Below are 60,274 nucleotides of genomic sequence, written 5' to 3' on the forward strand. Positions count from 1 at the left end.
AGAAGGCAAGCGGATGAGGGAAAGGCAAAGGTTAGGTGAGCAGATGAGACCAGAAAGTTTTCGGGTATTAAGTGGGAGCACCAAGCACAGGACAGAGTTGCCTGGCAGAACATGGGAGAGGTCTTTGTCCTGTAGTGGGCGTATAGCCAGGCTGATGATGATGATGAATAGGGGAAAATCGTTTTGTCCTTTAGCGTCTACCAACCTGATCCGGGAAGCCAAGGACGACGGTCAGACGAAGTACATGGCCGTCTGCAAATTGTCGAGCACCTTGACGGCCTGCACATACTGGCTGGTGGTGATTAAGTCGGCCGAGCCGCCGGACGAGTCACTGCTTGAACTCGAGACGTCAACCTTGCTGATCACGTGGCTCTTGGCGCGGTACGCGGCCAGGTGGGCGTAGTACACCGGAGCCGGGATGCTGACACTGCGCGCACATTGGGCGTACGTGTAGCAGAGGTAGAAGCTGAGCTTCTGCAGGTCGTCCGCCGAGAAGTTGGAGTCGTCCCACACAATGTAGTAGTGGGAAGGCTTGCTCGTGCCCTGCGCCAGTACGTAACAAAAAAAAAGGAAATGACAAGATTGCAAAAAGACTTACTTTGTGAAAAGACCACAGTCTTCTGTTTGGAGAGATTGCACGTACGAGATATGGATTCCACCTGGCAGTAACGTCAAGAAACGGAAGTTTCTGTAGAGTGGCAAAGCACTGGCAGCACCGTGTTGATTTTTCTAGCGAAGCGTGGGAAACACCTGTTTTAGTTTGTTCATTATGTCGCACTGTCAGTGCTGTGTAATGAATAACTGAAATAAACAAACTGCTCCATAGGTACGTATTGATGTTGTGCCTCAATCATGTTGAGCCTCACCCAGACTAAGATGGCCGGGCGTTCAGCAAGTGCTTAAAACTTCGGTGATTGGATGAATTATTTGACAGACAAACAGGCAGGCAGACAAAAATTTGTGAGTGGAAGTATCACAAGAAAAACTATTAAAATAGTGGTAATTAGGGAAGTTTTATCGCACGAGGTACGTTGTAGGGCGTAAGCCTGGGGTTCTTTGAAAAGTAAGCTAAACTGCGTGACCTTGGCCGGGAATTATTTTGCCCAATAATGGATGGGTAACAGATCGAAGTCATTCCGAGTACACTGCTTTGGAGCCTTGGAGTATGCAGCGCGACACTCTGGTGACAGCTAAGCTATGACGGAGGACCTAACCATGACTGTAGCTATCAACGTATACGGTATATCATTTTTAATGGGTGGGAACACGCGCACTGATAATCGCGCTCGTATACCTGTATGCCGAAGTGGCTGCACAAGATGAAATTGAAATTCAGCGGGTGAGTCACAACGGAGTCGACGGTGGTGCCGGGTGGGACGTTTCGGCACTTGCAGACACCGTCGCGGTCGCTGGCCGGCATAAACCGGGTGTGGTGTCGCTTCTGAACGACGGTGAAAGTGAGGGCCGGCTCGTACGTCTCGTTGGGAGACATCTCCTGGCAGGCAAGCCGGATGGCGCTCACCTGGGGTTACACACAGAAAGAGACGACAAACAGGGCTGTTATTAGTCGGCAGATAGATGGAGAAATGAGGGTTTCTTTCCCGGGCTAGATGGGTAAAAGAACGAAGTCATTCCGATTATACTGGAGAGCGAGAAACAGCGTAATTAACAGCCATATCGATTACAAATATTAGGCCCTGGCATCATGCCAATGACTGCCGTATCGATTACGACACGAGGGTATTAGGCCGAACAGGCGTGCACGAAAGCAAATGGAAGCGCGAGCACCGGTATAAGTATCATGAGCCGGCAGCCATATTACGAGTTAGAAAGTAAATTATACAATGGGCCAGCTGCAGCCATTTCAATTACAATATAAGAACTACCAACGAGCATCGTTTCAGGCAGCCACAACCGCGCGCGCTCACCTCGTGGTTGCGGACTTCCATGAACTGCCCCTCACTCACTCCGTCCCGGTAGAAGATGATGCGCTCAGGTTTGTGCTTGGTGGCCCGGTAGAAGGCCTTGAGCAGGTCCTTCATGAAGTCCTTCAGGTCCCTGATGATCTCCACGCGAGATGTGGCCGTCAAGTCCTCCATCTGGACCCGAACAGAAGTGTGGAAGCTGGAAGGAATCGGGTCCAGGCTGCCGACGCAGGCGGCGATGGAGGGACGGTGCTTGTCCCCGGGCGCCGGGTGAGGGACGTCCGCACCGATAATGATGACGGGCTTCAGGAAGATAGCCGGCTTCTCCTGGGACAGGAGCCTGTTGTTGGTGCCGCACAGCTTGGTGTTCATCTTCTGGCACAGGTTGGTGACTAGCGCCGGGTTGCACTTCTTGACGACGTTGTTGTCCATGACACACTGGGAGGCCGATCTCTGTCTCGGCCACCTGCTTGATATCGGCGTAGTTCGTGCTCTAGGCCAGGACGATGATGACCATCTGGATGTTGGGGACCTTGCACTGCTCCTCAAGCAGCATGGTGCGGATCGGCTTGCGGTTCGTGTCGGCCGAGCTGATGTCCACCGGCTGCTCAATACGCATGCCGAGCTCGTTGCCCGTACGCACCAGCAACTTGACAAAGTTGTCCAGACTGCACAAATAGATCGGGATGTATCCCACGATTGGACGGTGGCTCATGCTCCCCTAGCTCGAGTGCAATTACTTGCCATGATTCTGGCTTCCAGAACAGTGAAAAAGTTAGCCAGACTGCACGGATAGATGGAGGATGTATCCCGGGATTGGGCGGAGGCTCACTCCCTCTAGCTAGCGGAAGTTTCCTGCCATTATTTAGACTACTAGAACAATTAGCGAATTACCCGAAGATGCCATCTTTGCTTGATTCCTCTCAATATGCTTTTCAGACCGTAGTGGTTTATCTCAACACACGATTCACGAAAGAATATGTCACATGTCAGAGAGGAGCAATACCATCTGTATAAACAGAGTATTGCAACACCTCTCCCGGATCAACTGGGTACCGAAAATTTGAGGGCTGCACCGGCTATGAGTGGCAACGAGATATCGGCAGAAGCCAACAACATCGTATCTGGCACTTCTGCCTTCAGCAGCGCCGAAGACTTTTACCACATATGCAATGTATGTGCCATTAGCCACTATTGCAGAGTTGCGGACCAGCGGGACTTCAACATGCTATTTTCTACCAAACTTGTATTGCGGTACTGCCCAGCTATGACCTGCTACGTAGATCGTTCCATTTAACATGACCTAACTTTTCATGCAGACGTCTGAAAGTTTCTGTCCTCGCCTGGACTTCTAGATGTGTGTGAGAATTCGCTTTTTGAAAAAAAATGACCCGAATCTGCTTGTTACCCTACAAACGTCGTCGAAAGACAATACTATTGCGTCTGGAGAGAGTGAACGAAATGCTTACTTGATGTTTTGCGCAAGAGAATCGGTGAATGGTATTCTGGAGGCGCTACGTTAGAGTGCCTCGAGCGTGTAGCGAAGGCGAACGAGCACATTGCGACACGTTAGACACGAGCGCCATCTGACAGTTATCTAAGAAAACGAGGGCGTGCGCGCCCGCAAAGAAAGATGCGCGCCAGTCTCGGAGGTGATAAGGTGTAGAACGCAAAGCGACGGGCAGGTGCCATTACCGTGTCGTCGTAGCAAAGCGTTGGAAACACTCACCTTTAGAGCATCGCGTTGCACTGTCAGCGCAGCGCAATAAACGCTACAGTCTTTAGAGTTACTTGCGTGTGCCTCTTCTAGCATAAAGGCAGACATACAAAACATCGACATGTGGTTATGGTGCCTCAGGTATGTGCAATAATTGCTTTTTATATGACAATCGCACAACTATGAACGCTAAAGTTTGAGCAATATTGGTGGGCGCTGCGGAAGGTGTTGGCAGTTTGAAGTATCGTTACAGGCGGACAAACAGAGAAATGTACAGACAGACGGACAGAACAAAAGTTTCCCGTCGAAGGTCCCCAGAGACTATCGTCTTTAAAAAAAATGGAACCTTTGATGAGCCAATGTCGTCATGACGGGGCAGGCTGAGTGAAGTATGGGGCAGATTTTGAACCACCTCTGTATGCTCGGATTTACCTGTGAGCTCCTAAGACAAAAGAAAACAACAAAGAAACCTACCCGTCTCTCTGAGCGAAGCGGATCAAGTTCAGCAGCGTCTTGCGCGTCAGTGAGGCTGCCTTGTAGAAGTGTTTGCCGTGCAGCTCCCAGGTGCCCTCGCGAGGCTTGGTCACCACGTTGTTCTCGAACACCAGGGATGGCGGCTCGAGCACTCGCCCTTTCAGCTGAGTCGGCTCAAGGCTGATCTTAATGTTGAACTCACGCAGGTACTGGTCGTTACTGCTGACCAGGTCTCAGACGGACTGGCGAATCTCGTTGAAGTGCTTGGCTGGAGGCTGAGCGGTTCGCTTGATCATCTCCGAGGTATGGTTCTCGTCCAGCTTTTTCCGGCAGTGCTGGCCTTCGACAATTTCGCAGACCTCGAGGGGCAGGTAGACGGGGTGCGCGAGGTTTCCGACCTGAATGCAGGGCAGGTTCGGGTAAACTAGGCGACCGTAGCGGTTCTGGAAGTAGTCTGCCACCGAGCAACGGGAGCCGTCCTGCATGTCGAAGAACAGCTTCTTGGCGGGCTCCTTGGTGACCCGGACGACCTTGTACTTCTGAGGGTACGGCAGGTGGGTCACCTAATGAGTAGTAATTGAGTACGAGAAACGCAGAAGGGAACCACAAGATGTCGCCATGCGGGTCATTTTTGTTTATGGGTTTGAAAACAATTATGCCAAAATCACGCTTTCAAAGAATTGAAGCAGAGTCTCTGAAGACATCACGAATGCTGGTCAAAAAGCTGAAACATAGTGGCGCCACCATGTCATTACATAGCTAGACTTTGCTTTACAGCAGTTTCACCATCTGCCTACAACGAAATCTTAAGTATTTTTCTTTTCAAAATCCCAAACAATAGTAGATTCTTCATACTGCAACTGGAGGACGCACAGCTCGTATATAGGTATCGTTTCTACATATTGTGAAATCATATTCGTGGGATATCCTAGTTTCCCCGAGGCTTTGGATATCCATCTATACCAATTCATCGATATCTATTCATCATTATACTTATGTTATTTACATATCTACTCGATATCTACCTCAAAAGGGCGAGAAAACAGGAGGAGAGTGGGGTCAAAACCTCCTTGACCACCCACCAGCCCCATTAATACAGCGGTATACTCGCCTTGATACGCAGACCCTTGAGTTCCTTGTTGAGCGGAACATTCTGAAAGTCCCGGAGGTCGCGGAAGTCGGCCGCGGTCATCTCGCGGCGTCTGTCGCTCAAGATCTTGCACATGAACGATATGACCGGCTGCGGCTCGTAGAACGCGGTGGCCGACATGTCCACGTTCAGCATGGGCTTCCACTGAGCCGGTCGCACGCTGGTGTAGTAGCCAAACCACACTTCGCGACCGCCCCCCAGAGGGCGCGCCTGGTTCGGAAGTGGCGGCTTGAAGAAGGACTGGCCAACGGGAGTTAACTTGATGGAAGGGCCGTGACGCAGGACAATGTCGATGGCTTGCAGGACCTCCTGCGGGACTGTGTTGACTCGGTTCTCGAAGACTGTGTGCAGGGCGTCCAGGTTCACGGTGGCCGCGTACTGGATCTTGACGGCGAACTTCTGCACCCTCTGGTCTTCCTCGAGGTCTACCGCGAAGGTCCGCTCGCGGAACTTGAGCTCCCGACGCGTGTACAGGTTTTTTCGGCCGTCGATTGCCGGTATGCAGTGGCTCAAGTCTAGGCGGTACTTCTTGACTAGGAGTTCGATGACAAGTCTGTTGATCTTTGTGCTTATGCAGCGGTACTTGCGCTTCTCAGGTATCTTCGCCTCTTTGTTGTTCTCGTAGAAGATCTCCACGTCATATTGGTACACGTTGCCCGCCGGGATCTCGGCGGAAAAGTGGTTGGCCATGAGCTGGATGGGGCGGCCGAGCTTTCCCTGAGTGGGTCGATGCGGGAAGTGGGATGGTAGTGTCTTCTGGATCTCCTGCGGGACCATCAGACAACGGGAGCTACGGCAGTTTGTAGTGACCGCCACGCATACGATTACTTTGCAAATAAGCGTGCAGTACACATGGTCGTCGGCAGGAATTTCTCGTGAGGAGGGGGGTGCAAACCAGTTAGCATATCGGAATGCTGAAAGGGAGCTTGCGTGAGGGCAAGTGCTGGGTGAGGCTTGAGGGGGGACAGGTTTCTCTTCTTCAACCCTCCTGCCATGCCAACGCGCATGACACTTCATCATAAACAGGGCGTGGGCGTAACATAACTTACTTGCCCCGCGCTATCCCTTCGTGCTTAGCTTCCTACCGGCAACATTTTGCTTCCGGAACAATAATCGTGACTACTCTGCCATTGGTCGCGCAGCCGGTGTGTGCCGCTATTTTCTTCATAACTTGAAGTATTTGCACTGTATGTCCAAGTACATTCGGAATCCCCGTAGTTATTGAGCGGGGCATTCCTAAACCATGTGCTACCAAAGCGTTAGGACGAACATGGCTGCCGAAAACGAGCGTTAGCCAACGACGTTCGTCGATGGCTCTTCAACGGTTTTCCGTACTTATATTCGAAGAGAGAAAAATCTAGGGACCTTAGTCGGTATGGGCGTAGAGAAAGCAATTGCAGCACACAACGAATATCGGTAACGCACTTAACAGACTAAAAGTTTTTGTAGCGATCAATTCGCCAGGCAGTGAACTCCTTTAAAGGGGTCCCGCAAAACGTTTTTAGAAGCCATTAAAATGAACTCTGTAAAGATCTTATTGCCTCATGAATTCGCCGCCGCACAAATTTTCAGAATTTTTTTAGTACGAGTGGACATTTGTGGCACGCTGCGATCGGATTTTCTTATCTCTCGTCCCGATGAAAGCGCTCACGAGTTCCGTGCAGCAGGTCAACGTTATATGCGATTGTCGAGCGCAGATTCTTGCGAAACGAATAGCAGTGCCCACGTTCTCAACTCGTTGTGTGTCCTTATGAGCTTTAGAAGTTGCCTTGTCGGAAGAATATTACGTTTAAGCCTTTCTTGCGTTTTGGAACTGCGATCTGCCTAGTGATTTTGGCTTATCTTTTGTGGCTCAACAATACCAGAAAAAGAGTTCTCCATTCTTCATGTGGTAAGGTGCAAATGGCGGAAGAAATATTGCAATTGTGCCTAAAATGAATAAAGTTTTCATCTCTACTTTCCAAAGGCTCCACGGCACCACGGAATAATGATTATTTAGTGCGAAAAACATGGCTGTACTGCCGCAAGTTGTCGCCCACATCGAATTTATCAAGCAGCTGCCGTGCACTCTGTAACTTCTAAGCTCCGAAGTAAACTTCTATTTGCTTTATATTCACGTCCTTAAGTTTCAACACGCGCAGAGTGCGTGTCAATTCGGCACACTCTTTGAGAGCCACACTCAACCAATTTTGTAGGCTTAGCTTGTGGCGATGGGTGCTCACAATAAATCTCGGGGCAAATACATTACGCATTTGCTAGCTTTTTCTAATCCTCCATAGTCAGCACTACCTTAAAGACGCCCTATTGAGGACACGTTATTTGGTTAGACGTTACGAGAAGAAAAAGTTTTTGGTTAGTTTCAATACTTAGGCATTAGGGCGATTCGCACTTTTTTTCCCATCCCATTAAATTGTGGCGCACCGCATAAGATTGCAGGGGATAGCTTTACAACACCGTACGCAAAGCTTGCGGGCGTATAGTGTTAGCGTTTGTCACTGAACGCGAAACTACACGAGGTGATCATGTAGGACGCAACACAAGCGCAAGGTTTCGCGTGGTTCTTAATACTATCTAATAAGATTACAATTCCTTTACTACCGTAATATTACGAAACTATGCTCACCTGTAGACACAGCTCGTATTATTAATCGATTCTCATCTGTACCTTGCTCACCTGTAGATGGAGATCGTATTATTAATCTATGCTCATCTGAAGCTTGCGACGCGAACGCAAAGCTTTGCGTTGCGCTGTTTTAAAACTCTCGAATGTAATTGAAATTTCACAAGCGGCAGACTTCTCTCTGGGCGTAACTATTACGAAACTATGCTCACCTGCAGGTGGAGCTCATCGCTGGACCTCTGCCTGGATTCGCATATGCAGTTTGGGTGCACGTCACCGGGAACCTGGGGCAGTGGCGAGGAGTCATGTATCGACCCCTCCTCAGTGGGAGCCACGCAGCGGGGCCCGTTGGCTGTGGCGCCTACGACGACGCCGTGGCTCACGCCATTCATGGTCAGTGTAGGTGGCACAATAGCAGCAGCCGTGGCGTTAGGCCGGAGCTGCGCTGAGAACGGCGGCACCGCCGCCGCGACGCCGACTTTCTTTGAGTGGGCTTGTGCGAACGATGCCTGAACGGGGGCGCTGTTGGCATGGGGGACCTGTTCGTTGGCATGGGGGACCTGTTCGTTGGCATGGGGGACCTGGCCGTTGGTGGCTCCTTCCACCGAGACGACCACCTGTTGCCCTTCGGTGCGAAACTCGGAGGCGGTGCAACCCGCAGTCCCGACAGGAAAGACATCCCAATTTTTTTTTGCCTAATAAGTAATCACACCTAAAAAGCCACAAGGGCATTGGACACTGAAATCTTATAAGACTACGTACACACTTTCACAAGCGTGGCTGTGAATTGCGAGTTGTGTTTCTTAGCCTTAATCTATGTCATAACGATTGCGCGTGGCGTGTGAGTGGCCAAATTTTGTAAATGAAGTTGGCACCTACGTCCACTGCAGCACTACGATCTGTCCTCCAGCCATAGGCGGAGAGTACAGATTGGGGGCTTGGGGGTCAGGAACCTACCGGGCTGCATCATAAAAAATAGAGCCCCCTTCACCCCCTGGCGTGCTGCTGCGGTATATTTTTAGACTTTGGCTTAGGATCTTATCCTACGAAAACGAACTGTTGGCCACCCTGTCCTGAAGCTGTTCCAGTGGGGACTCTTTATGCCCGTTTCTTTATATTTCATGATATTAAAATTGGGATTACCAAGTAGTGATAAAAAGGCAGCCTGCTGCCGTGGTCGCATCGAGCACGAAGTCGCAGAAAGACGAAATTTGGGTCATTTGATCGGCTGTTGTGCAAAATAAGTATGGGATTTACGCGTAGGCACCAAGAAAATGATTTTATTTGATGGATATTTATGATCGGTTTAATACATTGAATAAGTATTTCTCCTTCTCGCGCTGGATCTATCTATCTATCTATCTATCTATCTATCTATCTATCTATCTATCTATCTATCTATCTATCTATCTATCTATCTATCTATCTATCTATCTATCTATCTATCTATCTATCTATCTATCTATCTATCTATCTATCTATCTATCTATCTATCTATCTATCTATCTATCTATCTATCTATCTATCTATCTATCTATCTATCTATCTATCTATCTATCTATCTATCTGTCTGTCTGTCTGTCTGTCTGTCTGTCTGTCTGTCTGTCTGTCTGTCTGTCTGTCTGTCTGTGTGCCTGTCTGTCTGTCTGTCTAAAGAAAGCTTGATCAATGTACTAAAGAAAGCTTGATCAATGTACTAAAGCCAACGGGAAAACATTTCGAAGGAAGATGTATAGGTCGTGTTGAATATTGCCGTAAAATCCAAAATATTTATTTGACCAAAAACACGGCGGCACGATATTACCACTTTCCCAAGATGCAGGACACACACGCACACACACACCACACACACACACACACACACACACACACACACACACACACACACACACACACACACACACACACACGCACACGCACGCACACGCACACGCACACACGCGCGCGCGCGCGCGCGCGGTAACATGTTAATGCATTTGTAGAGCGCAGGGTAGCAGGCGCGTCATACCAACGTTCCTTAACAGTACTAGCGGCACACATACACACAAACACCGCGACGCAATATGGCTTCGCGCATATCAAGACAAATTCACTCCGACGTTCTTGCTGCCAAATATTCCTGATAAGGAAGTGAATTGCTTAGCTGAAAATTTCCTGGCTCCCTCGTACGTTAATTTACATTTAAGCTTGACCATTACACCAGGATAGTAGATTAATTAGATGTTCTAGCCACAATCTTACGCATGTTTACAGGACACAATCGAGCAAACTACACATCACATTGTGCACGTACTCGTCCATATGCAAACGCCATTGCTTGCTGTGAATGGGCGAGATTAGTTTTGATAATTGCTTCGCGTATGAGGCCGCGGTATGACCACGGCACAACAGACCGGTGCGCATCTCGCGGCACGCTACGTGGCGCCATCTCTTGAAAAAAGCGAGAAGTCGCGCCTGAGATCAAGAAGCGTTTGCGTTCAGACGAGGAAAAATATGATGCAATATCAGCCTAAGTAACGGTAATATTATTTATCTTCGTTAAAAGTTCATTGTCTAGAAAGAAAACAATCATGATATAAATGTGAACAAGAACATGAAAAATTTTAGAAGCAAAACAGTTGTTTGTTTTTAGCGTACCTAGACTATGTTTTGCGGTTCTGTACGAAAAGGCTTGAAACACAAGCCGTGATTCATTGTACTTGCAAGACCTGTACTGTTGATGTTGTCGCTTTACTGTGCCCTGCAGTGCTGCCAGGGACGGCTTTCAGCTCTCCCATAGTTGAGTACCGAGTACTCAAATTGTTAACCTCTTCTTCTAAACACGGTTTCCTGCTGTAAACCACAGGACGGCACAAGGCTCTTCCATGATAGAGTACCCCGTACTGTGAAGCGTCGGACATTTGTTATCAACAGCTAAGCCATAGAGCAACATAGTAAACGTGAAGAGCAGATACTCCGTGAGACCACAGAACACCTACCAGTTTAGAGAACGGAAACAGTATCTTTGGGCTGTTGTATCAAAATAACATGCAAATACGTAGCAGCGGCGTACTGAATTGCAATACTGCGAGGCGAGATGGCGCTGGTACTACTATCATCATCAATAAACAGACGCACTTTTTTGCTGCAGGGGGGGGGGGGGGGGTCCGCGGCTGGTTCGCGCTGCTCGCTACCTCTGTTTTTTTATCTCCTGAAAGCTAACAAGCATATGCATGTAACTGAACATCGAGATCGCTGAATGAACGTCGCTCTCATTGTGTTGTGGTGCTCGAGTTAATATTAGCGTGGCCTTAGGACAAGGGTCCGATTCTGCCGTCAGATGTGGCGCTTGCCCTGTAGTGTTAATTTTGAAGTGAAGTGAATGCATGATGTGGAATCGGGAAGGAAACTTGAACGTTGCCGATAGATAGCTCGTGCAGTGAGAGCAATGTAATTTTGATAAATTTGTTGAATAAGCAATTGCGGATGCGTGCACTTCTGAAATTTTTTAGCTCTGCAATGCTACATTGAGTACTTCACAATTGTGCAATGTCGCGTCGTGTCTACAGGGTAGGCACTAGTTTTAATTTTCAGCTGTGAGCCCATATCAAAGGAAATATGTATTTAGGTGATGGGCCTAAAAATATTTCAGGCTTGCTACGTTTATTGTTGGAGTTATGTTACACAGTTACTACACCTGGATTTCTCGTCGCATGTAATGACCGGTCTGCTGCGTATGCAGCGAACATGCAGGCTAAAGGAACAGAGTTATGAGGTGTGTGCTTACAGATCGAAAATGCCCAATTCTAAGAAAATAAGCTTTAGGCATGCATTGTACATTCTTGTTGTTTGTACATCATTGTTGGTGCTCTTAAAGTACACTAACTGCTCAGCTCTGAGCACAAACTCTTTTTTTTTTTTGCACAGACACATCGATAGAACTTGAGCACTTTCTAGCAGTCACTTCTGAAATCAAATGGTGGTACATCATGTCAATCTGTCCGAATACTGGATCAATAAAGGTCACATTTATTACACACTTGTTATTGTGTTTTTTTTTCTGTATACTTTTGCTTGAAAGCTGAAGTTGTTGTTTCCCTGCAACTTTTAGAGGTTAGGACTTCAAATACGTACTATCTTGCAGTGTGGCTGTGAATAAGTCAAGATCATTTATGTTTCAACTACCTGTGCAATATCCTAGATTTTTTTCATGACCTACACTATAGACACTATAGTTATGACAACTTAATTTAAACAAAAGCAGACGTACTAAAAAATCTGGGACGTTTCTCTGCTATATGAAAAAAAAACAGTATCACATGCAATGAACACAATCTTGCTCTTCACGACAGCATTCACGTTTTTGAGGAAGCTGTGCGGCAAGTGCTCATCACCTTTACGATTTATTGTTTTAGGAGCCCATTGATTGATTGATATGTGGGGTTTAACGTCCCAAAACCACAATATGATTATGAGAGACGCCGTAGTGGAGGGCTCCGGAAATTTAGACCACCTGGGGTTCTTTAACGTGCACCCAAATCTGAGCACACGGGCCTACAACATAGGAGCCCATTGAACATATGTGCAAAGCTAAAGCAATTGAGTGCAGCCTTATGAGTTTTGGTGCCTCTTTTTGTAAACTTGTATGAGCTAAACACAGTTAATTAGGACAAAACAGTTCTGAGTGTTGTTCGTAAACTGTCACAAGGCACAAATAAATGTCGGAAAGCCTATTAATACCCCTCACTGTGGGGGTGTTCATTTTGCAATTAATAATTTCTGACGATTCACATGCCCACTATGAAGTGATCGTGAGTCGTACAATAGTGGCAAATTTAGATAATATATCGGCTAGCTACGAAGACACATGCGAGGCGACAGTGATTTATTTATTTGCCGTCTTTCATCGCAATGGCCTAGTTGGTGTTACCTGGTGATAGAATTTGAGAAATAACTATTGAGTCAGTGACTCGTTCCCACGTGAAGCGACGCTGCAAGTAACGCACGTTTTTCAGGTAACGGATTAAGACGTTAAACAGTTTTAAAATTTAATGTTGCAATGCGCTGCCACCGTGTGACGCCTACGCAGTCATTGGCAAAAAAACTACACATGTTGAAATGAACCAACTAGCCCTGCAAGCAACCGTCCTTAAAAAAAACTGAAGTGGTTTCTACTCACCAGCCCGGGCTTGCAACGGGTGTTCATTCGATGAAAGCTTGCACGGTCACTTCGTTCCCCAGAAGGCACTTGAATTCCCTTCGCGAAAGCATTTGAAGGAGTCAAAATAAACAGAACGACAAAGAGTGTGTCGGTCGAAAGAGACTCGAAATATTTACAGCGAAACAAAACAGTCCGTGACACATCCGAACGTACCGCGAGCCGTTACCCGCCGTCGACACCATTGGCCGCCGCAAACTTTGAAATGAGGATATTGATGTCAACAGGTTGCTTCTGACCTCGAATCAAGTGGAGCAAAAACTAATGCAAAAATTGATGACGCAGTACTTGTTTAACAAAAACCTTTGCTAGAATAACAAGTTGTTTTTTATGTGTAGCGGTACGCAAAGATGTAGTATTTGTTCATTTTAAAATTATAACTTGGCCCCGACGAGGGTGCCTCTACAAGAAAGTGCAATAGCGCGAGTGGCGAGATAGGTTAGTAAATCCACTCCAGGTGTTTGAAGCAGAAACGTGCCGGGGTTGATTTTTTCGCCCCCTACAGGTGAGCACTTGAACTTGAAAGTTTCCGGGGCCTGGTGAGACACTCTCATTGAACCATGTGGCCCACATGACTGCTAGCACCCCTAGAGGCCGGAATTAAACTATCATAAGGTTTCTTTTCCGGCCTTGCCATCGCGACACTGTGGTTTCAGTTGGAGCATTCTTGTGCGAAAGTCGGGTGTTTCTTCAACTGTTATTCGGGAGTGCTTTCATCAGCTGTTTTTTGGGGCCAAACAGGCTGCGGTCACGGGTATTGCATATACGTTGATCTGTTGGCAGTTCTTGCTGGTAAAAAAAATGCACACCCATTTTACAAATGAATCGTGTTTATTCAGACAGCACTACTTAACAACCATTACACATCCGAGACATTACAAATAAATACGAGACATTAGAAAAAATCTTTGGACAAGTGCCAAAGCAAACCGAGATAATAACGAAAAAGTAAACTTGGCCTTTGACAAGCTGTACATAGATAACCGAGCATACGTCTGGGACTGTGAAAATGGAGAAAGAGTACCACTCGAAAAAAAAAAAAAAACGACGGAAGCAGCAATCGTCCGATAACCAGACGATATGCCCAGTCACTTATCAAGACCTAAGAGGACATTCTACAGTTTCTTCGCGGGTTTGGTCAACAAAAAGTAAACGTTCCAATATTTGCGTGAAGCGCTCAGAACAAACTTGTCTCTGATTGGTTAATGTGAATGCTCGAAGCGTAAGCAATAAAACTGAACTCACGGAAATTGGCTTACTTGAATACGACCCTCATGTAGCGATTGTGTCTGAGACATGGTTGCGCCCTGAAATAGCTGACGATGACGTATTTCCACCATCGTATAAAGTGTTTAGGAAAGACAGAGCTACAAGGGGTGGTGGAATAGCCGTCCTTGTGAAAAACACAATACAGGCTACAATTATCGCGAGTGTCGATGAACTAGAGTGTGCATGCATCAGACTGTCTTGTTGGAGCCATAGCTTCATTTTATATGCCGTATACAAACCCCCTGAGGCTACGTTTGAATGCACGGCAAAATTACGTGAACATATGTCCCAGTTTCGCAACTAGAAAATTTTGTTAGCTGGTGATTTTAACTTACCTTCTGTTGACTGGGAACGCTTTACGACGGGGCCCTTGAACAAAAAAGAGACGGAGGCTTTGTTCGACGTCATGCTTGCTCATAACCTGATGCAAGTTGTGAAAGAGCCAACCCGTGTGCATGGGTCCTGTAGTTCCATTCTAGATTTGGTATTTATAAGCCATGAACTAGAGCAGCACACTGTTTCTGTGGAACAGGGCCTGTCCGATCACAACTTGGTTGGTGTATCCGTTCCCCTTACCAGATGCCCGAGTGATAAAAAATCATTGGTTCGTTGTTTCAAAAATTAATCACGAGCAGATGACGTATCTGAGATAGACTACATGGAATCGTGTTTTGCTATATTTGATGCTGAAGATGTTGGAACATGTGGAACCGATTTAAAGAAATGTGCCACAGTTGCATAGACAACTTTATTCCGAATAAACGTAAGAAGGTTCACAAACAAACTCCTTGGATTACGCGCGATATTATTCATTTAAAGCGATAAATAAAGCGTTTACGGAAAAATCAAGCACAGACTAGTGCTCTTTCAACCCTCAAGGTCAGCCTTGCACGGGCCGTACGCTCCTCCAAGATCGCTACGTTATGACACTGCTGCCCATTTTCCCAAAAAAAAATGACCCAAGTAAATTCTGGAATTATATCGCCGACAAAAAGAAACCCGTGACCGAAATAGCAATTGAGGGGGTGATTGCTACTGACCAGAGAGCGGTGGCTACGATACGTATTTTCAAAGTGTGTTTTCTGGTTCTAGTACATACGTACAAAGCGGTAAAGTGTTCGATCCATCTGAAGCATCTTTTGTGTCTTACTCTGACGTATTCGCGATGCTTTTAAACCTCAAGTCCAAAACAACGTGTGGACCGGATTATCTGCCAAATATGTTCCTAAAAAGGTATGCTGAGCATGTCGTAAAATTACTGTATAATTTTTTTGTGTTTCATTGTTGTCATCAAAGCTACCAGGTGACTAGGAGGCCGCTCGCATTAGTCCTGTATTCAAAAAAGGGGACCGTCTTTCTGCTCAAAATTATCGTCCTATATTTTAACGTCGGCCTGCTGTAAATTAATTGAACATATATTGGCCACCCAATTTTTTTGACCAACATTCTATTTTGACACAACTTCAACACGGGTTTAGAAAGGGATATTCAACAGTAACGCAATTGGTTACAGTAATCCACTCATTTGCACAAAATCTTGATATTAATAAGCAAACTGACATAATTTTATTAGATTTCAGTAAAGAGTTTGAGAGAGTACCTCACGATAAACTGATTAAAAAACTAAGCGGATTGGCCATCCACACAATCTCGTAAACTGTATTGCCGAATATCTTACCAACCGGTCACAGTTTGTTGCCATTAATGACCACCGTTCACCATCTCTTCATGTCTCATCAGGTGTGCCCCAGGGAAGTGTACTCGGGCCATTGCTTTTTCTGATTTATATCAACGATATTGTCAATGTCATAACAACTACAGTACAAATTAGATTATTTGCCAATGATTGTGTTTTGTTTCGTGATATTTACTCTGTTCATGATAAAAATGAACTTAACACAAATCTTTTCAATATAGATCAGTGGTGTCATAAATGGGGAATGACCCTCGACGTAGACAAAGGTGTATGTATGCGTCTGACATGTGAAAAAAAAATCCGCTAGACTATATTTACCAACTAGGGCCGTCAACCCCGAGAGAGGTCACTAGCTATAAATATTTGGGCTTCACCATAACTAACAATTTATCTTGGAATGTCCACATAGACAACGTATGTTCAGCTGCCCCCCGAAAACTCAGCTTTTTAAGACATAAACTGCATAACTGCCCTCCAAATGTAAAGCTTCTTAGTTATTTTTATTTTGTAAGGCTTGAATTAGAATACGCCAGCACAGTATGGGATCCTTACACCAAGTTTATTATTGATCAAATTGAACGGGTTCAAAGAAAAGCAGTTCGTTTTATATACAACAAATACCATCTGATTCACCCTCTGCACTACTGACTGCAAATGGCATTCAGCCACTTGCTTCGCGCACACTCAAACAGCGGCTTGATTTTGTTTTCTTGCTACTGAACAATAAGCTCGCCATTGATCCATCACCGTATCTATTTTTCCTATCAACTAGGCAGACCCGAAATCGCCATCCCTATTTGCTTACCCCATATTTCGCGAGAACTGATGTCTTTATGTATTCTTTCTTTCCATGGGCAGTGTCTGATTGGAACAAATTATGTGATCCCCATTCATTGTGAATTAAGTAGAGAGAATCGCATTATGTATGGTGCATGTTATTCCTGTTTTTATGTGATGTGCCATTCCTGCTTGGACCATTTCTGGTTCGCACTATGTACTAAATAAAATAAAATAAAATAAAATAAAATGAAATAAAATCAGCTAAAGAGGAGTTTTTATGTAATCCATTATCTCCCTAATGGAAGTTTGAGAAATCAATGCATAACAATTAATATTTATACAAACTGCAGTCTATTGTGCTTTTTCGGAAATAACATTGCTATGTAGAAAAAGCACTATCGCATCGAACAAGCCTTAAAAAAGGTACACAATTTTCGCAAGCGTATTCATTGTCAACACGAACAATTAAACACATCAGTAAAAAGTTAAAATGTAAAAAAATATTATTTATTTATTTATTTATTTATTTATTTATTTATTTATTTATTTATTTATTTATTTACAGGTGCTGTTGGTCGATTCAGCCGTTACAGGGGTGGAGCATAACTTTAATCATCGTTTACATGAAATAGCAAGGAACATCTTATACAAAAAATCTAAAAACCCCAATGTGTAATTACATATAGACAGTGAACAAATTCTGACATGATAACTATCACGTTAAGCATAAGGAAGCAATGCATAGGCGAAAAAAATACAAATACTTCCCATCACATTATTTTGCTCCACCACCTGCATTATCCATACATCATTCACTACACAACATTAACCATCAATATACATCTCACACAAAATTTGTGTGATTCTGTACATTCAAGGAAATTAAAAAAAAACTAGCATTCACAAATATTTACTTGAAAATTTTTTATAGCTTTGAATTTGAATTTTTTTAACGTTTCACAATTCCATACAGTCTTTTATGGTTCTAGGAAAATAAGAGTATGCGTATGTGTTCATACGAAATTTGGGGATTTGAAAGTTGCTGTGGTAGTCACTTCGTAAGTTCTGGACAGGAACGAGGTGCTGCGCTACATGAAACTTAAATGTATTTTGAGAAAGCAAGACAAGAATTTTATTCTGGCTTAACGACGGTGTTGCAAAAGGGTGGGTAAGTTTAGTTGTTGCAGCATCTCTGTCAAAGAATTAGTTCGAGAGTATCTTAAAAGAATAAATCTAGCCACTCTTCTTTGTACTCGATCAACTTGATTGATTGATATGTAGGGTTTAACGTCCCCAAAACCACCATATGATTGTGAGAGACGCCGTAGTAGAGGGCTCCGGAAATTTTGACCACCTGGGGTTCTTTACCGGGCACCCAAAGCTGAGCACATGGTCCTACAAAATTTTCGCCTCCATCGAAAATGCAGCCATCACAGCCGGGATTCGATCCCGCCACCTGCCGATCAGCAACTCGCTCAACTTGATTGATTAGTCCTTTTTCATAAGGGTCCCATATGATACTTGCATATTCTAATGTAGGTCTTACTATAGCTAAATAGGCTGTTTACTTTACCGGGCCTTCGTACAAGAATCAACGTGAATAGTCAGACAAGCTGTAAAGAAAGCAACATGAAAACCAAAACTGCATGAGTATTGCTCTTAAAACAATCTAGCTCTCACTGCCCATGACAGCAAGGTTATAGCAATGTTTGACGGTGTAGGCGTCGTCGTCCACACAATGAACTCCTACTTCTTGGCCATAGGTGTGCTGTAGCTCCTTGGCTGCTTGTTTCCGGTGGTTGAGGTGAAATTCAGGGTGGGTGTTTCTCGGTAGATCTTACATGCATCTTCAGAGGAAGTTGATGTCATTTCTTCTCATTACGGTTAAGCGTAGTGGAGTTGTCTCCTGATGTCACGGCCATTTTCTGCGGCGATGATCCTGCGGTTTTGTGATGATAAATGTGCCACAGTTAATTTATATGTGTATGCTTCATTCATTAGGCTTGAACACAGAACCATAATGCTTAGGAAGATTACCTTCAGTATTCTAGGTGTTCATATCACCATTTTTGAAAATGTTCTACAACACTAGGGTGCATGGCTGACCCGAGATAGCTAAACAATTAACACGCTAGCACGGAAAGCTATCGCCCATCAGCGGAAGCAAAAGAGAAAGTGCCTTTGGTGCGCCCAGCCGATGCAGAAGGAAAATAGAGTGAAGGGGGCATTATATACACTCACTCACGACACGTTTGGTTAGTATTCCATAGGATGAGAAGAGGAGAGGAGAGTATCTACCCATGACTTCTACCCTTCTCCTCCGCTCCCTCTTGACTTGCACGCAGAAGGGGAAATAATAGGAAGAGGAGGTCAACACTCCACTCTATTGGTTATTACGAATCACGCCACGAAATCGCACGCACCCGTGGCCAATGACAACATAAGCCGTGACCGTTGGGAGCTAGTTGGGAACTCGTCTGAGCTGGCGAACCCGGCTTCAGGCGTGAGAAGTTTTTTTTTTTTTTTTTGTCTCCAGTGGTCGCAAGCGACGAAATTAAGCGGCTATGGTGGCTACTTCAAGCCGTGTGTCGCCAACTTCACTATGGTGCTCCTGCGAGAGATTCGTGTAGCATGCATTGTTGCGCTGCTGCCCCCTTCCGTTTATAGTGTGTGCGTGGTGTATTTGCAACTGCATTCGCGCTATCGTACATCTGCAGCAGCATCGTTCTTGTTGAATGTTCCGTGCCCGCCTTCGGGCGTTTGTTTTGGCCGCTGATGGAGTGGTGATGCCGCCTGCAGTGATTATTGCGGGCCTACTTGGAATTTATATCCGCTCTATGAATCAAGGAAGAGGGGCGCCGTACTCGGGATATTAGGTGCCTTGGGTGATATGGATGTGTGTGCTGTGCCGTTGATTATTCAAGCGTGGAGGCCAATTTGTGAGTATTCCAACTTGATCGCTCCCACAGGGACTGATTCAGGTAGGGGGTTTGGGGCAAACATTTAATTTTGCGAAATTATACCGACTTTTTGACCACGGTGCATGTTTTCTTTTTTTTTTTTACTCGCACTTTCGCGGGTGTTATGGCGAAAAATATTCCGGGCAGATCGTATTTCACGGCGCCCGTGCTACAAGCGCATTTTTACCATTCTTAAGGAAGGGGTTGGGTTGTGGAGTTCTTGCGTAAAGTGTCCTTTGCTTTGAAAGAGAGACGAAGAAAAAGTCCGATTATTTTAGCTATCAAAGTTTTCTATGTTTAATATGTCCCGTTCTCCCAGCAGTATGTAATGCATGTCTTCGGCAAATTTGACTTGGCGCTGCAGCGTTCTAATACCAGCTGACCTTGTGGGGGGTGGGGTCACCGTGGTGTAAAGAATAACTCGTGCCTCGCTCGCCATCGTTACGTGCGCCTATGCAAGATTGATATAATGTGAAGGGTGTCTTTCAGCTTTTTTGTTTACGTTGGAAAAAACAGAGGTCATAGCGGTGTACCATGGCATGTTAGCTCTACACTTCTTAGTACAATATCTTGAAAGTGTTCGTTGATTCTGTTCTCGACTTTACCAGTCTTGCAATGAATCAGCTCAAACTGCACTTATATTGTGAAATATTAATTTTTAATGAGTTCCAGTTCCGAATGCGGGATACATGTTAAGAATAAATGAAAGTACACTTTACTAACTTCTCTAACAATTACGTTACAATTTGGAAATTGAAAGTTATTTAGATTCCCGGTAGATTACACAATCCATAAAGAAGCATGCTAGCCAAGGGCGACTGAGTTAGCTGTAAGTGGAATGCGGATCATGCTTTCACTTCACACGCACGCCTGCGTAAATATGAATTGCAAGTGAGCGCCAAATGCTCATGAAAGAAGGTAAGGAGACGTTGATGAATGGAAGGGGAGCTTTTCTCCTGCATGAAAAAAGCGCTGGCTTATTTACGATATCGTGTTAGGGCTAGTCACGGGAAATGCGTTTTAGTTGTTGTAGCTTGATTGTTTCTCGTTAGTATATAAGTGGTGGTTTCGACTAGTTTTTATCCGAAACAGTAGTTTTCGGTATGCTTTATGTGTTATTGCACAATAAAACCTGATTCCTTGGTTTAAAAGGTGTAGATTTTTCGGATTGCTCGACGTGTAGCAGCAACGCTGTCATACGCGCTGGAACGCTTACTCGAGGATACAGCAGAGCGCTTGAAAAAACGCTTTTCAGCATGTCATTGTGGCCTTCGAACAAACTATAGTAGATTACCAGAATGTAAATTATTTGGATTTGCTTACCTTTGCTTGTTGAATGCGTAAAACATGTGTACCCGGTATAATTTTTGAAATACCTACCCCTACATTTTCATTGTTTTTTGTTATTGTCAACATTTTGTTAAGGTTGGAAAACGAGCTCTTAGAATTCCCTATTTTATCGATCATTTTATACTACGAAGGGATTTAGTGATGATGAGCACTTTGCATGAAACAAAGGTCTAGCATGAATCTTCTAACAGGCACTCAGGTTTCACCTCCCGAATTAAGGCATAAATAGGGGTTGAGGAAACAGTGAGTTCATTCACCTCTGTCTACCCCATTTTCAAATTCTGCGACGTTATGGTAAGGCAATACTTCCAGCTTTCTTGTTGTGCGCTATGGCGACAAGCTTCAATTTTTTTCTACAAACTTGTTTTTGTTTTCGAAACTAGCCTTTTACTTTACCTTACATCACCACAGTCATTTGAATTAGCGCCCATAGTCAGTAATGAACCAATTTAAAAAAATTCTTTCTGTACAATCCCCTTTTCGAGTGCCGGTTCTTTTAAAACTCTGCTGTGCCCTATCCTATGCCATTTCGGCTCACCAAGCACTTGACATGTTCTTCATGCAAAACAGATATAATTGTCCGTGATACCACCAAAATAAGACATTGTTTTGAAACATGCCTTGTTAACTTCAGTTGGACAGATCATGCGTGGTTAAGGAACATTTTTCTATTGGTTCAACAGCATCTACACTGAATGTTACAATTTTGCTCAGTTTTGTGTAGTGTTGCAATAGTGTTGCGCTTGTGCTAGTCTGTTCCTATCTGATATTAGTCCTGTCTCGTTGCGCTACTCGCAATGGCTTTTATGTCCAAATACGGAGTAGCTCAATCATCAACTCTTTTTTAAAGTGTTGCTTTCTTATATCGCTGGAACGAGCGCAGTTTCGGCCTTACCTGGTGCAGAAAAACATATTGTCCCTGCGCTTCACTATGATAGACAGCTTGTTTTTCAAGCGAATAATCGCCATTTTCTGGAATAGCCTACCTTTTTGTGCCTCATGTGGAATACACTTGAAAAAGTACACAGAGAATTGTTCACAGAGCATGCAATATTCGACGTTTGTAGAAACAGCTGTATTTTGAAGCCTTCACATGAATTAAAAAAATTGTGGTAACCATTTTGCCATGCTGCTGTTTTTTTTTCACAAAAGTGCTTCTCTCCTGGTACTATCTTGATAAGTTTGATTGCATCTAATGATTACATTTTCATTGACATTACCTTTGCCTTAAAAGTGGTGGCTGGGTATTTAAACCAACACATATGTGTTGTATGAATGCTAAATCAATACGTTTTTTTTTATCGAGTCATGGTTCCTGAATATTCTACTGGTTTTGCGACTGGGCGCAGATAGGTCATTGACCCGTGCATACATGTTTAATATGTTGTGCCTCGCAAACCAGAGCAAGAAAACTCAATGCGAAATTTTGGTAAATGTAACAGGTTGGTCGGTGTTACATTCAGTGCAGCATTGATTTTTCACCCGCTATGATCTCTGTAATTGACACAATAATTAATACACTATAGTATATAGTTATTGTTCACGATGTTTTTTTCTAGAGCTAATTGTCAATTGAAATACTCTTGTGTACAACAGAAAAATTAGGCCCTCTAAAATGCTCCCATTTTTTTGTTAATTTGCATTCAGTTAGCCCGTTGTAACTGGGTCATGACATGCCAAGTCAACCAGCGGTATTCAGACCATCACAAATATGGCCGAAAAAAATTCACATTTCTCAAAGAACTCGTCCTGGTTGTTTATTCTAGTTGCCAAAAGTTTTCGTACCTATTGTAAGTATTCAGTTCTTTGCCGACTGAGCTAGAGGGCATCGAAAAACAAGTTTTTTCATAAAATGTTTTGTAATTCACTTGATAAAATTGTATTTGTGGCAAGGTAATAAAGTAATGTAACTGTAAAAATAATGACTCATTTATGTATATCGACTCTTCGATGGCTTTCCACACCAGCAAAACTGAATAGTTGCTAAATTAGTTTTTTTTTTTTCGGGAAACATGGCAAGCTCTTATTAAGCGAGGAGGCGTTCCTCTAGACAGCCCTGTATGCCGCTGCTACGCAACGCTGCTAGTCAGCAATCAGCGAATTGATAGAAGAGTTATCCTCCATTATCTGTTCCATGTTGTTGTCGTTTCTGAAGTGATTCCCTACGCATTTGTGCTTTGCAGGAGTGGCTGTTCCATCATGTGGCCAAGGGCCCTGCCTTGGGATAAGTTTCCTTGTTTTACAATAGTGTAGCACAGATTGTCATGCGTACATTACTGTGAGCAGCCTTCAAGATGAGGGCATTCTTTGTGATGCAAGCAGAAGGCAAGGCCTTTGAATGCCCTTGGTGACAGACATCTATACTGAAAAGAAAGCTGCAGTTTTGCTCCTGTGCTGTGTTGTTACTCTACCCTTGTAAAAGTATCCGTGTACACGCATATTCCATAACCGTATTCTGAATGTACATGCCGATCTCAGAAGAAATGAATAACCGTCTTGTTGTGTGTGTAATCTCATCAATTTCTTTTCCCTTTGATGCATATTTGTCTCCCTGCCCCCACCTTTTTTTGTTGTACACTGAGCCATAAATCGCTTGCAAAGTGCACTGCTCTTTTCTTGTTAAAAGAAAGAATAGAAAGGATTGAGAAAACACATTCTTCTTTTGTTATTGCATACTACATTTACTGTGTATGATAGGATGAGAATCGAGAGGAGAAAAAGAAACACATTGTTGGAACTTGCATTTTGACACTTCCTTTTTTATTCAATTTTACAATTCCACGTCTTGAGTGGAAATAGAGAATTTTGATTGACCTTGTAGATTTTGTTCTAAGCTTTTTATTGCGCTCTTGCTTTTCTGTTTTATTCCTGTTCTCTTAGACAAAAAGACAATGAATGAAACAATATTTGAAAAGTTGGTTCGCTAAAGAAAACATTTGTGGAACAGTGGAATCTTCACCCACTGTTGAACAGTGTAAATAAATTCTTGATATTTGATTCTGGTTTATCTCATCAGTCTGATTTGTGCTGCTTGTATCTATCAGTTCCTTTGAAGCTTTTGGGTGAAACCTTCAGGAGCTATATCAAGAGTGTAGAGCAAAAAGAAAATGTTCTTTTACAGGTGGCACTACTGGCAACTAGTTCGGTCACAGAAGGTCAGTATGTAGTGCAGTCTTGAGCTTAGCAAGCTTCACTATATATGGTAAAAGTTCAGTTTTGTCAGTTACTCATAGTCGCAATAATCAAGTGCTTAAACTAGACAAGGATGACGAAAGGACACAACATATCCGCTGCATAGCGCAAGCATTGTCACATTGCTAATGGATGAATCGGTGAGTGAGGAAAGGCTCTAAACATTTCCACAAACGAGTGGGGCAAGGGAAACTTGTCTGTTTGCTGAGATAGACACTCTCCCGGAAGAAGGTTTTTTTATTAATTTACTGATTATTAATATGTAGCTTTATGTGAAATATTTGTCTGGTCTCTTAGAAGCATTGTAGTTGTGTGTCAATTCACTCAATACGGTGTAACTTCCTTCTGCACTAGTTGCATTCAACATATGCAATCCCTAATGGAAGTTTGGGTGCATTGAATGCTGTCTTACAGTGTACCATTGCGGCAGCTATAGTATGTGCTGCATTTTCATGAGGGTGTTGAGACGCGAATACAGAAAGAATGGTGTGAATCAAAACTCTCAACTGGCTTCTTTTTCCATTCGCTCTCCTTGCCCTTCCCTGCGTGGGGAGAGTGTTGAATAGGTGAAGGGAAAACCGGTTAGGAGAGAACTGCCGCTTCTCCTGGCCTGTTCATGGTCACCACAAAGGCATGCCACATTTCAGCTATGCTTTAGCAAGGAGCTGTGGGGATGGCTTGTTATATAAATTATTTCTGAAGCGTTTGCATCTTTGAGGTGAAGCAAATGAGAGTCATTCATTACCGAGGTCAGCAGCAATAACTATTGTTGAGGTTTAGCGCACCAAAAAAGGTATACTACATGATTTGAGAGACAAAGTAGCAAAGGGCTCTGAAAATTGCGGCCACCCGGGGTTCTTTAACGTACACCTAAATCTAAGCACACGGGCCGGATTTTCGGCGGCGGCGAAAGTCCTCAAGCACTTTCGCCGCCGTCGAAAATCCGGCCCGGCAATTAGGTCAGCAGCAGCACGCAGCGTTGTTGTCGCACGATTCTTGCTGTTGTTCAAATCATGTTCATGCGCTAGATTATTGCATGGTAGCATCCCAATGTTTTCATGGTTTCAAGTTAGTTTTATTCAGCAATGATATTTGTTTGTAAAAAGTGTACATTGCAAGGTTTGTTATACACAATTTCCGTGCATAACACTTCACATATCATTCAGTGGCACCAGTATTTTCGGTGAGACAAAAGAAATGGACAGTGCAAAAAGTTATAAGAATGCATATATGTAAATTTAAAAGGGCCATTGCACGGTCCGCCAGTATTTTATGGGTTTTTTGGGGGGAGAGCTAGAGGTAGAGAGAGTAGCTATTATGCCTAGGTACGAAAAGTGGGCCGCAAAACGGTATTTCAGTGCAAAAGCAGACATATATATTATTCGCCGGCTGTGAACCCTTCCACCACTGGTGACCGCCATTTTACTATAGCGCACGTAACGTCATGTCAGAAAGGAGCGGAGCCGTTGTCTTCTACCCGAGAGACAGCCATTGCAACTCGTTCAATTTCAGTGTCAAACTGAAGATAGCTGAAATATCCTGATTTCACGTAGGGCCAGCGTACGCAAAGTTTTGCGTTAGCGGTTGGCGCCAATGCGGATGCGTCGTACCTTTACCAATTCCCGCTAACTTGACTCCCTAATATTGTTCACCGGAATGCAAATGCTCGCACGGTTAGCTGCTTGTTATGTCACGGCCTGCGAGTGCGTCAGTGTTGCCCGTCCGACAGGCCGCTGACATGTTTACAAAGATATTTAATAAGTGCTCGACAAAATGCGCTAAAATTTCACCATTTATATGTAGGTGCACAATGATTCACCCACATAGCACATATTGTGATCGAAAATTGGGTGTCTTAGGAAGAAGGCGACTCTGACAAACAAACAATTGATAGTTGAGATCAATATAACATGTACCAGCCAAAAAGCAGTTGCTAGGATGAAGACAGTTGCAAAAAAGAATGTTTTTTTGAATGCATGTTACGTGGTCGATGATTTCATTATGTAAGGAAGGTGACTCCACAGTTTTAATTCCCATAAATATCTTGGTGAACTTACCGTATGAGAACTCTATTGGTAGAAGACGGTTATTGAGTTTGGAAAAGCTAGTACTGTTATAATTTACAAGGCTTCCTACGACAAATGCCACCTATTTTATGTACAATATCAAGAATGACAACTTCAGCCACTAAAGGAGATGAAGAGTATATATTTATATTGTGATAAAGTGTCAATGCAATGGTTACGAAATGGCTGAATGTCATAAGAAGGGCTTGATTTTGCAGGCGTCGAAATTTGGATAGCTTGGTAATACTCATGTTGCCGTAGGCGTCGTTATGCAAATGTAAACAAATGGTTAAAACGTGTGCGACTGTTAAACATATTTTAAACTGAATTGAAGTTATTGACGTAAAATTGTTTACAAAATACAATATTGTTGAAAATGCATCTAAATCCTTAGCTGGAGGATAGATGGGATTCGTTCAAAAATAATCATGAATAAAGACTTGCCACGTACAAAAAAATAAATACAAATAATATTTTACTAATTTATACCACACGGAAAACTCATTATAACATGATATGTATACACAAAGCTTGGCCAATATATCGTGGGTATGGGCCCTGTATATCTGCGCGTACAACATTTGCACACATCTTCTTTCCGTAGCATTTCACTCAATAGAAAAGTTAAACCTCAGTCACGCTCCCTCCGCATATGCTTCGCATAACATCGATATGGTTCGTACAGCCAGCCAAAACTTCAGCTATTCTGTGCAGCGGCCACTTTTTTGTCTCGCAGCGCCATATTATGTAATGAAGTTACAAAAAATTGCCTCATGAACGTGTGCTTTGTGCGCATACACTTGTCCTTATTTCAACAGAAACTTAATTCAGTCGTACGTAAGGCAAATATACAGAGAAAAAGAAACTGTCAATCATGCGGAAGGTCAAAAATTGTCCGACTGGTCGTGGAATCTTTCAATATTGTGGGCGTTTGTTATATACATCGTTCTCATCCCTGCATGATCACAATCACCATCATCCGCTTGGCTCTTTGACCTCATTGCCATTCTGAATCATCATCACCATCATCGTCTGTGTACTGGATCTGCCTGTTCGTTTTGCGAGGTCTTTCCTCAAATAAACGCTGACGCAACCAAGACTACCAAGTCTTCATACGTGGTAGAGGTGGATTTTCGGTCCTCTGACCTCCCTGTTCTGTGACTTCATAATATTATTATATTTATTGTCTCTGTGTTGTCGCTGCTGTTCAACTGAGTCATGTGCGGTTGTACATGACATGGGCAAGGGGGCCTGCACCTCCACTGAAAAAAATTGAAAAGGCTGAGCCCCCCCCCCCCCCCCCCTTTCGACCGTGGTCACTCTTGGCTGCACTCTGGAAACCAACAAGTGAGGCGTAGTTTCACATCACAACAGTAATCACTCAATTATGTTCTTACGGGAGAAATAAATTGTTACAAGACTATGTTATAACATAGTGAAATTTTGTCAGCATTTCCGCTATATATATATATATATATATATATATATATATATATATATATATATATATATATATATATCCCAGGTTTGCCCCCCTCCCCTCGCGAAAGAATTGGGGTACACCAGTGCCACTGGAAGCCCTTATATTCTTTATTCTTTATTCAAAAAAAACCTTACAGGCCCCAGAACAGGGCATTGGGTAAGGGGGGGAGGAATCGGAATGGTACAGACAGGTAACGTTTACAGACAGGATCAGTGCAAAAACAACGAAAAACTATATATATATATATATATATATATATATATATATATATATATATATATATATATATATAAATGAGATCACATTTCAGGCTATACAGGGCGAGGTAAATTTGAGGGAATACAGCACTTGTTGATATGAACATGGCAACAGAGGGATACATTTTAAAATATAAGACAAGGGGAATATAAAGCACCGTTACGCAATGCACTCAGAATACAAAAACAGGGTCACATGGTGAACAGAGTGAGTAGCTGACGGCGAAATGTATCGGGATTAGATATGGAGGCTATGCAATCAGGGAGGTCATTCCAAAGACGAACGGCCCGAGGCAGTGGTGATGAATTGAATGCATTAGTTGACCCGTATATGCGCATGAAGCTGAACTGATTATGCAATCTGCGTGAAAAAGAGTGAGGTGTTTGAAGCTGAAGCCGCGTTCGTTTATTAGAGGTAATATATTTCTGGAACAGACAGAGAAGAGCAATACTGCGACGGCTATCCAATGACGGCAGCTGAAGGTCTGATTTAATTTGCGTTATGTTTGACGTGATGTCGTAGTTTCGTGATATGAAGCGGGCACCTCTATTTTGAATCCTTTCTACCATAATAATCAAGTAGTTTTGATGAGGAGACCAAATTGCTGAGGCGAATTCTAATATTGGCAGAATAAAGGTAAGAAAGGCTAGTTTTCGAATATTAGTAGGGGAATTTCTCAAGTTGCGGCGTAGGTAGCCCAGTGAACGTGATGCTTTGGCACAGGTAGACTCGATATGTGAGGCCCATGAAAGATTCTCTGCGATTGGTGATTGTGATCATGCAGGGATGAGAACGATGTATATTCAAACGGTCATCTGACGTAAGAAAGGAAACAGCTGTTCGCACGGGATCTTTAACTGAAAAAAGCATAAGGCTGGAAACTTGACATTTTTGAACTGATCACTGCGTAAAGAAAAAAAAAGACGGCAGGCATGCGCGGAAGGCGCAGCAGTCAAAGCGAAAGCTAGAAGAGCAGCCTTTGAGAGCATTTTCTAAACACTCATTGCTGCTGCAAGCACACTTGATTGATGCCCACTACGGTATTAATAATGTAAAGGGGGTTCATTGAAGGACTCAGCAAGCGGGTGGTAGCTCTAAAGGAAGGCAGGCGAACCCAGATGACGGTGCTTGATCGCCGATCTCGTGCCTTTTTTCTTGTGCTGATGATAGCTGACCTGATGGTATCAACGTCTTTCTTATTCACTACAATTACCCCCGGCGAAAAAGTTGAAGCCATCCTTGCGATCTAACACGTGGGGACAAGCGGGTCAAAGTACGGCTTCAGACGGTTTACGTGAACGATATCACGTCCACGCCGACGACGGTCGCTCGGTGGCGTGAGGGGTTCAATGGTGTAGTTCACAGGTGAAGTACGCTCGACCACGCGATAGGGACCATGATAATTGGAGAGTAGTTTGGGTGATACACCAGGGGCGCAGGGCGGTACATGAAGCCATACAAGTGCTCCAGGAACGAACGTTGGTGCAGAACGATGGTCGTCGTCACGGATCTCCTTCTGGCGCTGTTGGTCGGATGTAGTAAGCCGCTTGGCTAGCTTGCGGCACTCTTCTGCGTAACGAGCGGCTTCCGAGACAGGCTTGTATTCGGAGGGATCTGGCGAGTATGGCAGTAAAGTGTCGATGGTGTGTGATGGTTCGCGACCGTACAGGAGAAAAAATGGGGAAAACCCGGTAGTGGCTTGCGTAGCGGTGTTATACGCGTATGTAACAAATGGGAGAACGAAGTCCCAGTTTGTTTGATCAGAAGCGACTTGCGTAGCGAGCATGTCCCCCAGAGTACGATTAAACCGCTCAGTCAAGCCGTTCGTCTGTGGGTGGTAGGCTGTACTCTTCCGGTGAACCATATGGCACTGTTGAAGAAGTGCTTGTATTACATCGGAGAGGAAAACACGCCCTCGGTCACTGAGGAGTTCTCGAGGAGGACCATGACGAAGCACAAAACGATTGAGTATGAAAGTTGCGACGTCTTGTGTTGCAGCTGTGGGGAGAGCAGCAGTTTCAGCGTACCGTGTTAGATGATCCACTGCCACGATAGCCCATCGGTTGCCTGCCGTTGTTAATGGTAGTGGTCCGTAGAGGTCAATTCCTACTCGGTCGAATGGGCGGTCTGGGCATGGAAGTGGCTGCAATGAACCTGTTGCAGGATGTGGCGGGCTTTTCCGCCGCTGACATTCGTGGCAGCCGCGAAAGAACTGGCGGACGAAGGTAAACATTCCGCGCCAGTAATACCTTTTTCGTAGGCGCTCGTAGGTCTTGAAAACACCGGCGTGAGCACATTGCGGGTCGGAATGAAACGACGCGCAGATGGTAGAGCGCAGCGTTCGGGGAATGACTAGTAGCCATTTCCTACCATCTGCTGAATAGTTGCGCTGGTACAAAATGCCATCCCGAATACTGAAGTGCGGAGCCTGGCGGCGCAGGGTTCGATTGGTTGGAAGTGTCGGTGCCTCGGATAACGCGTCAAGAAGCGAAGCGATCCATGGGTCATTGCGTTGTGCAGAAGAGATGGTGTCCTCGTCAAGCGCTGACAACGTGTTGTCCGAGGGAACAGGTGCGATGTCCGGGGATAGGGGAGATCGTGACAGTGCATCAGCATCGGCATGCTTGTGGCCGGAACGATATACCACGCGAATGTCATATTCTTGAAGCCGAAGAGCCCAACGGGCAAGACGACCCGATGGGTCCTTAAGCGAAGATAACCAGCATAATGCGTGGTGGTCCGTTACTACATCAAAAGCACGGCCATAAAGGTATGGGCGGAACTTGACAAGCGCCCAAACAATCGCCAAGCATTCCTTCTCGGTGACGCTGTAGTTTGATTCAGCCTTGGTAAGAGTTCTGCTGGCGTAGGCGACGACATACTCGGCGAATCCAGGCTTGCGCTGCGCGAGAACCGCACCGAGGCCGACACCACTGGCGTCGGTGTGGACCTCAGTTGCTGCCGTAGGATCGAAGTGACGCAGTATTGGTGGCGAAGTGAGGAGACGACGAAGGGTACAGAAGGCTTGGTCACACTCAGAAGACCATGACGAAATATCAGTGGTGCTGCCTATAAGTTTGGTCAAAGGCGCAATGATAGAGGCGAAGTTGCGCACGAACCGGCGAAAGTAGGAGCATAACCCCACGAAGCTCCGTAACTGCTTCATAGTCGTTGGTTTGGGGAAGTCGGCGACAGCACGTAACTTAGCCGGGTCTGGAAGTATACCGTCCTTTGATACGACGTGCCCGAAAATCGTAAGTTGCCGAGCAGCGAAGTGACACTTCTTGAGGTTGAGTTGGAGCTGAGCATTCTTCAGGCACGTGAGGACGTGTTTGAGGCGCTCGAGATGTGTTCCAAAGTCTGGCGCAAAGACGACTATATCGTCGAGATAGCAGAGACAGATTTGCCATTTAAAACCCCGAAGAACCGAGTCCATCATGCGCTTGAAGGTGGCAGGCGCATTGCAGAGGCCGAAGGGCATGGCATTAAACTCATACAGACCATCCGGTGTCACGAAGGCTGTTTTTAGTCGATCGGCATCTGCAAGGGGGACCTGCCAGTACCCTGAGCGCAAATCTAATAATGAAAAAAAAAAACTCGGCACCTTGTAAAGTATCAAGGGCATCGTCAATCCTGGGTAAATGATACACGTCTCTTCGAGTGATCTTATTTAGGCGCCGGTAATCCACGCAGAAGGGAACGGAACCATCCTTTTTTTTAACGAGCACTACAGGTGAGGCCCATGGACTTTGTGAAGGTTGAATGACGCCACGTTGCAGCATATCGCTCACCTGTTCGGTAATAACTTGGCGTTCTGAAGCAGAAACACGATATGGTCGCTGTCGTAGTGGCGCATGGGAGCCGGTATCGATGTAATGTAGAGTGGTAGAAGTGCGGCCAAGTGAAGGTTGAACAACATCGAAAGATTCGTGGTACTGGTACAGCAGTTGGAGGAGTTCAGATCGTTCAGATGGTGACAGTCCGTCTGCGATCGCCGAATCGAACACTTTTGAAGCCTGTAGATGAGAGTGGTTAAGAGCACTGAGGGCGACGAGGTCACTTTGGGATGATTCTTGCGGCACGGTAAAAATTTGTCCGTTATCAATGGGCTGTACGCATCCAAGAGACTCGCCTTTAAACAGTTTGATGGTATGCGGAAAGGGATTGGTAAGGCAGAGAGCACTGGCTCCATTAGAAATTGAGAGGGCTGAATAAGGGAGCAGAAGTGGTTTCCGAATTAGAAAGAGGCTTGATGGCTCAAAAAATGCTACTTCATCACGCATGCCGTCGGAGACCACAGGGAGCAAAACAGCTGTTGTCGTGTCTTCTTTGACAACTAGCTTGTGCGCGGCTTGATTAGTGTGGTCGTAGGGCTGGTCGAAGAACGGAAGCAGTTCAAGTTCGGAACGGGCACAATCTATAACGGCGCGATTAAGGGATAGGAAATCCCAGCCAAGTATGATGTCATGAGAGCACGAGGAAAGGATGATAAACTCAACAATGTAGTGGTCCTCTGCAATTTTGAGTCGGGCAGTGCAGGCGGCTATAGGTCGAACAGGTTCTCCATTTGCTGCACGTAAGAACACATCAAGCGGCGTGGTCACCTTTCGGAGCTTACGGCTAAGTTTGGCGTCTATAACAGACACAGCGGCACCGGTATCCACAAGAGCGTATGCATGGGCGCCGTCTACAAAAACTTCGACAATATTTGACGGCAAGGTGCGAGGACTTGAAGATTTCGATAGCGCAGTTCTTGCCCCTTGAACTGCGACGGCTAGTTTCCCTTATTTTGAGGGGCTGGTCGTGGACGCATGGGTGACAAGGAGCGTCGATTGGGTGAAGGTGAGCGACGAGACGAAGTTGCTGGATAGTCACGGGAAGACGTGTTTGACTGACGATCCGAACTTTCATAACCAAAAGGTGGTCGGTCCATGTAGTTGCTTCGTGGTCGGACGTCTGTGTAGGCGGGCACGCGACGACGGCAGTATCGGGAGATATGGCCAGGTCCGCCGCACGCAAAACAGATCGGCCGGTTATCGTGCATTCGCCAGGCATTTGCAGTAAGGGGCGCCGCCCATGCGGCACACGGCTGAGTCGAGGCTGTGGTAGCGAGGGGAGGAGCCCATGCGACGGAAGACTGAGTAGGAGCGGTGACATGCGGCAGTCCATTGAACGGCGAGGGCTGGTGTGGCTGCTGCCTCTTTACTGCGTCAGCATAAGTAAGAGGCACGGCGACAACTTGCTGCTGAAAGGGCACTGGCATAGCCTCGGCAATCTGGTCCTGAAGTGCATGTCGGAGCATGGGAGCTAACGGTGTCGGTGGTTGCTCTTGCTGCTGCTGCGGGAGCTCTTGGCGCTGACAAAACGGCAGGAGGGAAAGCTGACGTGCGACCTCCTCACGCACAAAGTCTTTCATTTGTGCTAGAAGGCGGGAGTGGTCAGGTACGACGTCCAGTGCAGCGAGTGGTTGGTTAGGCTGAAATGGACGACGGGTGAGAGCTCGTTGCCGTCGCAATTCGTCGTAGTTCTGGCACAGAGTTACCACTTCAGACACCGTGCCAGGAGACTTCGCCAGGAGCATTTGAAAGACGTCGTCATCAACACCTTTCATAATGTGCTGGATCTTGGTACTTTCGCTCATTGCGGCATCGACGCGCTTGCAGAGATCGAGTATATCTTCGATGTAGGCGGTAAACGTTTCGCCAGGTTCTTGTGCCCATGAGCGCAGGCGTTGTTCGGCGCGCAACTTCCGCACGGCAGGGCGACCGAAAACCGAGGATATTGCCTGCTTGAAAGTGGCCCAGTTGTCGAACTCGGTTTCGTGGTTTGTGTACCACAGTTTCGCCACATTAGCCAAGTAAAAGTTGATGGTGCTCAACTTAGCAGCGTCATCCCACCTGTTTGGTCCACTGACTTTTTCGTAGGACGACAGCCAGTCCTCGACGTCCTGGTCTTCGGCGCCCGAAAAGATCGGGGGGTCTCGCTGGTGAACCGGGCCGGGGCAAGTAGGAGCCGCGAGAGGTGCTGTCTGTTGGGCAGCGTCAACTTGCATGGTCGACGGCAGGGTGCGGGATCGGAGTTCCAGGGTGTAGGTGATGCAGTTACCCAGCACGATCCACCAAATGTAAAGGGGGTTTATTGAAGGACTGAGCAAGCGGGTGGTAGCTCTAAAGGAAGGCAGGCGAACCCAGATGACGGTGCTTGATCGCCGATCTCGTGCCTTTTTTCTTGTGCTGATGATAGCTGACCTGATGGTATCAACGTCTTTCTTATTCACTACAATAATAGAAATGGTAAGGTAGTAGGCCGGCATTCGCTGTGCTATTTTTCTTCATTCTTCTGAAAAGCGTGGTATTCGCTAAACTATTGCGAGGAATTTTGTTGCGATTGTTCATGCAGTGGCTGACGACGATAAGGAATTATGCCTGAAGCGGGTATGCACCACAGTGAATGGTTGAACAAAAACGAGATTTTGCAATGAGTGAGAGCATCGGACGACCCACTCGTTACGCTTTTCGCATTGTGCGACGACTGCTTGTTTTTTTTTTGCTATTTTAAGACGCTTTATAGGTCATATTGTCACGTAAGAGTGAGGGTAGCCCGCAGACAGGAGACCGGGAGGTTAGTAGAAATAGAAGGAGATCCGTTTATTTGGCGGACTTGCGCTCACTAAAGGAAAACAGACACACCGGCCTAGCGGGAGGCGAACAGCGCGTTCGACGGCCGTCGGGTAACAGAAAATGTCCCACTGGAACGCAAGGCGCGTTCGACGGCCATCGGGTAACAGAAATGTCCCACTGGAACGCAAGGCGCGTTCGACGGCCGTCGGGTAACAGAAATGTCCCACTGGAACGCAAGGCGCGTTCACCATCCGAGATACAGTCGTCGTAGCGTCTGGTGCTATCTCGTTATCAACGAATGGTCGACGTGCGGGCCATGATCTTCGCAGAATAGTCGCGGTGCATCCTGGACCACGATAAGGCCGCGTGTCGGCGGTATCGGCATGCGCAACACTATCCGCAATACGCCTCGCGGCGATATTAACGCGACTGCTTTCCCGACATCAATCTTGCCTAAGGCAAGTTTGCCAACAATCCTCAAGCACCGGCTTGGCTTAGTGGTGTAATACTGGGCTAGCACCCAGTGGACCCGGGTTCGCGCCCCACTGTGTCATTGGTACTAGGTGGCGGCGGACAACTGCGCGAGACCCGAGTTGTGATCTCTTAACAGCTTTCGCTGTAAAAATTTGGCTAAAAGAACAGATGACAGCTCGCCCGATATCGGGCTATAGGGGGCAGCACCGTCATACGCGGCCGGCGGCGCGCATGCAAAGGTGCGCAGCGGCGCGTGTTCAGAGTTAAACGGGCCGATTGTCGGCGAATAAAATACATTGACTGCTGCTTACTCGTAGTACATATGAATCGTTTTTTTTTTTCGAAAGGAGCCAAAAGCAGAAACCGAAACTAGGCTAATTTCTATGGAACGTAAAGCATGCCTAAGTACCTTCAATTTTTAGAACAGTTATATTTAGAATGGTACAATTCCTTATTGTAACATTAGTTTAAAAAGACAGTTCATCAAAAATGAACCAAGTACTCTAAATGTTTCAATCAAAGTTAGCCACATTCATTGAACCAGCACTGCACTAACAAACAAGATCAAAACAAACAACATGGTCCCACCCAAAATGCTTCATTTGTGTCTTAGTTGCTTTGTTATCGTGATTACGTTGCAGAATAAAGGTTTCCAGCGCGAATTGGCATATACTGAAGGACATGATGTTTAATGCAAAAACCCGATAGTAAAAAGTAAGAGGCTGCCTTGCCTACTTCTTTTTTCATCTTATAGTGATTTTTTTTTACTTGAGCGCAACAGTATCTTGTCCTCTGTTCACTGGAACACGGTGCATTTGAAGTAAAATAGGCATCAAATAAATATATTGGGCATCATCTATTCCCTAAAGCTGAAGAAGAGGCGAGGAATGGCATGGCATAAAACTAACTGGAACACTTTTCAAGGCCTTCAATAGATGCCTGGAACAGAAAAAAAAAACTCATGACAATCCATAATAGTGCGCCTGTTGCCACGAAGGACCACTGGCTCTTGAAGTCTACTAATCGCCATTACGCCTACACAGCAAAAATTTTTACACCCAAAAGGGTGTAAAAAGGGTGCGAGAAAGCACCCTTTGTAACACCCTTTAACACACATAAATGGTCGATTGAAAAAAAAGCACCCATTTGTTTGGGTGCTTGCCTCGATAGCACCCTAAAATAGGCTCTAAGGGTGCTTTTGTGCCTGAGAAGGGTGTAGGTGACGATTCATCAGATAAAATATGCAGCATAAGAAGAACACATAATTATAATATTTGGGATGTTTGTCTCAAAAACCTCGATGTGATTATGAGGGTTGTCGTAGTGGAAAGCTCTACAGATTTTGACCAATTGGTGTTCTTTAATGGGCGCTGATATCGCAGAGTGCACAGGCTTCTACCTTTTCGCCTCCATCTGAATTCGACTGCCACGGCCGGCATCGAACCCGCGACCTTCGGATTGGCGGTCGAGCAGCGTAGCTACTGCACGAATATGTGGACCTTGCGTTGAATGACGGCCCAAACTTAGAATGTGTGAAGGTGCTCTCCGAATACAGCAGAATGCCAGCAGAAGCAAATCGCGTTTCACCTATAATGGCAATTAACTGCAATCCACGTTACGAAAGCTTACCTTAGCGTTGGTTATAAGCTACATGTTTGCTGTGGATTATATACAGGAACATAATGTTCGCCCGAGTATGGGTGTGTGTGCGTGAGTCTGCGCATGTGTTCGCGTGTAAGCGCGATTGTGTGTACACCCGTGCATGTGTGTGTGCGCGTGTATGTGCGAGTCCGTGCTTGTGTTAAGCGTGCCTGTGCACATGTGTACGCCCATGCATGCGTGCGTTTACGGTCGCGTGTGTGTGTTGCCGTATGTGTGTATACGTGTATGTGTGTGCGCCTGTGAATAAGTATGCGTGTGTATCAGCCCGTGCGCCCTTAAATTTCGTGTGTATGTGCGGGGGGGAGGCACTGCTTCTTATTGTTTAAGGTCCCACACCTGTTCAGACTGGGAGTCTGTATATGAGATGGCTTAAAGAATGGCGGTTGTCAACGCACTGTACATGGACTATTCAGTACATGGAAAACAGCTGCACATTTTCGTACCTGATCGTTGCTTACGAACTTGCTGTGGTAGCTGATTAGGTCCACTGAGGTGCTTCTACGCTCGAAAACGTGGGTTATGACCAATTCCCACGGAAAGCTGTCACTGCACTTATGCACAACCATCGTTTATATTAACAACGTTTAACAAGAACGTGCCCTGCCTTTGCTACAGGTGCTTAGCTAGCTCATTGGGTAATCATATGGAATTATGTGCTGATCATGTGGTCAGCAAAAAGTTTGTCATAACAACCTCGGCACGTTTAGTGGTGCGTGACAACCCTTCTAAACATCCGCGACTGATTTGTTCCAGCTTCGACTACGCATTCAGTGTTTGCGGCACCATACGCGGAAGTGCCAGACACAGACAATGCAAAAAGAAATTCCTCTCGAAAAAGGTGTAGCGATGGTCTCCCGCTAATGCCACCGAGGACGAAATAATTACTGTTTCTGGCCGTTCCTTGGTGCACTTTGTTTTCCGCAAGTTTTGCTTCACTATTTTACTATTTTTCGCCCACTGCAATCGCATTCCGTCAAAATACTCCAAGAATCCGAGGCTGGTAAATAACCTGCGTCGCTGTGCGACTGGCTGGAAGGAGAGTTGCCGTTTACAAGGAGTCGATCCGCGTCGAGAGGCCGTCCGCCGTATATGCCTCAGCGTTCGCCTTTCGGCGCCGTCCTGGCGGGTTTCCCGCTCCCCCCCCCCCCCCCCCCCCCGCTAACCCCGGCCAGCGTTGCTCCCACAACGGCGGCGTAGATAAGCGAATAGTTGCGTCACCGAACACCTGCGTCGACAGCTGCGGCGCCGCCGCCAGTGCCTCCTCTTTCTCTCTCTCAACGTCGCTCTCTCTGTCTCATCGTCTTTCAAATGCGTTGCGTTGGTCTGGGGTCTTGGTCACTGTGTGTGTTCTAGCGAACAGGCGCTTATTCAATGGTGGTCACGCATGACACCGTGTTCGAAGTGACGCTCGGATTAAGGAATATTCATGGAGTGGCGGACAGGGACAACGTAAAGCCCCTAGATGTTGGAAAGTAGCGACGCTCCTTTATCCACGCCGGCACTCTCTCGGCGCGCCGGCAACCTCCTCTTTTTTCACCCCCTCTTTCGAGGAGCCCGCGCATCCCAAGCGCTGAATGGCTGCGGCGGGCGATACCGCCCAGTCAGAAGACCCTGACGTCACGAAAAGCGCGCTTTTCGTCAATCACGCACGCCATGAACCCTCCAGGCGCCACGCCAGCCCTGCCGCTCTGAACGTGTGTTTTTTTTTTTTTTTTTTTGCGTAGAATCGTGAGCTTCGTTTTTCGTGGCAATGCCTGGCTGTTGCGCGTATCAGTGCAGCAGCAGGTCAGAGAAAGGAGTAAGATTATTTTATGTCCCCCGAGGAGATAGGAATAGGAATGCCGTGCGCAGAAAGCAGTGGATCCACAACATCGGGAGAAAGGACTTCGCCCCTTCTAAACACGTCGTTCTTTGCGAGGTTAGTGTTACCGATTTCGTTAAATCTCTAGATAAAGTCGTACGAAGATTTTAATGCTCTTTGCATCGCTGGACTCTCCGTTCAGTTTAATAGCGAGCACATATAAATATGGATATAACTGGGTCTGAATGAGTCGCTGAGCTTTTTTGTAATTCTCTGTGCCCTGAGATAGTTTTTTTGTGTTTTAGCGCGTGCGTTAGTTTTCTTAATGTGTGTAATTTGTAAATTAACGTGTGTAATTCCTACGCATGTGTGTGTGTGTGTGTGTGCGTGCGGGTGTGCGTTTATGTGTGTGCATGTGTGCGCCTGCGTGTATGCGTGTGTGTATGTATGCGACTGCATATGCGCGCTTATGTGTGTGTGTATGTGTGCGCCTGTGTGTTCGCGCGTTTCTGTACGTCTGTATTCGCGCGTGTGTATGTGCTTGTGCGGACGTGTGTGCGTGCGTTTGTCTATGTATTCGTGCCGGTGCGTGTGTGTGTGTGTGTATGTAAGCGTGCGCCTGCGTGTGCTGTGTTCTGCGTGTGCTGTGCTGCGTGTTGCGCATGTCTGCATTCGGGCGTGTGTATGTACGTATGCGCACGTATGTGTGTGCGTGTACGTGTGGGCGCACGTATGTGTGTGCATGTGTGCGCCTGCGTGTTCGCGCTTTTCTGTACGTCTGTATTCGCGCGTGTGTATGTGCGTGTGCAGACGTGTGTGCGTGCGTTTGTCTGTGTATTCGCGCCGGTGTATGTGTGTGCGTGTGTATGCGTGCTCCTGCGTGAGCTGTGTTCTGCGTGTGTTGTGCTGCATGTGCTCCGTGTTGCGCGTCTGCGTTCGCGCGTGTGCATGTACGTATGCGCACGTATGTGTGTGCGTGTACGTGTGCGCCTCTATGTGCGTGCGTTTGTGCTTGTGTATATGTATGTGCGTGCGAGTGTGTATCTGTGTGCGAGCGCTCGTGCGTTCGTGTGTGCTTGCGTGCTTGTGTGTTCGTGAACCTTGGGCTGGATACTTGTGAAGTCAGGAACTCGTTTACTGTTGTTGCGTGCTGTCTGTATCTTTACAAAGTTTCAATACGGTTATAGTATTTTGTTGTTGTTTACGTACACTTCATGTTTCGAAGGCTTGGACCCTAATATATAAGTAGGTAAATGACGTTTCGTTTTTGTTACATGTGTAATAAAAATGTGCATGCTTGCACCGTTTTTTACTCCAAGAGTGAAAACGAATTCGAATGGGAGAGATGTGTTTGAGATGTGTTTGTTACTATGCGTATACTCATATATCACGGTCATGTTTCAGCTCCATTTCACCAATGATCAGTTTGAGCCGAAAGTATTGGAAGCCCATGGACTGAAAAAATTGAAGCCCAACGCAATTCCTACTTTGTTCTCGCATCGGCCGCCGCCAAAAGAACGAAAACCCCCGTCAAAGAGGTTGGAAATTCGCAAGAAATGCTCAAAAAAACGTAAGGCACTCTTCAGTGACGTCCCCTTATTAAATATAGCATTCTAATGCGTATCTTAACTACATAATGGAACACAAGTGACGGAGAAATACTGTTGTTCGAAATGAGACCATCACACTGAATGGTGATTAAAGAATACACACACGGCGCTGAAATGCGGAAAATATTGTAGTTTTTTGCCATATACCTAAGCACGATGATTCGATCTCAATCCAACCTTTATAATTATGTCAAAGTGTAGCAGAAAAGTCATTGTAGAATTCCTGTTACAGAAAGCCACGTAAACTATGGAGGGCCGCTCGACGCCGAAGCGCCGAAAGTATTTCATAAAAAGCACGAGTTCTGTTGCGAGTGTCCATCTTGTGATTTGACCTTTCTTTGAATTACGTGATTCAGCGGGTTTGTAATACATGTGGGCGTATTCTGGTTGTATCACAATAGGTGAGGAATCCGTACTGGAGCATACCACAAGCAAACAAGGAACGTTTGCTGAAAATCAGTGTAGCTCCCCAGCATCGGCAGACCCTGCTGGCTCCGCTTCTTCTGCAGAGGTAGCAGAGCCCGAAGTTAACGAAGTTTGCGAAAACGAAGTTAACCAGCTGGTGGAATCTCCTTTTGAAATCGTCCACGACAACTCCTGTAAGAGTCGCCTGAATGATTTGTGTGGAATGCCACCGTAATTTTGTTTCTCAAAAATATTTCCACCTGTCCTTTTCGTGTGCAGCCCATGACAGATTTAGCCCTGAGGTCAGCAGCAACGCAACTCAAGATATTGCAGCAGTTGATAATGGTAAACCAAACGTTCCTTTTTTTTATTTTGGGGTCTAAGCATTGACATTTCACCATCCAAACAGGCTTCCCTGGAACTACATGTCAACCGGCGATGAACGCAACCAGTACTGCACGACCTGTGCTTTACACTTGTAAGAGACGAGCTGTTGAACACTTAGACTTATCCTAATTTGTAACATGTGATATTGAGGGCTTACGTCTGAATTGCTTTCAGCGTGCCAAGAAGCAATCCAGGGACGAATTGCGGAGCTCGAACGTCTACAGGAAGCTACCGCGAGGAAACTGGCGCTCGCTAGGAAGAGGTATCTTAAAAGCGAAGAAGAAAAGGAAGAAATCAAGAAAAGGCTCAAAGGACTTTTTAATGATGACGAAATGAGGTCGATGGAACGACTGTCCGCGCAGGGAGCGCGATGGGAAGCAGGCACACTCGTCAAATCGCTGCAGCTGCGCCTGGCGTGTGGTTCCCGAGGATACGGACTCCTGAGGGAGTTCGGATATCCACTCCCGTCGGACCGTACGCTTTAGCGCCACATTCAGCACGTCAAGTTTCAACCTGGATTACTGAGAGATATACTGGAGCCTCTAAGGGCGAAGGTATGGCTTGGGTAAAACGCTTGCATCACCAAATTTTTTGTGTCAGCAAATAGTAGCAAACACAAATACTGGATACTTGAACCTGTGGTTACGTCTGGAACTTCTCGGGGGAAAATGATTTTGGCCCATTGCTATAACTTGACACATGTCTTTCTAATCTACTAAAACTTCTGTAAAATGACTTGTTTTTTCTTCGTCTGGTAATTCCATTGTGCAGGTCAACCTTATGCAACCTGAAGAACGCCATGCTTCGTTGATGATCGATGAGATGCAGATTACACCAGGGCTCGTATATGACCATTCCCGCTGTAATGTGATGGGAGCTCCTACGTTACCACTGGCCGACGGATCGCTCCCAGACGACTGTCTTGCTACCCACGGCTTAGTTTTTATGCTCGGGGGATTCTCATCTAGGTGGAAGCAGACAATTGGTTATCATTTAACTGGAAATTCGTTTGACGCGAACAGCCTAAGAAGCGAATTGATTAACATAATAACGGCTTGTGAGTCGCTCGGATTAAAAATTCATGTGCTAGTATCCGATATGGGTGGCGGAAATCTGGCATTATGGCGACTGTTCGGTATTCGTGCAGGAAAGTATAGCCGGCCATCGACTAGCTGTGTTCACCCTTGTGATCAGTCAAGGCGACTGTGGTTTATGCCAGATGTGCCTCACCTTTTGAAGAGCCTTAGAAATCACCTGACAAGAGGCCAGGCTATTTACCTTCCCGATGACATCGTGAAAATGCATCAACTGCCTACAAACTGTGTTGATCTTCGTTATGTGAAAGAACTTATTGAACACGATGAAAAAAGTGAGATCAAGCTTGCTCCTCACCTTAACTCGTCTTGTGTTGAGCCAAACCATTATGACAAAATGAAAGTGAAATTCGCATACAGTCTATTTCATAACGATACATCTGCTGGCTTGCACATGTTAGTTGAAAATGGTAAGATTAGCAAGGACGCACTGACTACGGCTTGGTTCATTTCGACCGTTTTTCGGTGGTTTAGGCTAATGACATCAAGGACTAGTAAACTGGCGTTTAGCCATTCAGTGCAAGCAGCTTATGGTGAAGCTGTTAAGTTCCTTACTGAAATTGTTGACTTATTCTCAAAGATTTCTATAGGGGCTCCGACAAATGCACCTTGGAAATACAGACCGGCATCACTGTCGCCACATTGACTGCATTAGATCTTTAATCTACGATGCTTGACAAGTATAACTTCAGCTATTTCTTATTGAGCAGACTCAGCGAGGACCCACTTGAGAACTTGTTTTCAACCCTGTGCTCGAAAAACCCCATTCCGAGATTGTATGAATTCAAGTGCAGTCTGAGGAGTGCTACGTTAGCACAGTTCTTAAGGCCGAGCAAGAACGCCAGTTATTCGGATGATGGAGCGTTTACGCTGTTATCCCTTGAAGACCAGCCGAACAATGAGGGTCAGGAGCAAGTGCAACTTCCAGATGACCTACTCGATCTAACAAGTGAAGCAGATCAGTCGATAGAATACTTGGCAGGGTATGTTGTATCCAAACTGCTGAAACGGCTGCACTGTGAAAACTGCCGCGCCGCACTCGTCAGCGATAAGGCACCAGCAAAACTAATCTCACTGAAGAACTTCTCAGAGTCGGGCCTTGCGCTGGTTAACCCTTCGCCTGCTGTCGTGGAGATTCTCAAGGTGACGGAAAACTTATTCAGAAGCAACAGAGAGGCACTCATAAAAAACACTGTGACCGCTGTAGAACTTCAGGCTGCAGTCCCTAGAAGCATTTCCATCGTGACTTGTTTCCCTGCATGCCATGAAATCATTAAAGATATTGTAGGCGTCTATGCCAAACTGCGAATTCACATTCTTGTCAGAAACGAGGCATCAAAAATAGTCCCCGCTACAAACGGCAAGTGTGCAAGCAAAAGCGTTGGCATGCACGTCGCTGCGGCAAACATACGCTGACAATTGTGCCCGCCTGCAGCAGATGCGATTTATTTCGTCGTTGCGTGTGTAGCGCTAGAATAACGACGTTTGTAGCATGCGCAGTACCTCTGAACAATATATATGTAGGTAGACCTTTACTGTATGAGAGCTGTCTTGCTGTTCATGTAACCCATGTAGAGATATCTTGGGCGTAAATAGCATGCGCCTTGGCTTCGAATTTCTTACAACGAGCGGTTCTTCATTGTTGCGCAAAAATAAACGTGTTGCTACTGAAATTTCTTTTCTTCTTCAGCTAACTGCACAGTGAGCCTACATGCATTTTCTTGGTTCACTGGACACAGTGAATTTACGGCAAGTAAAACTACCTTCCTATTGCAATCATAGTTACATATTCCTCAAAATTTAGTTAATATGATAAACTATGTTCAAGAAATTAACGACAAACAACTCAGTCGAGGAGAAATACTTCGTAGCTAGAGTAGTACATTTTTAGAACCACATACCAGTCCGGTCCGGAACCTTCCGCGCCGCCTTGATTATTTTGTAGTTCAATGCCATCAGTTATGAAACACCGGTAGCATTTTTAATTGAATTATTCTTTTGAATAAAATCAAACGATTATACTCCTTCGACCTTCGTGCATATAGAAGAACATATGTTGGTTAGGCTAAAGTAAAACATCTCACAGGGTTCCTTATGCGTTCATTTAGGACGACTCGAAGGCGAAAACAATCTTCTTTTTCCTCTCAGCCATTGTATTTAGGTGTATTGATGCTGCCCCGCCACCCTTCCAAAGCTTTCTGCACCTATCGTGATTTTGCACTACCTCCAAGTTTGGAGGCACCCCGCCTGGTTTTGCATTGCCTCCGTGATCGGTACACCTTTGACCAAGCTACGACGCGATGTGATGACGTCATCATGTGACGCTACGTGACGTTATGATGACGTCACAAGGACGTCACGTAGCGTCACATGATGACGTCATCACATCGCGTCGTAGCTTTGTCAAAGATGTACCGATCACGGAGGCAATGCAAAACCAGGTGGGGTGCCTCAGGACGTCACAAATTTTGGCGATCTGGGACGTGTTTGGTGACGTCACCAGATGATGACCTTTTTCATCACTATATATAGTCACCGACGCCACGGGACGCGAGACGCCTTCGACGCGGGTCGCCGACGGTCAATTTCTGCGTTTGATGAGGCAGCTAAGGCTTTCGTCTTAATAAGTCAATTAACAACCGCTCAATGATATCTTGGCAGCAGCCGTAAAGTAAATAGCCATACGCATGGAAGCAAAGTTACGTATCTGGTATATGTATGTATTATGCGTGTATGCTCATATAAAGAAAGAGCCACGTACGCGCTTTTCGTAATGGCTCTCTTCTGATAAACTTTACATCCTGAATTCTGTGAGTTAATTATAGCGTAACATAGTCTTAGAAGCTTCCTTCTGAGCGGTGGGTTTTGCTTTTTTTTTAACAGACTGAGGTAAGTCCCAAAGTTAATGGAATGCAATATCTCGTCGTTTCATCGTGACGGAAGCCAGGCACGCACGGTGACTTCTATGCTTGCTTTTCGCCAACACAACATGAATTTTACAAAGTGACACTGCAGCACTTATCAAGTTCTCGTCTATACAATGTGCTGCCTACATTACATGCGCTTAATACCCATCCGCGTTACAGACAGCCGAAGCGGCGACGGAGAGGTAAACCGCTAAGCCGCCAGCTGGTATGCTCATTTTTTCGAAGCACTTCCGCTCGTATTTATCGAATCGTCTTAAAAAATATGTCTGCCATAATGTTCTATGGGAAGCCTACTTTCGTCACGACTCTTTCTTAAGGGACATATTCCCGTATAATGCTTCAAGGAGCCGATTAAACAAGCGCGCGCATTGAATCTAATGCGGCTGCAGCGAGCCAGTGGAGGGTTCAGCGTGCCGTGCGCACCGCGCCGGCCGGGAGAGGGGAGAAATCTGAGGAGAATTGAGGAGGAAAACGCGCGCGCGGAGGAAAGTCGCTACTTTCTAGATCTAGGGGCTTTATGACAACGTGGGCCTGTTAACGGTGAGTGTACTGTTTTCGTAAATAGTAATCATACAGCGCTAGCTGGGCGCCTGCAGCAGCTCTGCCGAAGTAGGCTGCCAGCCATTTACAACAGCATGCGTTCGCGGGCCTGTTGCAGATGCCCGATTAAACGTGTGACTTGACGAGTTCACACTGCTATGCGCGATGTTGTGTAAGTGCCTGCATCACTCATACAGTGAGTGATGTGATCACTTAACAAGGGCGGGATTAGTTGATGATCGCACATTGTCTCTACACTGCACAAAGTGATTGATATTGTTTTAAGATGTGCTTTGGGCTACATCGTAATAACATTTCTATTAATACTCAAATGTGCAATGTGCTTCTGTAGGTGTAAGCGCAAAAAAAAAGAAAAAGCAAAAATTATGTACAGAGGCGCACTGTACGAAATCACCTTTTTTTTTTTGCTTAAAGACGGTATAGTTGGAGGTGCTGATATGCCGCGATGCTCCCAGCACGTGCGCCTCGGTCTTTTAAGCTATTTAGGACAAGTGCCACCAGCAACAGGGAAAGATCTAGCAGACTTCCAAAGGCGCGTTGTTGTGGCCATCGCCGTGCGTTGTTTTCCCTCGTTTCTGTTTGCTGTTTTCGTGCTTCGCTTTCATCTGCGATAATGTTCGGCGTTATAACAGAATCGAGAGAGTATACGTGACTGTTCGAGCTATGTGCGGTAGCTCTAGCATAAGCCATGGCTGCTGCAACGTAGTCGGCGTCCGCGCGCGTTGGTGTCGTTCGAGCGCTCTTACTTGCGTGATTGTGTTTAACTGAGTATTTAGGCACGGTTACGTTTGTAAATCCCGTAGTCAATAATCGCTAATAGCGTGCCCCTGATTGCCATCAGAGGATGGGCTTGGTTGTCGAAATATGCCAGACGCTTTTTCTGAAAGCAAGCTTTGAATTTTTTTTAAAAAGAAGTACTTTCATACGTGCAAGGCAGTGCCTATTGCAGGCCCACAACTCTTTAAAAACTGGACGAGCTATCACATCTTTTATCAAATTACAATTAATTAAGATGATTGAATTATGGATGACGAATTTCTGTGCTAGATTAGGTGCACAAAACACATGTTCACAGCCCTACGTCTAGAAAGCAGGCAAATAGGAAGCACAGCGTCAAATTTGGATTAGATTCCAATGACGGAATCTTGTGTGTGTCTTGTGAGGGTAGAAAGAACGAGAAAATTGTTCATTTTTGATGCCCTTATAGAGGCAGTCAGAATTGCACTGATTGGTGACTTGTAACAATTCCTCAGATTGTTAGAGGCGTGATTAAAGTCAGTAAATCTTACTTTTTTTTTGCAGACCTCTTCGCTAGTGCCACGCCCAAGATCATTTGTTCTCATGTAAAAGAGAAAGCAGAGATGTCTTCACTGTTTGTACATGAAGAGGTAAGTTTCTTGTGCATTTTGATTAATGTTACATGTTCTGAACGTTGTACTTTAAGAATTGTTTTTCACAATGGCTCACTACTCTAGAAGGAATTTGATGCTTAGGTGAGTTCAGGCTTTCGTAAGTGCCATTTTGAGCTCTAGTCTTACACTTCACCTCATTTCGGGAATTCGCTGTATGCTGGAAAACTCTTATCTTTATCATACGTAATTATTGGAATGTATGGGTTGTATGCTTCGAGTTCAGTGTAATGTCAATTACACGCCATTTCAAAGGATACACACTACACATTCTTTATATATGGTGCTGCCAGAACAGCACGAACATCCTTTTATGAGAAGTCATATATGCTCTTATTACAGGATGAGAGGGTGCCGTTTAGGTCCTGCGTAGTCTACCCCCCGGCCCCAGCCTAGAGCAAGCCTACTTCCAGAACCTCTACATGGATAACCGAAAAATCTTCCGTGTCTGTAATGACGAAGAAGGAGTGACAGCACTGATGAGTTGATTTTTTTTAGTTTCAACATTGTCTACGGCCACAAGGCCTTTAACATCCACTGTGATTGAGCGGCTTTTTGTGGGCGTGAGTTTAGAGTTTATCAAAGAAGTTATTCAGGCAGTACGACGCTGAAAATTTTAGTGTCACAATGCCTGAACAACTTTTTCTAGTGTGGTCATGGTAGATGAACAAACATTGTTATTTGTGTAAGTTATTTTGCTTAAATATAGCTGGACCATTCCATGCCCAACGTCCCAGCCACTTTGGCGACCATCTGAATTGTATTTGAAAAAAAAAGTGCTGACTTACTGCGTTGAAAACAGTGAACTGCTAGAATATTTCAGCGAGAAAAAAAGTTTTGTTCATGTGGCTGGCTTATAACTTCCTGGCATAATGCCGTCTGTGTGCTGTTTGTGGAAAATTTCGTTTTAAAACTACCGCTTATTTTTTCTAAAGCAAATTCGGTCTACCTGTTAAGTAAATGTGCTTCTGTAAGGTATTTGAAGCTCAATAATAATAGTGCAATTTTTTTGCCACATTCGCTTCCAAGAATAAAGCCGAAATGTGTTATGTTTGCATTTTTTATTGCAATATTGCACTTTGTATGAATATCTGAGCAGTGATTACTTACTCCACAGAAGGTATATTTTGAGGAAAAAATATCTTTAGACCTCTCAAGCTCCTGAAATATACGAGAAAATATCACGAATTTCACAAAATTGTGATTTTTGTCCGTATTGAGATGCAACTTGCTCCATGTTGTGATACAATGAAAACTCATCATTATACCTAAATTGTAAGAAAATGAAATTTTTTCTGTAATAAAAATCTTATCGCAAAAAGGACAGGAAAGAGCGCTGTCAACTGAATTTTATTGAAGGTGCTACGAGCGTTTTTATACTGAGCACAAGACCAGGGCTCATCTGCAACAACACATGTGTGACCATGACAAAATAATTTTAACCGAGAAAAGAATACTCTTTTTCGGAAAAGATAAGTGAAGGTGTACTGATGCATTGATCCTTGGCCTTCCTGCTAAAGAGTTCTAAAATCTCTCATTTTTCTTTTGCTTTTTTTTTCAAAAACCGTGTTTTATGAAACCTAGGACTACACTTACATTCTTTACGGTGCCCGGCCATGAGACTACTATAGCCCTTTTTAACATTTAAAGCATACTGTCTTGCTTGATCATTGAAGCATTGCCCAGTTTGTCCTATGTTTACTTTTCCACATGTTAGCGGCATCTTATACACATTAGATTGGCATTCAGTAAACCTATTCTAGTGACGAATGGTGCAAGATTGACTATTCCTGTTGCTGTAAGTACATGCACTTTTGAAAGCTTCCAAGGGGTGGAAAACAACAATGTCATATCTGCTGGCTCTTTTCCTAAAATTGTGAGTTGAGACACCTTATGTACGTAGCACCGTGTGACATGCAAAGGTGATTGGTCATTCTCTTTTTCTTTTGGTCCTGTTTCCTTTAATTTTACTTTCTGCAGGAGGGTTTCGCAAACAAGTGTGATGATGCTGTTGGGGTATTGGCTGGTGCTATCAGCCCAAGAGTGCTAAGAATGTTCTGCCTTTTCATAGTGAGCATTCAAAATTAGTAGAAACAGAAATTGATACCACATGTACTCAGGCCACCCTTCAGAAGTCATGTTAGCACAAGGGTGAGGCCAAGTTTAAAAACCAGATTAAAAGACTAAAAGATGCTGGGTATACCAACAGAATCATCACACCCGTTTGCAAAACCCTCCTGCAGAAAGTAAAGTTAAAGAAGACAGGACCAACAAAAAACAATGACCAAAACCTTTGCATGTTATACCACATCATGTGTCTCACAATTAAAAAAATAGCCAGCAGATATGATATTAGCGTGTTGTTTTCAACCCCTTGCAAGCTTTCAAAAGTGTGTGTACTAAACAGCAACAGGAATAGTCAATCTTGCCCCATTCGTCACGAGAATAGGTTTTCTTAATGCCAATTTAACGTTTGTAGAAGTATTTTTTATCAGGTAAACCAATGATCAGTGCATCACGACACGTTCACTTATCCTTTCCGAGAGGGAGTATTCTTTTCACAGTTAAGATTATTTTGTAGTGCTCACACGTGTCGTCGCGCATGAACACGGTTCTTGTACTCCGTATAAAGCGCTCGTAGCACATTCATTAAATTCAGTTGACAGTCGGTGCTCTTTCCTGTCCTTTCTGTCTGTTCCTAAAGTTATCGTGCTGTGACTAGCACACAACCATGATGAACCAACTCTCCCAAATTAAGCTCTTGTTACGTAACACGTAGACCGAGTTTCGTATGGGAAGAAGGAGCGGTGCTTTTAAAATAAAATTTTTCACATACAACACCTAGACGGCATTGCAGGAAGTTCAGAGGGCAGCCACGTGACCAAATATTTTTCCTCTCCTAAATATTCCAGAAGTTCACTATTTTCAATGCAGCACGAGTTTTTCGAATACATTTGAGATGGTTGCCAAAATGGCTGGGACATTTGGCATAAAAGGGCCCAGCTGTGTCATTAGCCATAATTATGCATTACCTCTTTTGTTTTTTGTGTGTTTTGACTCAGTTTTGTGTTCGTTTTTAGCTCATTGTGTTTCTAATCATTGTATTGGTTTCTTAAGTATTTGCTAAAGTTATATGTGCGAAAACCCGTATATGTTTGCATGTACATCATTTCTCATAACCAATTGTTATACATCCAGGAATACAAAGCTTAATCCACTGTGATTGTATACATTTGAAAACACTATCCATATATATTTTTGTGTGCATCACTTCTTGGGAACGATTGTGTACATGAAGGCGTATATAGTGAATTCATGGTGATTGTATATATTTGAAAGAATCATAAGTATATATTTGCCTGTATTTCATTCCTATTAACCGATTGTGTACATGAAGGAGTATTAAACTGGAAACCACTGGGATTGTAGATACTTGAAAGAATTATAGGGATAAATTAGCGTATATTTCATTTGTAGTCTCTATGTACTTGAAGCAGTATACTAAACTGAAACCAGTGTAATTGTATGTTGCAAAGAATTGTCAATGAAGTGAAACTGAATAAATATAATAAATATTTGAGGTGTTGCATGTGTAGTGTACGTTTACGTGAACGTATATCTGTTGAAAAAGTTGTGTGGCAGAAGGAAAGTTTATGTTTTATTTGCGTATTAAATAAACGCAATATGCAAGGGCAGCAAGGCTTCATTTTCTGTAACGCGCATTATGCATATACTGTGAAGTATAATGTTGTGCCACAGACATGTTCCTCGTTCGGGAGCACGCCTCACAAGATCGAGCCCTGTTTCGACGAACTGTCTCCCCCCTCCCTCCCAGCGCTGCCTTCTGTGCAGGAGAACCGTGCAGTCCGGGGATAACGTCGTTTCCTCCGCCGAACCACTTTGCAGTTCCGGGTATGGCTACGTCTCCCCCTCCGAGCCCGAGAACTGGTCTGAGGGAATGGACCAAAGACGCTATTTAAGGCCGAGCCGGCCCCATGTTAGGAGATTTTGCCCCAGCCGACGTTGTCGTGCTGGCCGGCTCTGTAAAAACGACAACCTGCTATAGTAAACGCTACTTTTGTTGCTGTTTTCCAAACGGATTGCCTCCCTGTTTCACCTTCGGGCTAAGGCTTCATCGAAGTCCGCTCGACGGCTCGCCGCTCTCCGCCACCGCTACCATCGCGACAGAGCAAATTCATAACAGTGGTTGGCAGCTGCGGGATGCGCTACCCCTGTATTCAACGTTTTGCTGCTCTGGGACCCGCTACCCCGATCTCAACGGCTGAAAAGTTGGATCGGATCCCTGGAAGCCCGAGGACGACCACCGTGATATCGTTTTGCTGCCCTATAGGACCCGCTACGCCGACCTCTACGGCTGGAAAGTTGGAGCGGATCTTGGCAGGCCCGACGACACCCACGACACCGCTCGACGGCAACGACGAGATGGCCGAAGTCACCCGCTCTAGTTGGGTGAGTGCCTGACGTTCGTCTTTTGTCGTCAGACCCTGTTAGCACAGAGTAGCCAAGTATGTTCTTTTTAGATCTTTAGGTGGCTAGTGCTTGGCTGGTTCTCGACTTGCTTCACGTCGAAGAATATAGCTTCTGAGACAAAGCTATTTCAGAAAGGAACGTGCACGAGTTGCGGTACACAATGGAGAAGCTCAAAGTGAGGGACCTTCTTGATGTTTGTGAGCAGCTGGGTGTTTCTGTTGCTAGGACGAGCCGTAAAGGAAATATTCTTGATGTCATGAGAGCGGAGGGAATAACTGAAGAAGAGGTAGAAGAGGCTATGGAGGCAATTGAGGAGCGTCAAAAACGCGAACGCGAGGAGGCTGAGGAGCGTAAAAGGCGAGAAGAGCGTCAACATGCTCTTAGAATGAAAGAGCTAGAACTTGACCAGCTTCGCATAACATCGGCGCAGTCTAGTTCGCTATCCCTGGCAGACGAAATGCCAAGACAGAAAATCCAAGATTTGATTCTGCCGTTTAGGACGGGTGGAGACATCGCGCTCTTTTTAGTGAACTTTGAGCGCACGTGCGAGAAAATTGGGATAAATGAAGGCGTCTGGTCCCAGAAGCTTCTGTCAGTCATTCCGGGAGAGGCCGCGGAAGTAATCGCACGGTTGTCTAAAGAAGACTCTGACGACTATGCTAAGGTCAAAGCGGCCCTCCTTCGTAAGTACCGCTTGTCTGCCGAGGCATTTCGGCAGCGGTTTCGGCAAGCAAAAAGGGGCAGTGAATCATGCACAGAGTTCGTGTACCAGCTTAAGTCTAATTTGAAAGAATGGCTTAGAAGTGCCGATGCTTACGGTAACCACGACAGGGTGATTGATTGTGTGGCCCTCGAGCAATTCTATCGTGTGTTGCCTGAAGATGCCAGACTCTGGCTTCAGGACAGAATGAAGGGAACAGACACTGACAAAGCTGCTGAGCTAGCTGATGAGTATTATACGCGAAGGAATTTTCAGTTGGATCGCGAGGATGCAAAAGAGAAGAGGGACTCCTCAAGGCGGCTTGCTGCTCAAAATGCAGCACAAAAGATGGCTCCGCCGCGTGACAAATTCAGTCAGGGAGCGATTAACAATGAGAGGGAAAGGAGAAAGCCAGGAGAGGCACCTGAGTCGACAGCAAGCGCGAGGGAACGCGTCGACACCGCTCGAGCTTTTGAATCAAAACGACCAATTGTATGCTACAATTGTAAAAAAGAGGGTCATATCTCATCTAGCTGTAAGCAAAAGTTTGTTTTCGCTGGCATTCGCGAGTCAGACGAGAACTTGAAGTTACTCGAGCCTTACATGCGCGAAATTGTGGTCAACGGAAAGAAATGCCGGGCCCTTCGCGATTCAGCTGCGACGATGGACATAGCACACCCATCTTGCGTCTCCCCTGGCGACTATACTGGCGAATGCGCCTGGATCAGACAGGTCGCAGAAGAGCAAAGTGCCTGTTTGCCAATCGCTGCTGTTGTTCTAGAGGGAAATTTCGGAAAATTGTGCACTGAGGCGGCCGTGAGCCCTAATTTGCCCCAACATTTTCCGTACCTTTTTTCCAACAAATCAGAGCAGCTCCTTAAGGAAAAGGGCCAGTCATTTTCATCTCCCCTCGCGTGCATGGCACTCACGCGATCGCGGTCCCGCGCTCTCGCGGGGAGACTTGAGGTCTCGATTTCGAACGAGGAGGCGGTTGAGCGTGAGACAACTCCCCAGGGAGACTCGTGCCAAGAGGCGACTAGGGTATCACAAGACATCGAAGACAGTAGGGCTCCGGATACGGTATTGGCTGCCGAACGCGACGAGCCTGTGGAGGTGGATGAAGACAGGGCGCTTCAGGAGAACGTTCAGTCGTCCCTGCTTGGTCCAACATCCACTTGTTGGGAAGAGCTCAGTAAAGTAGACAGGAACACACTCGTCACTGCGCAGGCAAGTGATGATACCATTAAGAATCTGCAGCATAACGGGAAAGAAGGAGTAGCCCGAAAAAACATCTCATTCTACACGAAGGCAGGGCTCATGTATCGAAAGTATCGGGATGCTGAGGGTGGAACGTTCGACCAGCTTCTAGTGCCAGAGAAGTACCGACGACAGTTTTTAGAACTGGCGCACGGAAATGCCTGGGCGGGCCACCTTGGCATCAAGAAAACAAAGGCGAGGCTCGCACAGGATTTCTATTGGCCTGGATGCTGGAAAGATGTAGAAAACTTCGTGCGATCATGCGACACGTGTCAGAGAGTAGGCAAATCTACTGACAAACGGAAGTCCCCGATGAAATTAGTGCCTGTTATCACAGAGCCGTTCTGGAGGCTCGTAATTGATATTGTTGGCCCCCTTCCAGAGTCCCGTTCCGGTTGCCGCTACATTTTAACTGTTTTGTGCGTGGGAACGAAATTTCCCGAAGCGGTTCCGCTAAGAGAGCTCACCTCTCCCTGCATTGTGGACGCACTTTTGTTGTCCATTTTTGCTCGCGTTGGCTTTCAAGCCGAGATTCAGAGTGACAATGGGAGCGTATTTACCAGTTGTCTCACAACAGCGTTTTTTGAACGCTGTAGAATAAAAATAATCCACAGCTCTATAGGACATCCACAGTCTAACCCCGTGGAGAGGATGCATGCTGTACTCAAGCGAGTTCTGAGAGCTCTTTGCTTTGAACATAACAAAGATTGGGAGGCATGCATACCCGCGGCACTGTTCGCCATACGATCCGCTCCCCACGAGACAACGGGATTCAGTCCCGCCGAGCTTGTCTATGAAAGAAACTTAAGATCTCCATTTCGGCTATTGAGAGACTCGTGGGAAGGATATGAAGAAGACCCACGCGTAGTCAGCTACGTTTTAGATCTGTTGGAAAGACTATCTAAAACCAGAGAGATAGTTGAGGAAAACATGAAGGCGGCTCAGAGTTTAGCGAAGACTTACTACGATAAGTTGTCCCGGAAGCGCACGTTCAACATCGGCGACCAGGTAATGCTGCTACGACAGTGTAAAAAGAACAAAATGGACATGCAGTGGGAAGGGCCAGCTAAAGTAATGTCCAAGCTTTCAGATACAAACTACGAGGTAAAACTGGGCCGAAAGAAAGGTAAGGTTTACCACAGTAATTTCATGAAGCCTTACATCCAGCGCCATGCCGTGGTTAACATGACACTGAATGCGGCGAACGAAGTGGAGACCGACCTCTTAAGTTTTCCACGTGAAAGCGACGCGCCAGCTAACAGGCTCGTACAGCTTATTGCCAAAGAGCAAAGTCTCACGGAGAGTCAGCGTGATGATCTCACGAAAGTAGTTAGAGACTACGCAGACGTGTTTTGCGACAAACCAGGGAAAACCTCTTTGGTAGAGCATGATATTCAGTTATCAAGTGAAGAACCGATCTCTAGCAAGGCTTACCGCGTATCGCCGAGGCAAAGAGAGATCGTGGAAGCCGAGATCCGCCGCATGTGTGACTTGGGGGTCATCATTCCAGGTGAAAGCGATTACACCTCCCCACTCATACTAGTCGAGGTTCCGGGAAAAGACCCTAGGCCATGCGTGGACTACCGCCGGCTAAATAAGACCACTTTAGATCAGACGTATCCGATACCTAATATGGAGGAGAGAGTAGAAACCGTGGCAAAATCCACATATATCTCCCTCTTAGATCTGGTACGGGGATACTGGCAGGTCCCGTTGACGGAGCGAGCCTCTCGATATGCCGCATTCATTTCCCCATTGGGAACATTTCGCCCTTTAATGCTTGCTTTCGGCTTAAAGAATGCTCCCTACTGCTTCTCAAACCTCATGGATCGGGTGTTGCGGGGTTTAGGAGATTTCGCCCTGCCGTATCTCGATGATGTGGCGACATTCTCTGATACGTGGGTCCAGCATGTGACTAACTTGAGGACCGTTCTGGCTCGACTACGTGATGCAGGCCTCACCGTGAGAGCACAGAAATGCCACTTAGGGTGCGCAAGCGTAAGTTATCTCGGCCACATCGTGGGTCGTGGCCAGCGTAGCCCGTCCGAGCTTAAAGTTGCGGCCGTTTTAGAGTATCGTCGTCCCACCACAAAGTCGGAATTGAGGGCGTTTTTGGGACTGGCGGGATATTATCAACACTACGTCAAAGGTTACTCAAACCTCGCTAGTCCGCTGACGTACTCTCTCCGCAAAACCGAGCCCACCGTCATTTCGTGGGACACAAGAAAAGAGAATGCTTTCAAGAGCCTCAAGAGCGCTCTCGCAAAACGACCCGTGCTAGCGGCACCGGACTTTTCTCAGAGTTTTATTATTCAGTGTGATGCCAGTGATCGCGGCCTAGGAGCAGTTTTGTGCCAAAAGGACGCCGAAGGGCACGAGCGGCCAGTTTTGTATCTCAGCAGAAAGCTCAGTGTCATAGAGGAAGCTTACAGCACTTCAGAAAAAGAGTGCGCCTGCCTTGTTTGGGCAATTGGTAAGCTAGCATGTTACGTCTCAGGGTCGAGCTTCATAGTAGAAACTGATCACTGCCCCTTGACTTGGTTGCACAACATGTCGTCTAAAAGCGGTCGTTTACTTAGGTGGAGCTTGACGCTTCAGCACCATAACTTTAGTGTGCGCTATAAGAAAGGGAAGCTGCACACAAATGCAGATGGTCTCAGCAGAGCTTATTGAAGTGCAGCCCAGCTCCCTCATGCAAGTTGAGGCACATCGATTGATATGTGGGATTTAACGTCCCAAAACCACTTCATGATTATGAGAGACGCAAGTTGAGGCCCATCCTTCTGGTTTGACGTGTTTTGCATAATTTTGGCGTCTATTATTTCGTTTTGATTGAAACTGTATCAACAATGTCGCATTGCACTAACAGATGTAATTTTGTTTGAAGTGTACTCTGATATGTTACCAGGAAGCCCAGCCTCTACCATTCTGGTAAAATTGTTAAAAAAAAATTGCACAGAATTGGTTTTGGGCTGCTTCAGCGGGTTCCGACCCGCTCGTATGGCATTGGGGATGGTTTCGCGTGGCCTTTCTTGGCATCGGGACTGCGCAGTGTAATCACAGCATTTGTGAGGGCCAGTGTTTTGAGGTCTCTAAGGGATACGTTTCTCGTGCTTTTTAAAACGTACAATAGTAGAGACTCAATAGATCTCTTTGCTGCCTTGGTCTGGCGCTATGAGAGACGTTCAGAGGGTGCTTGCTTCCACGAAAGTGGTTTGGCTTTGCGTTCAACTCCGTCGTTCCAGTGATTCACTGAGGGGCTCTGAAGATCACCACGGAGTGGCTACAGTATCGACGGTCAACCAGCATCCCTCCTTCCGAGCCGCGCTGACGGCTCAAAACTCCGGATGCATTGTCTGGCGGCGGGGGTGCTGTTGTGCCACAGACATGTCCCTCGTTCGGGAGCCCGCCTCACAAGATCGAGCCCTGTTTCGATGAACTGTCTCCCCCCCCCTCCCAGCGCCGCCTTCTGTGCAGGAGAACCGTGCAGTCCGGGGATAACGTCGTTTCCTCCGCCGAACCACTTTGCAGTTCCGGGTATGGCTACGTCTCCCCCTCCGAGCCCGAGAACTGGTCTGAGAGAATGGACCAAAGACGCTATTTAAGGCCGAGCCGGCCCCATGTTAGGAGATTTTGCCCCAGCCGACGTTGTCGTGCTGGCCGGCTCTGTAAAAACGACAACCTGCTATAGTAAACGCTACTTTTGTTGCTGTTTTCCAAACGGATTGCCTCCCTGTTTCACCTTCGAGTTAAGGCTTCATCGAAGTCCGCTCGACGGCTCGCCGCTCACCGCCACCATCGCGACAGAGCAAATTCATAACAATATATAGATCCAGCACAAGTTCATACACGATAGTACGCGTTTATATTTTTGCCCAGACGCAAAGAATGGAGCTTGACAGGTGGAGCACCATTGATAATCAGGACCACTTTCTTCAAGTAGTGTGTAATCAGTGCATGCTGATATCTATTAGTGCAGTCTAAAAGAATACTGGCACCCCTGCCATGGGCACTCAACACCCTTGTGCACCCTTCTCGCACCCTCCTCAGAGGGTGCTAAAAAAGTGATGGACATCGAAGGCACCCTTCCTTAAGGGTATTTTTGTAACACCCTACAGTTTTTTTACATGTACACCCTATTCTAAGGGTGCATGAAAAAGCACCCTTTTTGGAAGGTGCTGAATTAACACCCTTAGGGTCTCGTCCACGGGACAAGCTCATTTACACCCTTTTGGGTGTAAAATTTTTTACTGTGTATGCATGGAAGACATTGCTGTGCAGGCTAATGAGGTAGAGCTAGCTGTTTAGGGCTTATTTAAATGAAGAAGGTCAGTTCAAAAACGAGAAAGCCAGGCCTGCACAGAAGGTGCAGAACAGTCACAGCAAAAGCTAGAACGGCCTTTCAGAGCATTTTTAAACACTCACTGGGTAACTGCTGCAAGCACACTTGGTTAGCACCCATTACGGCATAACAATTTCGTGGTAGTAGGCCGGCATTTGCTATGCTATTTTTCGTCATTCTTCTGAGAACCGTGGTATCCGCTAAACACTTACAAAGCATTTTGTGCCAATTGTTGATGCAGTGTGTCGATTTGGCTGATAACGATGAGGAATTAAGACCTAATCGTATGCACGCGACGTACTCGCGACAGTGATGAGCGACAAGATTTGCTGTCGCGGAGGCCCATCCGTCGCCGCAGCTTGTCGCGTGCCTCATTTCTGGAAAACTAGACAAGATCGCTTGTCACCCGGAAGCCAGCTTGGCGATATTCATCAACAGGACTGCGCCCCTGTTCCTCGCTTAGTTTGCGATTTGCTCTCAATGCTTGTTATCTGCGCGTGCTTCGAAGAATGCAAGGTATCGACTACACTTTTTAAATTCTCATCTCACGCGAAGAATGAGCGAGTGGCCGTGTTTTGTCGTAATATCGTTATCGAAGGTTTGTTTTGATGTCTCGATGGTAGCTTGTTGCTACAATGCAAAAACGTCGTGCGAAGTGCGTCGCAGCCATCGTACCGTACGCTTCTGTGCAGCCTGTCGTGGTTACACTAGAGACTGCGAAAAAAGGAGGTCTTGAAATTCTTTCGGGCCTTCCTTATGTCACACAAGATAGTAATAAACTTGACACGTTGTCATCGACCAACTTTTAAACTTCTATTCACAATCTATTGTTATGCACGCGATAGTTTCCATTCAAGCAACAATGACACTTTGTCGCCGACATGCGGTTGCAGACGTCGCGACGCGACAATGCGAAGGAGCAAATTTGTCGCTGTTGCTAGGAAATCGCGTGCATGTGGTTAGGGCTTTATGCCTGAAGTGGGTATGCGCCGCAGTTAATAGTTGATCAAGAACAAGTTTTTGTAATGGGTTTGAGCATTGGACGACCCACTCGTTACGCTATTCGCATTGTGCGACGCCTGGTTGTTCTGGTGCTCTAAAGTGCTTTATTAGTCATAACAACGCCATTCCTTTTCCGAGATCAAGCCTGCCAAAGGCAACTTTGCGAACAAGTCCGAAGCACAAGCGAGGCTCAGTGGTATAATACTGAGTTCGCACGCAGCGAACCCGGCTTCTAGTCCCACTGTGTCTTTGGTACTAGGTTTTTCTTTTTATTGCGATAGCAACTATATGAACTCTCTCGACTGGATTTTGACGGCACCGTTGGCATCGACGTCACCGTCACTCATATGCATACGTATCTATACCTATTCTTGAAAACGCAAGAATGAATGAATGAATAAACTTTATTTAAAGTCCGACAGTTTTACCGGGCGAGGGGAGAAGAGGGGATTAACCCCCGTCCCTTCCCACTCTCCGTCGATTATGGTGGCGGTGCCTCCGGTGACCGCTCGAAGTCCTTGGGCCCGGGCGGCATCTTGCCGGACGGCCCAAAGCTGGTCGGCCAGCTCGTCGCTGGTGAGTGCCGCCTCATCCCAGCGCTGACGCCGCCGATCAGCAACAGTGACCGAAGCCACGGCGGAGGCCGGCCCCTGCTCGAGGAACATATACTGGAAAAACGTTTGTTTGAACAGGCCCAACCGTATTGTCAGTAGCAAAAATGTGCATTTTTCTCAGTTTGATTTAGAGTGCATTTGGCTCTTTTAGAAAAAAAAAACAAAAGAGCTCAGACGCCGTTCATTGCTGAATAGGTGGACGGAGCTCGCCGAATGTTACAATTACTTGGGATATAAATGCAATCTACCACTAAAAGGGATGTTCGCGCTTCAAGCAGTGGTGGTAAGTGAGCGCCAATTGCGCCAACTGAATATTACTGCGCCATACTGCTCCAAAAGGGTCGTTTTGTCTAATTTGCGCCTTTGCTGCGTCACAAGGTGGTTTCGGAACCGAGAGTAATGTTGACGTACGGCAGGCATCGAGAGCTGATATCACGTGTTGGTTGCCATCTTGTGTTTGTGTGCTACTTACAGTTATGCTGCTGCGAATGCACGGAATCGGCTGATCAGTTATTGCGACTTTCGCGCGATTGCGGCGGTCTTTTTTTATAGCCATGCATCGACAAAAAACGAAGGCGTTATGGTGGTGACTACCGAAAGGCGCACCAGGATGACTTATGGCTGACAAAAAGCCTGCTTCACGCTTTAAATAGTTGGCGACTACCTGAGAACGCTGGGGCGCCGATCACTACCGGCTCAATCGTTGCGCGGGACCGTCGTGTTCAGCGGGCACCGCTTTGCAGAAACGAAAGCAGCTCGCTGTTGCGCAGTTGAGCGTTTT

General features: G+C 45.8%; 1 protein-coding gene and 1 pseudogene across 2 annotated transcripts; one reads left to right on the plus strand and one right to left on the minus strand.

Moving 5' to 3' along the window:
• Positions 1-231: 231 nt before the first annotated feature.
• LOC119161843 (protein argonaute-2-like) lies at positions 232-6,113 on the minus strand (annotated as a pseudogene).
• Positions 6,114-38,552: 32,439 nt separating this feature from the next.
• Positions 38,553-43,863, plus strand: LOC119161710 (uncharacterized). 2 transcript variants are annotated; one of them, XM_075880409.1, is made up of 6 exons: positions 38,553-38,811; positions 40,099-40,264; positions 40,706-40,903; positions 40,989-41,054; positions 41,119-41,187; positions 41,271-43,863. In XM_075880409.1, the coding sequence occupies exons 1-6, from the start codon at positions 38,644-38,646 to the stop codon at positions 41,579-41,581; spliced, it is 978 nt and encodes a 325-aa protein (XP_075736524.1). In that variant the 5' UTR covers positions 38,553-38,643; the 3' UTR covers positions 41,582-43,863. The 2 variants fall into 2 exon arrangements, with proteins under 2 accessions (XP_075736524.1, XP_075736525.1); XM_075880410.1 differs by lacking the exon at positions 41,119-41,187.
• The last annotated feature ends 16,411 nt before the right edge of the window (positions 43,864-60,274 follow it).

This window comes from Rhipicephalus microplus, chromosome X (genome assembly GCF_043290135.1).
Source record: "Rhipicephalus microplus isolate Deutch F79 chromosome X, USDA_Rmic, whole genome shotgun sequence".
NCBI classification, from domain to species: Eukaryota; Metazoa; Arthropoda; class Arachnida; order Ixodida; family Ixodidae; genus Rhipicephalus; species Rhipicephalus microplus.

Bases quoted from the DNA above. Each gene is read 5' to 3' on its own strand.
- LOC119161710 (XM_075880409.1), top strand. From the start codon at position 38,644: ATGCCTGGCTGTTGCGCGTATCAGTGCAGCAGCAGGTCAGAGAAAGGA. The intron at 40,265-40,705 runs GTAAGGCACTCT...GTATCACAATAG, and splicing joins CAAGAAATGCTCAAAAAAAC to GTGAGGAATCCGTACTGGAG. The intron at 41,055-41,118 runs GTAAACCAAACG...CCATCCAAACAG, and splicing joins TATTGCAGCAGTTGATAATG to GCTTCCCTGGAACTACATGT.